Source organism: Electrona antarctica (assembly GCF_951216825.1).
Source record: "Electrona antarctica genome assembly, chromosome: 7".
NCBI classification, from domain to species: Eukaryota; Metazoa; Chordata; class Actinopteri; order Myctophiformes; family Myctophidae; genus Electrona; species Electrona antarctica.
Genome location: NC_136812.1, coordinates 31,697,846 through 31,758,793, shown reverse-complemented (window position 1 = coordinate 31,758,793; position 60,948 = coordinate 31,697,846). Strand labels below are relative to the sequence as shown.

Here is a 60,948-nt window from a genome sequence, read left to right as displayed (position 1 = left end):
TTCTTTTTCCACAAATGAGTCTTGAAAAATGGGGGTCGTCTTATAATCAGAGTCATCTTATATTCGGTACAATCCGGTACTTAGCATAGATACAGAGACAAACATTAGGCTCTATGCACATACGCCATTTTGGAAAGAACTTGGGCCCCTTCCCTATTTCCTTCACAGGTGTCGATGATACTACGGTAATTAAAGCTCTGTTCCTTTCTGGTAAAACAGAGTCAGGGTGCTGCTATTGGGCATGTTAGATCACTGGAAACACTCTGCTACACCAGTGGGTCGTCCTTGAGTGTGTTCCAAATGGCCCTGTATAGGTGTGTACCTTACGGGTCCATTTGGTTCCTTTTATACACTCTCAGAGTTATGGGGATCCTTGAAAGTAAAATGTTTGAGAGCCACTGTACCTACCATAAGTAGGAAGAGTTCTTTCCAAAATGGCTGCTACACGTGGGTGAGGTAGAGAAGATCACCTTTGCATAGAAGTCTTAGCCCAGTGCATTAGCTGTGTAGGGAGGAGAGGTTTGTGTCTGTGGGGACATTTAAAAGGGACTTCCAGGTTCAGATCAATGTTTCTATATATACATTTACTGTCTGTGTCTATTATGATTTGTTTAAGAAACAATAAAAAGACACACAGATCCCAATGTCCAGATAGGTGCTGGATCAAACAATGCCTTGTAGAGTTGAACAGAAAGGTCTGCACACCGAATAGCTCCTGTAGAAAGGATTTCTTTATTTTCTGCGTTATTGTTCTTTTACCATGTTCTTTCATCTATTATAACAGGATCTACACTTGCGATAAATAAAATGTTATATACAACAACAAATATTTGACAGGAAATAGATGGCGAGAGGGTAGAAGCTACAAAAGAAAGGCAAAGAAAGAGTTGGGGGGAGCAGGAGATCAGAGAACAGTCTTACCACCTCCTATTGTCAGGTGATGGACACTGATCCTGGATCAGAGTCCTGTCTTATTATCTCCTTGACTCCTTCTGTCAGGCGAGGCGACACACACTGATCATGGGTGTGTGCTATATGTGTGATGCGCAACCGGCAGGTAAGATGCTTTGCAAGTATTTCTCTGTGATAGCCCTTGTTTGGTCATGAGCCTGAGCCCCTTTTTTGTAGGTGACATCCGGGGAGCACAGCTATCTCTGTTTCCACTCCTTTCCACTCTACTCCCCTTCTAGACGTGAAGGTAGTATATTAAGAGCCCTTTATTGTTTATTTATTTTTGAGTGGTGTAAACCACTCCTACAACTGGCTTTGTTAGTCTGTCTGTCTGTGCTCAAAAAATGAGCACGGTTGCTATGGTCACCCAGTGATTTCATTACATCAGACATTACGTCAGACCACAGCTGATCAGTCTATATAAGACCTTACACCACTCAGTTCACACGGGTGTGATTTTTTTATATTAAAAATACCTTCTAGGTGTGGTTTGGTGATGATGTAGCTAAAACATAGTCCAATGCTGTTTTTGTGCTCTCCCGGGCAGAACATGAAGGCTCTATGATGGGAACCCGGCCATCCCCATGGAAGGGGGCTGTATATCTGGGTTCATCTGATCACCCAGAAAAGACTTTGGTCTTGATTATGAGGAGTAGACTTTAGTCTTCATTCTGTTCCTCAGCTTAAGAAACGAAGAAAATCCCTTTGAGTAATGAAATCTGTATTGTATATTTTGTTGGCCAGACCAAACCATTCCCTGTGGTCCTTAACATGGCCCACTATTCCAGTTCTTTGAGAGAACGCCTTGTGCGTTCAGATACTGAGCCTGGCCTATAGTATCGGCTGACTCACACTGTAGCGTACACAGCTTATACCCTACAGACAAAACGCTGTGTCCCATATTGACGTTGAAGGCACAGATATTAGCTTTTTTGCTACACGTGCCCCTCTGTTCCCTTTTTCATCCAAATACAGTATGTCTCAGTTCCATTTCATGTAACCTGAGTTTTCTGCTCCCTTATATCCTTTTTTTTTACTAAGTTTACTAAGTGAGTCCATGAGATGCTTCTATATGCTGTATTTAATGTTTTTTGTTTTTACTCTGATGCACTGCTGTGCTATAGTCTTAGCCAATATATTATTGTGTAGTGTGTAGCATGATTATTCCAGTTATTCCAAAGTTTCTCCATATGCAGTGGCTGCACAGCACTGGTGTGGTGGGAAATATCAGGCACCGTTTGGGACGGCGGTAAGCAACAAAAGCTCAGCTACGCTTAGCCGCCACCTGCTGCCTCAGTTTCTCCCTCCTCTTCTTTTCCGTGAGCCTGAAAGGAGATGATAAAGTGTTGTTGTGAGTAAAAGGTTGTTTTTACATTTTCTCTACAGTCCCCCGTCTCCCTAATGTTCCCCTCCCACTAAACAGGTGCCCCCACCAACCAGTAGAAGTTGCTCTGCAATAGCAGACCTACAAGTTCATAGCGCGCCACTCGGTGGCGCGCTATGAGCTTGTAGATCTGCTATTGCAGCGACAAGAACGGCTTTTAGTTATCATTAAATTAAGTTATGTGTATTTCAGTTATGGACAAATTTGTAATGGTTATTTATAATCTTATCTTACTGGATATTTGTTATCCAGTCCAGTATGGAACTCTTGTTCATACTCCCCTGACCATCAACAACTAACATCTGTAGTTTCTGTTTGAACAACTGGCCTATATAAAAACATAATGAAAACCCAGTCCTGTATAAAATCATGATGAAAACACAGTCCCGGTACCTGCGGTTACGAGCCTCCACCAGCTCGCTGAGCTGGTCCTGAGCGGCCCTCAGCTCCTCCAGACTCTGTTGGTAGCTGATGTCGGCGGAGCCCGACCGCTCCAGGACGGACACCTGGTTGGACAGCTCGCTGGTCCGATCCCGCAGACGCTGGATGGATGTGTACAGGTTCTCATCATCCTCCTCCTAAAATCAGACGTACTATTTATTTTTCACATGGATGTTCTATTATTATGGATGCACAAGTGAATCATGACAAGTTTCTAATCTGATTTAGGACGAGAACAAGGCACATGATGACTCCTCACTGTGCAGTGTACACATAGAAGTAGGAACCATTCACTCACTCAGCACCTTCGAGTAACTCAAAAGGTTGCTATTGGATAATGTAAATACTTCAATGTTGAAGAACCAATTCGTACACGGCATAAGATTTAACAATTCAAAGACAACTTGAATTATACAGTACCTTAGCGTTGACGATCTCAATGTGGATCAGAAGAGATGCCAACTCCAGCTCCTCACTGTAGCTGTTCTTCAGCGGGACACTCCTGTAGCCTAACAGCAGGCAATGCAGAACAGATGTTAGATTGTTTATTTGTCATTGCATATTAAAACAACAGGGGGTGTCTGGAGTGTTATGGTTCTCTCATAATGTTAGAGGTTTGTGACGAGACAGCTCGGGTTTCTCAGGTTTGCTTGTGGGAAGCCGGCAATCCATTAAGCTGCTTTGATTGAATGAAGTTAGTACTGATGTTAAACGGGTTGTAAGTTATACTGTATTTCTTAGTTAAAAAGATAACGATCATTGCTATGAAGTATTTGTTCGGTAACATCTCCATCTCTCCAGCTAAACCAGAAAATACTATTTCAGGTCAGGATACCAATTTTGTCTAATCAGTAAAGAGAATGAATACAGGATAAAGGATAAACAAATGAAATTGGAAGTTATGAAAAAATGCAGACAAATTTAGAACTGAGACAGTATAAAAATAATAAATTATTATTTTAAGAGCTGAAGAGACCCTGTTATTGAACGCACGTGCACACACACACACACACACACACACACACACACACACACACACACACACACACACACACACACACACACACACACACACACACACACACACACACACACACACACACACACACACACACACACACACACACACACACACACACACACACGAGAGCCTATTCTTACTACTAATTAAACATTTGTTTTCTATTTTATGTAATTTCTTTGACTTTCCCGTAATTTCTTGAAAATAATTTTATATTGTTCTAAAAGAAAATATATTTTCTTTTTTGCTCACTATTACCCACAGAAACTGTCCCCCCTCCACGCACACGCACACACACCTGTCCGGAGGGAGCGCACAGGGTAGGTAGCCTGGGCCAGGAAGTTTGGGTCACTGAACATGTCCTCCTCGTAGACGGTGAAACGCAGGAAGGTGAAGGCCGGGTTGTGGATGTCAAACACAAACTGTTTCTGCACCCACACAGGGTTCAGCCCGTTGTCCGCTGTATGGGGGAAAGAACGTGACAATGATTCTACAGGCTTTGGCATTCATTCAGCATGCAAGCGGATTCAAAGTCACTGTTTCTCAAATGTTGACATACAAGATACGTGTACCCATATGTATACTTTGGGCTACTCCTCCTATAGGTACACAGTTTTAAACGTTTATATTTTTTGGGATATTGGTTGTGAACAATTTATCCTATACTGACACTGACATACACTTATGTTTTTTTTATTGGGAAATGAAAAAAACGGAAAACAAAACAAAGAAAGTCACGGTGTCTCACCTACAACATCGGTCTTACTCTTGCTGCAGTCATATTCAGCACCACCTATCTCCACATCCACAAAAGGACAGACGATGCTGCGGCCGTTCTTCGGCAGATGGCGGGCTCCCAGCACCTGACACACACACACAGCACAATATGGTCAAATACATAACAATACAGTATCAGAATCATCAGCCTTATTGTCACATCAGTTTTACAGGTAAGAAAGTGGGTGAATTTTTTTTTTGTGCATAGTTCCCATTGTGTAATTTTTTTCCCAAGAAAAACAAAGAAAGGGAAGAAGAGTTGGGGGAGGGGGGGGGGGGGGGGGGAGTCCGGAGATCAAGGCGGGAAAAAGGGGAGGGTGGGGGGGGGGGGAGCTGTCAGGAGATCAAGGCGGGAAAAAGGAAGAAAGCCTGAGTGCTTTTTCCAAAAAAAAGTACAGGTAAAGAGTTTTCTTTTGTGTGGATCTTTACAAGCTTTTGCCACAAACGGTACAACCAAAAGGTCTCTTAGCTTATTTACAAGCTTTGCTATACAAACTATACAACCAAAGGGTTTCTTACTCTTAGCTATGTGTAAAACATATTTACACATACAGTAGTACCTAAGTACTGTACCCAGCGACGGCTCCAGAACATTGTGACTGGGGGTGCTATGGGGGGGCTGGCTATTTAGAGAGGGGGCTAATGAATCTTGGTTTACATAGAAGTCAGTCAATTGGGCTTGTTTTGAGGGGGGGCTTAGGGGGGCTAAGCCTCCACCAGAGGGGGCTAAAGCCCCCCCCTTGCCCCCCCCCCTGGAGCCGTCCCTGACTGTACCTACAGTATAGCACTGACGAAGGTCCTATAATCAAAATATTTTTGCACGTTTCACTTCAAAAGGAGTCTTCCTAAAAAGTTTATGTAGAGAGCAAATCTTTTTCTGCCAGTTTTCATATATGTTTTTGAGACCACCACACCTGTAGAAAGACACAACAGTTTACCCTGAACTTTGATACTGCAAATAATTGCCAAGATTGTATTGATAAGGTTGATATAAAAACAACAATAATACTGTTCATGTTCATTAAAATAAACATGCTTTGAAAACACACGTGGCCTTAACACGGCCGTGTTCGGTGGTCAGATGGGTGGGCCTTCGACACATTTTGAGATCGCCAAGTGGGCCCTGATCAAGAAAAGGCTGGGATCCACTGAACTAAGAGATGGAGAGAAGAACACAGAGGCGTCCTGACTGGTGGATCTGACCTGTAGCTGGATGGTGATTGGCTCCACACGCAGGGAGTCCTTGTCGAACGGGTCGAAGGACTCGTCCCTCATGATGTCTGGTTGTGGCACGTAGCCACTACCTCCACCTAGCATGAACAACGCCTGGTTCAGCTGCATGGGCTTATCTATAAACACACACACACACACACACACACACACACTTGTATTACTGTACTTGTGACATCAACATCTTACGACAGCATCTAGATTGGCTATTTCCACAATTAAATAAAAATCACACGCATATGAATTGAGCGGTGCCTTTTATCATGATGGTGATGATATATAGATCCACTAAATCTCCCATGACGGTAAGCACAGTAACTGTGCCGCTAACGACTAATAGACACACAAACACACAAAGTCACATGTCAGAGCAGTTAGAAAAATGTAAATTATTATTAAATTATGTCATTTCTGTTATTCTTTATATCTGGCCTGCTTCATTTGTGTTTTAGAAAGCTAAAAAGCAAACAGAAATATATATATTTTAATATATTCTACTGTTCAATGCCAGAACACAATGAAATGGTTCATCACGACAGCCCTAGCACTGACCCGGGGTCTGGAAGTTGAGTGCGACCAGCTGGGATCCGCAGAGCCACATGGGGAGCGGGTCGTAGTTGGAAGAGTCCAGCCTCTGTCCTCGGGGGTAGACCCTGGACAGCTGGCGTCTGTTGTACTGCAGGAAGCGCTTCCCTCGGGCCCGCGTCGCAAACTTCTCCGCCTTGGTCTCCGGGAACGAGGACATGTCCCTGTAACAGGCCCTCTCTGTCCCTATCTCTGGGAGGACAGCAGGGTGACAGAGACCACATCACATTATGAGAAAGCACCGACTGCTACACCACGAGTCACGCTTCAAACCATCCTGGAACATTAGCGCGCAAAAACAGTAGCCACAGTTGCATCAATGAAAAATAAAAAACAGTTTAAAATCCCTGCCATTGATGTCAATGACAGAGAGAGAGAGAGACAGAGCATCCTTACTGTCCTCGTTGAAGGGGACAGGTCTGCAGTAGACCACCAGCTCAGACAACTCCACCGCTATCTTCTTCCTTCTCTCCATCTGCTTCTCCTCCTGCATCTGTTACCATGGAGACCAGTAAGGGCATACACATTACACACACATCTGTTACCATGGAGACCATGCCTGCTCAGTAAGGGCATGCACACACAAAGGGTGTGATTCTTTCTAATCGCCGGTCTTTTTTTCAGTCCAACCCGAGAGGAACCGCCCGCTTATAGAGCTGAGCTTTGGAGGAGGAGCTGAGCGCTTCCAAAAGTAAGGCCAAAGTTTGACTTTTGAAATAAGCGCTAATGGTGATAAATAAATAAGCACTTTTCTAATCTTAAGATTAAGTGTGTCAGTGGTGGAAAATAGGGCTTTAAGCAACTAGTAGACTAGTAAATCCACTAGTCGACCTTGTTGGTACTAGTTGACTAGTTGATACGTTTTTGTAGGTTTCATGATCAGCTAGATTATAGTTATTGTCACCAATGTACACAGTTTTTATTAAAAAAAAAAAAAAAAAAAAAATAATAGGCCTAGTCTAGTCTAGGCAACTAGTAAAAATCACTAGAAGTGAAAGCCCTAGTGGAAAGTAACTAAGTACATTTACTAAAGTGATGTACTTACTGTAAGTACAATTGTGACTTTACTTTACTGAGAAGTATGTCTACTCAACTACATCTCAAAGATAAATATTGTACTTTTTACTACAATTATTTGAAAACCTGAGTTAGTAGTTATTTTGTAGCTTTTGATTATTACCACTATTATTATTACTCAAGTAAATTTTGAATTCAAGACTTTAAGTAAGTATTTCAAACATTGCAGTATTGATACTTAAGTAAAACATGTGAGTACTTTTTTCCACCACTGGGTGTGAGCGAGGTGAAGTGAGGTGCGGTGAAGTGCTCACCCGTGCGTCTGCGCTCTGAGCAGCCTCTCTGATCTTGGCCACCCAGCCGGTGAGCTCCTCCAGGGTGTCAGCTGCCACATCCAGAGACTGAACCGGGTGAGAAGACAGATTCTGGGAGTGCACGGTGAATACGTGGGGCTTGGAACTCTTCCCATCCTTCAATACCACTGGGAGATGGAGATGGAGGAATGGAAAGACATGGAGATATGACACAAACACACTTTAGAAATGCAAGGCATGAGTCTTGCTCAGTGGCATGATGACAGGCGATGTCATTAGGCTGGCCCCTAGACCTATTTTTGCTCTTCCTGGACCTACTGTGGATTATACCAGGGACTAGTTGACTTGGACTTTAGCTCTTCCTTGAACCACCCATGGATACCAATTATACCAATGTCAGCCCTCTATGTGGCTTACACGGACTGACTCCTTGCACCTTAATACATGTCCTAGCACTTTGAATAATGTCCTTAGTATATATAATGCACACTGCACAGTACACAGTGGAGTCATATTATGATGTATGACTCCACATTTAATCAAGGTTACATCACAGCCTGATTGACTTTCATTAAAAAACATATATTATTTAGACAATTATACAACTTTCTGTGGCCTACTGGCAGTGTGCACACAAAGGGCGCATTCGGAAATACCGCACCGGAGCGCACTCGCCTATTAGTTTGCATTGCACAGTGCGCTCAGTGCGCTATTTCCGAACGCACACAAAGTTTGGTGCTGATCAGTCCAGCGGTTTGTGAGATTAGCTCATGACGGGCAGACAAACAAACACAGAGACCCTCTCATAGACGGTTATAGGCTCTTGTAGAGACACACCGTAAAGAAATGCCTCCACTTTCCACAGAAGGTGAAGAAGATGGAGTTGTTTTCCACACTCACCTACATGACATGAGGGCACGTCAATGAAGCCTTTGAGGAAGGTTCCCAGCGGGCTGTTCTCTGTGGCCTGAACCCAAACACAAGGAGGAACATGAATGACAGAGCTGTGACTGTGTGTGTGTGTGTGTGTGTGTGTGTGTGTGTGTGTGTGTGTGTGTGTGTGTGTGTGTGTGTGTGTGTGTGTGATCACATACCACCACTTCATTTTCCGGCTCTCGGGTGGGAGAGCAGGGCACCTCTTCCACATAGTTGGCCGGGAACCACAGCTGCTTCTTGCCTCCGTAATCACCTCGCCACCTAAGGACGAGGACAACATAGATATGATTGATAATGAACGACAAATGAGACAGGTGGACTGTAGTTCTTGTTCCACTGTTGTATGGAATCGTTGTGTATCAATGATTTTCATAGCTATTATTCTTGCGATTACTTTTTCGATTCACTGGACAGTCTTGAAGCGAACACCCACACACTCACCAGCCACCCTCCTGTTTCTCTACGTTGAGGATGAGGGCCTGCTTGGGGAAACACAGCTCGTCTTCCCTCTGAGCGCGGTAGTCATACAGTGCCTTGACTGTGCACTGCAACACACAGGAGTGACAAGCGTGACTTCTGTCATTCTCTCTTAACATTATGGCAGTATTTAAATCAGTGGTGCATAGGCACAGTGGGGTGTCGTTAGACATGTTCAGGTGCACCTTGAGATTTTGCGACATATAGGACTACACAAAAAGTTTATATATTTTTTTATTGTAGTTATTTGTACTTTTGTGCACACTCATTTCCCAGTATAGAGGAAAACTCTATACCCACTAAAGCATAAACCGTCGTCCGAACAACAGATCTGGAGGGTTTAAGTTAAACTTACCCTGTAGGCTGTGGGCATCTTATTGGCCTCAACGTAGAAGTGAGGAGTGCGAACTTCATATAGAGCCCCGTAATCAAGCTCCTGTAAAATAAAGGACAAATACGTTTCAACCTGTTGTGGGAATTCTGGAACTACCTGTTTTGTTCCCCCAGATAGATTATTATGGCATGTCATGGTATGTTTTATGTATATCTTGTGATGTCTGTTGTTTTCTTGGATCTGCTCTGGTAAAACCGGGGACCACCAGGGATAGAAATGGACCATTATGGGTCTGTTACACAGAGAGTGTACAAATGAGAGGATTCTACTGTGTAGATTGGGGCCCCAGAGAGGCAAAAATACTGTATCAAATGGGGGTCCATGGCCTTATCATGCATATCAAACTGGCGGAACTTGAAATGAAAAAGGGTTGAGAAACATTGGTGTGACTGACGGTGGTGCCCATGCGGTCCAGGGTGTCCTCGTTGATGGGGTAGCGGAGCCTCATCTTGCGGTACAGAGGGTGTTTCTCATAGTAGCTGACCAGGTCCACCAGGCTCTCAAACTCCGCCGAGCTGCCCAGCATGAACAGACGACCCTCCTGCTGGATACGACAGTGCTTGATCTTACCCTCCGCCCTACGGATGCATAGAGGGAGGGAGAGAAGTCCACACCGCCATAAATACAATGTGGGTCTGCAGTATGAATAGACTAGACTCTAGTCTATTCATACTGCAGACAGATTTGATACTAGTCGCTAGAGTATCCAATCTGCAAAAACAAAAAAAGAATATACCAAACAAGCTAAATTGATCTACTATCTTTTGTTTTGTTTTAAAAGTTATTTGTTGTGTTTTAGATTTCACTTTATTTGCGTGTGTGTGTGTGTGTGTGTGTGCTCCACCTGAAGGAGATGGCAAAGGAGTTGAGCTCGGAGCGCTTTCGCACCAAGAAGGCTCCATCCCTGGGCACTCGCATCAGCATGTGTTCAGCCTGAACGCGGGACAGACTGGAATGGAACCATCTAGAATACAGGGAAAGACTAGTTAACCTCCATGTTGTCTCATTCAGTCATTCATTGACTCAGTTCCCTCACACTTTCACGCAAAGACAACTCGGGAAAGATTAGAATTTTGGGATATTCCTAAACCACCAATTACTGATGTTTATATATTATATTACAGTAGGTCAAAAATACAAAATCTTGTTAATTTAAAAAAGAAAATCGACTGGAGAACTACTGGATCTAATTTAAAAAAACACAAATGACTCTTTGGCAGATTATTTATTTTTGACTAATTCTGCTATATTTGAACATTTGGGAAGTTTTACCCAAAACCGGTGTATCGATCAGGCTCTAACTCATACACACATGGCAATAAAGCAACTTCACACACATTTCTTTCCTATGCTATCGCTCTCCCAACACACACTCTTCTTCACGTCTCACTCTCTGCTCTCGTGTGCGTTGGGCTGCGGCACAGGGCTGCCCAGCCTCATCTCAAACTCGTTGCAGCGGAGTGGTGTGTCCCTGTAGTGGCAGATGAGGCGGTACAGGCTGTCGAACACCAGGTTGTCCGTCAGGTAGAAGCGCGTAAAGCCCGACTCCTGGCGGGAATGGATCCGGCAGTGCTGGACGCGTCCGGAACGCCTGGAAAGTTTTGTTGTTTACAGGAGGTTGGAATTAATTGGAATTGGAATTAATTGTGTTTTTGTATTATATATTTTTGTACCGTGTGTTTGTCATGTATGTAAAATCATTGCTGTAAATGTTCTTTGTTTGTATACAGGGCACCATTGAAAAAGAGACCTTGGTCTCAATTGGATTCCCCTGAAATAAAGGTTTCAATCAAAAACAGGCGGCGGGGGGGTGGAGTTCATACATGTTGGTACCTCTGCTCTATACCTTGAGTATTTCTCTAGTCTCCTCATTATTCATCCCTACTTTCCTCCTATTATTAAAAGCCAGGAAGTTGTTTCTTGCCACTCAGTGAGCATTCCCGCAAAACTTACGCATAACATACAATGATGTCATGTGCATATCCTCTATTAGCCTGGCTAAAGCCAGACGTGAATCAGCCATTGGCAAAAAAGAATTGCCACACGACAGTGTGATTTGAGTCTGGCTTATTAGCCAGGCTAATCCTCTATAGCAGTGGTTCCCAAACTTTTTAGCCCGTGACCCAAAAGAGAAATTAGATTTTTGCCCGGGACCCAACCCAAATAGCAGATCTACAAGGTCACAATGTTGCGCTTTGCGCCGCATAGAGAGCTTGTAGATCGTCTATTTTCACTACATTTGTTGATTTTTCTTTGATTTCTACAGGAAATTACTGAAAGAAATCATTGAATTTTGTTTTTAATTAATGAAAATGATTGCTTTTTTTAAAATGTTTTGAAATAATACTAATTAAAAACAATATGTAGGAAACAAATGTGTCCGCGACCCACACATGGGTTCCTACCTTAGAGTATATATGAATAGAGACGGCACCCGGATGAAACCCTGAGGCGAAATGGACATAGTGGCCGAATTTGATATTGCAGCGTGGGCCCAAACACATGAACGCGCTGGTCCATTGACTATCATTGTGCGCGTTCACGATGACACGTGAACGCTGAATGCCTGCAATGATAGTCAGCGGCAGCACGTTCATGTGTTTGGGCCCAATCCATCCCAGAATGCACTCTGTTCCTACCCAGAATGCACAGTGAAATCGCCTCATGCGCTTTTGAGCAACTTAATGCAAGTGGATGGGAGGAGAACTCGGGTGCCGTCTCTATTCATATATACTCTAAGGTTCCGACCCAGTGTTTGGGAACCACTGCTCTATAGGACCGGAATTGCCATTTACTGGTGAAAGGCATCAAAGCAGCTACTGTACATGTAGCTACTGTACATGTAGCTACAAAGCATGACGCACCAGAACGATAGGGTGTAGTCTCCCACAAAGGTCTCGCTCTCTCGGACCAGGAAGGTGCCGTCTTTGGCCCCCCCCTCACAGTACTCCTGCAGCAGTTTCTCAGCCACCTGGCGGCCATCACGGCCGCCTCCCAGCTTCCCGTGGAACCAGCGCTCTGCACAGTGCTGCTCATTGTTGTTACACTCCTGGTGGCAAAGAGAACCCGAGGCAAGTTCGAGTTATAATTTGGGCCACAGGTTTGAGAAAAGTCCACTTGCTTAAAAAGAAGACACAAAGAAAATGGATGTGGAGATGCAAGACAATACAAATAAATCAAGTGTGATAAAAGCTTTTTAGAATTTTGCCAAGTTTAGTTGTTATGCCAGTTCCCAGGTTTTCCCTCAAGTACAGTCCCTTAACACTTCTAAACCCTCATGTGGGACGGTGTGTAGACATCCACGTGTCTCTTCTGCTTCTATTCACCTGACAGATAGAGTTTCACCTAGAGGACATCTAGCTCTAGGGATGGGCACCCCGACCAACCTGAAGAAGTCGCTAGTGCAGCGACAGAGATCGGCCTCCCAACCCACTTTTTTCCACCCATAAACACAGCCAATTATGTCCATTGGAAGGCCTGGAAACAATATGTGGCACATGTGGAGACTTTCACGATAGTTTAATAGTTTCATAATAGTCCTCTCAACATTAACATCGTCATCAGCATTATCATCAATGCTATCTTCATCATCAAAATTGTCATCATCATCATCTCTACCTCTTTTCCTTCATCCTCCTCCTCTTCCTCGGTTGTCTGGTAGTGAGATGTTTCCTCTGAGTAGTAAATCTTGTTACGGGTCAATACAAAGTAGTGAGGAGTCCATGTCTGAAACACACACGCCCACAATAACATCACCTTCAACGCTGTAAAATGCTCTGACATTGAGCCTCTTCCACCCTCTAGTGTTTACACAGAGAAAAGCAACGAGCGTTCAAAACACAGAGAAGCTATGGTTGCCAGGTTGCCAGCTTAGAGCTCAAAGTTTCACAGCATCTACCGCAGACACAGCGGTGTTGAGATTACCTTTGTAAAATACATTAGATGATTTGGAAATAGATTCATTGCTAGATTATTTATTTGGATATTACTTGTCTTGTTTGCTTGCAAAGTTATACTTTATTGCTAACCTCAATCAATACGATTTTATAAAGTTATACTGTATTGCTATCCTGGGATAAAATAAAATGATTCCCTTAGTTTAAAATTGGTTTAAATTGGTTTCTTTAGTTTTTGGTATAATAATCGTTTGGTATGTGGCAAGACTAGCGACTAGCGAAAAAAATTGATTCACATTAGGTGGGGAACAAAATAAATGCGACGCCAAGTGGAACCTACCACCGGAACCACTGTTTCTTTTTTCCCACCCCTTTTCTTCAAGACCGGATCGGACACACACACACACACACACACGCTCACACGCTCACATGATCGATAGGGTCTTCGAGGTACAGGATGCCGTTCTTCTGCGAGTTGCTGATGTCATTGTCAGAGTCCGAGGCCACCTCTTCATACAGCGTCCCCTCCACCAGCTTCTTGTGCTGTGTGACACATTGACATTGTTGAGCTTTAGAAAAGGCTACGTCATTTAACCACTTAAACCCCGTATGGTTGAGCGGACTCAATTGTGGGGAAAGCTTTCGTAGAAAACAGTCGATTGACAAGCTCACGTGTTGTCGATGCATTTTCTTGTGGTTAAGCTATATGCGTAGGGCGCAGGCACACACGCACGCACCCATGCATGCACCTGCAAACACACACAGTCTTCTACTTCTATGCTGCTAAGTGTTGATGGTAAAAAAACTATTCTACTTGGTCTGTGTCTCATATGACGGCTGTGGACAACCACTTACCAGTGACATCATCAAAAAAAAAGCCTGCCTAAGGCAGGCTTTTTTTTTCAAACAATATTTACATTTTTTTATTTAGATCACACACACACATTTAGATGTGCACACACACACACATATGTGTGTGTGTGTGTGTGCATGCGTGTGTGAGTGTCTGAGTGAGTCTGACCTTGATGAGGATCTTCCTGCGCAGCTGGTAGGGTGAGGGCAGCTCCTCTGCGTTGGTGTCCACTGGCTTGGTCAGCAGCAGCTCCCCAAACACCTTCTTGAAGTGAGTAGCCATGTTCCTCTGTTGTACCACGCTACAGTGGTCCTCTATGGACAGGACCACAGGGTACCTGCACACAAGGGTTTGATTTTTCTTTTTGAAAATGTTTGAATTACGAAAAAGTTGGAGAACTACTGATTGAGAAGGCATTTGTAGAATCAGCCTCAGGTGTTAATGGTAACTAAGTACGTTTACTTAAGTACTGTACTTAAGTACAATTTTGAGGTATTTGCACTTTACTTTGGTAATATCCAATATCCAATACTTTTACGTCGACTCCACTACGTCAAGAGTATCATACTTTTACTCCACTACATTTATTTGAAAACCTTAGTTACTAGTTACTTTGATACTAAAAACATGCAGTAATCCTGGTCTCTAAACCGCCTCCCCCTGGCCAGCCAGGGCGCCTGATGGAGGGGAAAGGAACTGGTTGGAATAACGTGTTCCATCCACGCGCTACATCCAACCAGGGGAGCAACTTGGATGTTGGATGTTGAAGTTTTCTAACCCATAGAATAAGCTATCATCTCAAACTGGAGTATGAATAGGCCGTAACACTAACCAATGCCTTACTCCAACAGTATAGTACAGGAAATCTATGGAAAATACAGGGTCAACCTCAATCTAATTGCAAAAAAAACAAACTCAGCTGATTTTGCATCTTCAATATCCTGAATAACAGAAAAAAGGTTGCCTGGAATTGTCTGAGGGGAAAGTGTTGAAAATGGCCTGTACAGTATGGCCACCATTGACATCCTATTATAAGGCAATATTTTCTAAATTTCCTTGTGCTTTAAGTAGCATGTGACATATCAAACTAGGGGGTTCCTAAGCTACTCACTCAGATGTGATGAAAGCATGTTCTTTGATCGTATGCAGGACGTCAAGGAATTTGATCTTGGAGGTCAAGGTGTGGCCGTGGTAGATGATTGGGAGGTCGTCGGGCCCGTCCCAGCAGTCCACTAAAAACCAGGGGACAGGCGCCACAAATCATTATTCCTCCAAGCTAAGACTCTTCTTTCTTTTATCTTTAATTTAATTTATTTGAGATGCTTGCCTTTCAAACAAGAGGGGGCATCCGCAGTTCCGCACATCTATAATTTACACTTTTTATGCGTTTGTAGCAAAGCTTTTAAATAAGATAAGAGGCCTTTTGGTTGTACCGTTTGTTGCAAAAGCTTGTAAATAAAGTAAGAGGCCTTTTGGTTGTACCGTTTGTGGCAAACACTCTTTCTTCTCCTGCCTTGATCTCCTTAACCCCCCCCCCCCCCCCCCCCCCTCTCTCTTTTCTTCCCTTTCTTTGTTTTTCCTAGAAACATGACAAGATGGGAACTATGCACAAAAACAAATTACCCACTTTTTTACCTGTAAAACTGTGATGTGACAATAAAGCTCATTCTGATTCTGAATGTCTCTCACCTTTCCAATCTGTCTGTTTAAAGAAACAAACAATAGCAAGGGGAGCGGACTGCCCAGCCCACTCTAGTTTTTAAAGAAGAAAAAAAACGTTTGGGAGGCTCTCACGTTCAATGCAGCGGCAGCCCATCCTCAGACAGCGAGCGTAGGCCTCAAGAGATGACTCGCTGGAGAACTGGTCGCCTGTCAGATACCTATAGGAGAGACAGAAAGCATACAGGTGGTGCAAATGTTCACAGACCTTTCCATGTCAAGGTCTCCCAGTGTCAGACAGTAGCTAAAAAGGCAGAGGGAGAAACAAACAGAGAGAGGAGAGAGATGGGGAGGGAGACTTACGTGTTGTGCGAGGAGGAGATCCAGTATTGGGACAGGGGTTTCCTCATGTCGTCGGGGACAGCGGCAGAAGGCCGAGGCTCACACACAGCGTTCTCCTTGGAGAACAGGAAGGTCAGGAACTGGGAGGACATTTTGAAAGATTACCTTGCATGTTCATAGCAGGACTGCATCGATTACCTTTTTGATTCATCGAGATTTATACATCCATCCATTTTTTATAATCAGTTAAATCGATCAATTTGATTAACTGTTGCACCCCTAGTTCCTGGGTAATGTGTGCATGTGTGTGTGTGTGTGTGTGCGCGCGACCGCACGTTTCACCTCATCAAGTTGTAGTGTGGGCTCCATCTGGGCTCCACCCCTCAGGTATCCCATGAGGAAGTCCCTGACGCGACCCAAGTCGGATGCCCATGACTCCTGTGAGAGACAGCGTTATAATGCCTACCACCTCATTACAGCGTTATAAATGCCTACCACCTGCTGGAAAGTACTACTTCAATACTTTTACTCTACTACAATTATATGAATTTTGATTATACAAAACAGTAACCACTTCAGCCCTAGATACATTTCGGCCATTTGAAAATAGCCGATCAGCAATTTTCTAAATATCTTTTATACATTTTGAACTGTGAAATAGGGACCTTCTTCACAATGACTATACTTTTACGATCTACATTGCAGTATTGATACTTTTTCTTAAGTAACACATGTGAGTACTTCTTCCATCACTGGTTATGGGAGTTGAGGAGAGGCAACGTTTTCCTTTGACTGTACCTTCTGGTCCATCTGTAGGAACTTCTGGAAGTCGTAGAGAGAGATCTGACAAAGCTCTGGCCTGTCCACATTCCTGCAAACACAATGATTTAGAGCACAGTGGCGTCAGAGAGAAAGAGAGAGAGAGAGAGAGTGAAAGATGGAGAGAGCGAGAGTTCCAAGCTGCCAGATGGCAGAAGAGTGAAAGGTGGAGTGGTAGAGCCAGAGAGAAGTGCAGCTGGAATGTGAGAAAAAGATATGCGATAAATTAAAAGGGGGGAAAAAAACATTGTTGTTGTTTATCTCAAATTATACCTTATATTTAATATTGTATCAATTCAATATAATAATGTATATTATGTAGCAGAGGTTCAATCACAACCCATGTTTTTGTCCTGTACTACAGAGAAGTATAGGCTACACTTTGCACACTGGGATGGTGTGTCAGTTAACTGGCATGGTGTGTCGGTTAACTGGCATGGTGTGTCGGTTAACTGGCATGGTGTGTCGGTTAACTGGCATGGTGTGTCGGTTAACTGGCATGGTGTGTCGGTTAACTGGCATGGTGTGTCAGTTAACTGGCATGGTGTGTCAGTTAACTGGCATGGTGTGTCAGTTAACTGGCATGGTGTGTCAGTTAACTGGCATGGTGTGTCAGTTAACCCATTCTGGGCGGGAACCCCTTTTGGTGTTTTAACTAAGCATAGAGCACCGAAGTCCTGACGTCACTGCCCTCTACTATCAGTAGAGGGCGCCAGTCCCATGGTTCGTGTATTTTTTTAATAAGCATTATAATCTCCATAGGGGGATTTTAGATCGCCTCATATAAGAACTGTGTTTGAAAAATAAACCGATCACCCCGGCCTTTTCACTCATATGGATATGAAGCATCGACTGAAGGTGGAAATGTACAAATATACCCAAATAGTAACAAAATAAGCGTTAGAAACGAGCCAAACAACCCAGAGACTACATTTCCGGGTAGGCTGCTTCTGCCCGCAGCCCGTCGCACAACAGAAACTGAACGTTAATTACGTTTATTTTAATTTTAATTTTATTGATATATAATGTATCGTGGTTAGTACGAATCGAGTCACCACCAGCTGAGCTTACGTCAACGAGGAATCTCAGGAACGCAATATGTTGACAGCTGGGCGTGACGTATATGCTCAGCGACATTGCATTCATATGTAGTTTCAAGGCTTTTGCGGTCACATTAATTCCATTTTCTCTAGAAACTGGCTGTATCAAATATGAATGGACATCATTAACGACGCACAGCCACTCCCCTGACAGAAACGCCGGGGTGGTCGGTTTATTTTTCAAACACAGTTCTTATATGAAGCGATATAAAATCGCCCTATGGAGATTTCAATACAAATAAAAAAATACACGAACCTGTGTGTTGGTGCCCTCTACTGAAAGTGACGTCAGACTTCGGTGCTCTATTATGTTATACATTAGCTATTTTTTTTAAATCGTGAAAATGTGGCACAAATCTTTGAATATAATATTCTTTCAGAAGACTTTTTTTTTATTTCGACGTCAGGTCCGAATGGGTTAACTGGCATGGTGTGTCAGTTAACTGGCATGGTGTGTCAGTTAACTGGCATGGTGTGTCAGTTAACTGGCATGGTGTGTCAGTTAACTGGCATGGTGTGTCAGTTAAGTCGAAGGAGAAAGTTGACGCACAGGAGGACAAAAACAAGGGAGAGTGAAAGGAGCAGCAGCTGGAGGAGAAACTCACCTGAGGGGGAAGGAGAGTTCCAGTTGCTCGATAATCTGAAGGAGCAGACGGGAGGAGTCAGGGGCCAACAGGAGAGAGCAGACGGGAGGAGTCAGGTGCCAACAGGAGAGAGGGAACAGGGAGCAATGGTAACATAAACGTACTTAAAGGGGCATTCCACTCATTTTCAACATTTTACTATGTCATTAATGTACCTTAGAGCTGTTGTGTGGAAATAATAAAAAAGTTCCCCCATTCTGTGTTTCCTAGAACTAGAGGTCTGAAAAAAATCATTAACATGGTGAAACACATCTTGATGATGTCATCAAGATGTGTTTCACCATGTTAACAGCTCTAAGGTATATTAATGACATAGTAAAATGTTGAAAATGGGTGGTTTCCCCTTTAAGGAGTGGGTGAGCGTGTTTGTGTGCACAAGCGTGCATGCGTGTGCGTGAGGGGTGGGTGGGGGTGAGGGGTTGGAGTGGTTACCATGGGTATCTGGGCCTTCCGCTCGGCTGCTACTCGACTTTGGAATGACCTCCCTGACCACCTGAGAGCACCTCAATCTGTTGATGCTTTTTATATATATTTTTAGCTACACTTGTTTTCCTCCTATGCGTTTTTTGGGGGTTTTGTGATATTTTATTATGCAAATGCTTTACCCTGTTTGCAGCACTTTGATCTTCGTTTTAATGTAAAGTGCATTATACATATTTTTGTAGTACTATTATTAGTGTGCACCTGTGTGTGTAAACACAAATTCGTACTCACACTCCTTTGTGCGTCAAACATCAGTGTTCTGTAAAGCTGTGCAAAGTTGGGGTAGGACAGATCACTCCTGGCCTCCACTTCCTGCACAGACAGGAAGTACAAGTGTTAACAAGTGTTAACTTGCTGTTATACGGTAACTCAACAATAAACACTTGGACAATGGAACTTTTATTTTATAAAGAAAATGCCATCAACTACTAACACTTGTCACCTACAAAGGAATCTCTATAACTGAACTGAACTGAATAGTGTAGCTTTGTCTAAATTGGAGGTAATCAGAGTTAGATTTACCGTAAAGTGTGTTGCATCAGAATGATCAAAGTTATGTTTTGGACCGATGGATGGACCGATGTAACATTTCTGGCCAATACCGATAACCGATGTCAACATTGCTGTTATGGTTAAAACCGATATTTACCAATGTCGAATATCTGTATAAAAACAAGTTCAAATGTTGTCCTTTCTGAAAAAGGCATACAGTAGCCTATAAACACTGAATTTCAAAAAAGCATTGCCTCTTTATTCCAAAACTACAGATGCACCATTATTGAAATGTTGGCCCATATCCCAACAAAAAACATCATGCATGTAGTATTCCAACCTGTTGACTCTTTTGAAAGCTTCCCCAGAAAACACAGATTGAATCTGCAGCCTTCACCATCACAAAGGCTTTTCCAGCTTCAAACATAATTATTATAAAATAAAATATCAGATAAAACCAATATTATATTTTGATATTGGTTCGATACCGATATTGCATTTGAAGGCCAACATATCTGATGTGTTGTTTTGCTCCCACCTGAAGTTTGTCTTTGAGAAAGCGTGTGTTGGGGACTCTGTAGTTGACCTGAGGAAGAAGAGCTTTCACGTCCTTCACTGTGATGCTGGAGTAGAGACAGAGAGAAAGAGACAGAGAAACAGACAGTGAGGAGAGAACAGAGCAATAGGGGAAGCACTTTAGAGGTACATGAGAACAATCTACTTAATTAACTGGAACAGTGGTTCCCAACCTGTGGATCAGATTAGGTAACCCCCCCCCCCCCCCCCCCCTCTGTGTCTGTCTCTTGGTTTAAGAACAAATGTGGTTCTAGCGTGGAAGCTGTTTTCATGTCTCCTCTTCACCAGGAGATGGCGCTGCGTGGCTAGAGGAAGTACGATTCGGCTTCTACTGTTCCAAAGTGAGCAGGGAGAGGAAAGAAACCCTTCTGTGAGGCATTCATTGTTTGGGCTCTACAAGGATGGCTGGAGAGCAGGGGGCGGGTGAGGGTGGTGGGGTGTATCTCCTTTACTGTAGGGGAGAGCAGGGGGCGGGTGAGGGTGGTGGGGTGTATCTCCTTTACTGTAGGGGAGAGCAGGGGGCGGGTGAGGGTGGTGGGGTGTATCTCCTTTACTGTAGGGGAGAGCAGGGGGCGGGTGAGGGTGGTGGGGTGTATCTCCTTTACTGTAGGGGAGAGCAGGGGGCGGGTGAGGGTGGTGGGGTGTATCTCCTTTACTGTAGGCTGGAGAGCAGGGGGCGGGTGAGGGTGGTGGGGTGTATCTCCTTTACTGTAGGTATAAAGCTGAGTACATTGATCCTCAGCTCCTCTCTAGACTAGTGGTTCTCAAACGTTTTTTAAAATCAAGGACCACCAGGCTGGTATGCAACTATGCATTATAGGCCACGGACCCTCATAACTCTGAGCGTGAACAAATTATATCATTTGTACAAATCGTTTGTATACGCTCAAGAGTTACAGATTGATAAGGGCCCATTTGGCTCTTGACTATAAATCAATGTTGTTTACTACCTCAGTAAAGATGAGTGGTGGACAAGGCATCCTTCTTTGAAAACCCATCGATATAAAATGTTTCAACAGAGCATGGTATCTCTCTCTCTCTCTCTCTCTCTCTCTCATATCTTTGGTTTCTTCCGTTGCTCCATTTTCCTCCAGGGATTGTTCACGCACAACCCTGATGTCTTTACCTCCGTCTCCCTCTTTCTAGGGTAAACGAATGCCACATGGACAATCACTTTGCTGATTAACAAAACACACACACACACGCACACGCACATGCACGCACACACGCACACACAGAGAGGAAAGCAGCAGAGAAAAGCAGATGCAGAGAAACCCAGGAGGTGGACGGATGTTGCAAGTCAACTTTCTGTGACAGAGATGAACTCCACCTGTGCCGTTATGTGTAGGGAAGCGGAGGCTGTTCCATGAGCATTCCTGGTCTATCTCTCGTCTCATCTCTGGCACGCCCGCGACCCCCACCCTCACAGGTACCTCCCTCCTTCTGTCCAGCCCTCATTTCTGCGTTCAGATTTTTTAGCTACTGTTATTATTTCCGCACAGACAGGAAGTTGCCCTCTCCCAATCACACCGCATCACTTCCTGGTCCCTTATCAGGCGGTGGCAGGCTGTTTGCGCTGCTGGAGCCGCTTCCACCCAGACCACTACTCTGGGCGTGTCATCACAAGCCAAACATTCGGCGAGAAGAGGCAAACGTTTGGCGAAAATAGCAGATCAACTTAGTGCGTTGAGAGCTCGTAGATTGTCAGGTTTTCGGGAGGTTTGGTGTTGAGGGATAAAAGGAGGGGACCTAATATAGAGCTCTGTGGGACCCCAGTCAACAAAGTACTTTATAAGAGAGAGGTGCTGAAAGAGCTGAAAGAGAAATAATAAGAGAGAGAGATTGTGTGTGTGCGTGTGTGTGTGTGTGTGTGTGCGTGTGTGTGTGTGTGTGTGTGTGTGTGTAGGGTGCAGAGTCGGGGTCAGAGCAGGTCTCTGGGAGGGGTCAGATGCAGTCTTTGATGACATCTGGATTGGGTTCCACCTTGCATTCCACCTGCTGCTATGACCCCGGACGCTGAACCTCCATCTTGGGCTGTTGTAAAAAGGCACAATCGGGTGATGACGGGCATCTTGACGAGTTAAGTTACCCACCTGCCCTCGTGGTTCCTGTCCATGACTTCAAACTGCTTCCTTAGCCATCTACAGAAGGCAGGAGGGAGAGGAAGGAAACAGAGGGGGGGGGGGGGGAGAGAGAGAGAGAGATAGAGAGGGGGGGGAGAGAGAGGGAGAGAGAGAAACACAAAGAATGAAAGAAGAGTTTGGTGTAAGGTGGAAAAGACGTGTCACGGTGTGTTGTAGCACAAAGGCTTCATTCAATAGCAACAGTCTACAAGGGACAGTGTTGACAGAGCACTGCTTTCAAATCGGTGCAGTGTTTGTGAAAGTGTGCCGGAAAAACGCCCCTGAGTTTACACTCATAAACAGACACATTTGGTTTTGTATCCTATTAAAAGGTTTATAAACAGCAATCCCTCATATTGTACCGAAAACAAAACTCAACTTTTTTTCTTTCTCTCCTACGCATCCTCGCAGTCACAGCTTCTCTCTATTTTGTCCTCTGTACACTGCCTCCACACACCACTCTATGTCGAGTAAATATTTCTGTCCCAAAACAAATATTTGTCTTTGCTTCCTACCACCAAGTCTTACCCCACTTTTAACTTGCTACTCTTCTCAAGCTGTGTGGGTATCGACTTTTCACTCATTGAGGCCGTGTCAAGTCAAGTATTATATAAGCAAGTTCCTCTCAAACAAACAATTCATTTGTGTGATATTGTATGTGTTATTTGAATTATGAAATGGGTTATGAGCTCAGTGTGGTAAATCTAATCGGTGGACATCATTTAGCCATTTATTTGTCACATAAATATATACCAGCTCTGAAACCATGGGGGAAATGGATGATTGCAGTGAACTACATTCATTCTCATATCATTGTGAGGACATTTACCAGATGGAAAAAGAGATAAAACAGTCTCTCTCTTGCGCACGCACACACACACACACACACACACACACACACACACACACACACACACACACACACACACACACACACACACACACACACACACACACACACACACACACACACACACACACACACACACACACACACACACACACACACACACACACACACACACACACACACACACACACACACACACACCTGTCTATCTGCTGTGGTGCTGGGGCTCTCTGTGTGTCCATCATCAGCCAGTTGAGACCGGTAATCCACATGTTCACCTCCTCTTCACTGAACGCTAGTAGGGAAAGTAAACCATAAGCAATAATCGTTTAAAACCTCAGGGTGACACCAGTGGCACTGAAGCTTACTCGGCCTCCCTCTTGAGCCTCACATCCAAGCCACAGTTATAGCATGCACTCACTGCTAGTACTCACTGCTAAACTAGCATGCTGCACTGTTAGGACCAAATTGACAACTGAGATTATGTTGCTGAATGCTGTAATCATGATTATTGATGATGATGATAACATTGTACTTCTCTGTGTCATATATTTGGTCAAATAATATGTCATTATCTCTGCTGGTCAAGATATTACGTTGTTTTCACCCCTGTGTGTCCGTCTGTCTCTGTGTCTGTCTGTGTGTTCTGGATTAATCTCACAAGCCACTAAACTAAGCTGTGCGGGTGGTTTCCTCGACCTCAGGTTTAGAATTCCCTGCTTATTTTTTCCAACACCAGTTTTACAATTCAGACATACATAGTGACCAATGCTACACACAAAAACACAGACACAGCGAGTAGCGACCATGGTATGACATGCTTAGGTACATTGTGACATCTGACATGTGCCACATGCGTCACATGCGTGTGCATGTGGCTCGCAAAACACAGATACACAGAGAGACAGAGACACTGCACAGTAGACATGCCTTCAGTTAAAGCTAGGGTGATTACTGGTTACATTTTGCATTTTGAAGGACAGCACCGAAGAAAGATATACAGTAATATGCACGTGTACATGAGCTGATGTTCACTTTTTTCCACTCTCTCTTTTCATTTTTTAGATCTTTCTACAGTTTCATAAGTTTTACTCTTATTATGTACCTGTACACAAGATGTAACAACAATAAAGCACAACCTTGAAGTTGGAACATTTGTCCTGCATGAACAGAACAATGTCCTACATTTCTATTAGAGAGAGAGAACACAAAACCATCTAAACATAGGCCAAATATAAGTACAGCTGCACCATGCCAGGAGTATTACACTTCTGTAGCCTATTAAAAGAAGATAGATACTGCCGGACTCTGCCCATTCCAACAAGAAATACAAGTTCAAGCACAGTATCAATTAAGAACATACAGTTCATGTGTTTAAAAAGCAACAGCAGGTGGATATCTGCGCTCCACAGAGCACACTTTTGTACTGGTCTCTATGATTGTATTGCTCCCCTGTGAGCCTTATGGATGGAGACATCCAAAAACATATAGATTGTCTATTTTCAATATTTTCTTAACTAAGAAAATTGGGATGCCAGCTGGTGGTAAACTGCTGCATACTTTCAAGTTGATTTATAGTAATGTATTTAAAAGAAAAATCACAAGCAAAAGTTCAATCCCCCAAATACATTATTGCAATGAAATAGATTTATAAATAAATCAAGATAAGCTCAAACACAGTTGCACCCCTTGAGGATTTCACAGTGTGTGCACATACTGACCAGCCACACTGAGGGTCTTGAGGCGAAATTCCAGTCCGTACAGCACAATGAAGCAGAGGGTGGAGTCCAGTTTACGAGCCTCCTCCGGATAACGCTCAAAATCCCGGGAGCCTTTTCCCAACCGCAGCTCCCTGATCTCCCGTATGTCAACTGGAAGAGGAGGAGGGGAAGGAGGGATAGGGTTGCATGAGTACAAAATATGCACGGCATAAATCTGCCTTTAGCATGGTGTACATGCATAGTATAGCCCTGCAGAAACCTCACTGCCAAGGAGGAACTGTGCACGTATGTGCACACACGCACGCACACATAAACATATCAGCTGTCAGCCGCAAGACGCTCAGGACAACGGGCCGAAGGTCTCTCTGGCAGAATTCTTCAGCTGCAGCCTTCACTGCCACACACACACACACACACACACACACACACACACACACACAGTCTTAATAGAGACCGGCCATGTCGGGTTAACAGACCACAGAGTATGATGTAAACTCTGGACTCGTGCAGACGAGTGTCACCACACAGCTGACACACCCGCAAAGAAAACCTATTCCTATTGACTTGCTTAGCAGATACACGGAAATGTTATACACACACAGAGAGAGAGAGAGAGAGAGAGAGATTTTCTGGCGTGAATAAACTAAACACAGGCCTACCAGGGCCCACACACTTGAACTGAAATGAATTTCACATTTCTCATCTTTCCTTCCAATTCACTTCCAAAGATGTTACAATTTGATGAGAAGCAAAGCAGAGAGAGAGAGAGAGAGAGAGAGAGAGAGAGAGTGAGAGAGAGAGAGAGAGAGAGAGAGAGAGAAAGAGAATCTTTAAAACGTAACTTTAAGAATAAAAGGTACTGTTTTGACATTTTAATCTTAACAGATTATCTTCTCTATAATCTCAAAGACCAAACAGCGAGAAAATGCAATATTCATATTAAGGTTGTATTTGTAGTTTCACTCATAAGTGAAAATGAATGCAATGAAATAGTGTGACATGCTCTGTAGACTCTGAACTAGTCATAATAAACAAGGTATAAGGTATAATAAGGTATTATAAAGTAAAAGTGGTAATAACATAATAAACATATACAGAATAAAGTGGAGAATAATTTAGCAAACACGGATATTCAGAATATACAGTACATGCAACAGCAAAGATATATACATACGTTAATACAAGGTCAACTTTGTTCATGTGTCATGAAGGTCTTTACAGATGGAAGATATTTGACCTGGCTTTTGGCGATTGCTCAGGGCTCCGATAGCCTGAAGGTAAAACATATATTTCTGTGTCTCTCTTTAGTGTAGTGCAGTGCAGTGTAGTGTAGTTGTGACAATTAGAGTTCTCATCGGGCTTCGGTCTCCTCTTTCGACCACGTCTATCCACAGTAGCGGGACATCTTTGCGCTGTGTAAAATATGCCTTCTCCGTCTCCAACTGTGTTTAGCTCCTCACCCGCCACATTGTTTGCTTCATTTCCTTTATTTGCTGCAGATTGCATTCCCACCTGCACCGAATCGTAATCAAGTGCGAATGGAAGCGAAGCGAAACCCCCGTTTTTGGTCGGAGTAGAATACGGTTCTTTGATGCACATTAGGATTCGAATGAGGCTTCACACCTGCCAAACGAAGTGCACTTTCCGACAATGTGCAGCAGGATTCGTTTTAATCGCAGTAAAGCTTTCTGGTGTGAAGGTCACCTTAGTGTAGTGTAGTCGTGTACACTACTGTTGTCAGTGTAGTGTATAGTGTAGTGAAGGGGTTCTCAAGTTATCTCAACCTTTTCAGGAAGTGACACCCCAAAATAATCATATTTGAACTGGGGAGTCGGGACCCCCCAAAACCAAAATAATCATATTTGAAATGGTGACCCCCCCAAAATAATCATATTTGAACTGGGGTCCCAGTTGAGACATTACATTTTGTTTGACTCGGTTCCACAGATAATTATTGTCTCCACCAGGCCGAAGGCATGGGGAGAGAGTATGTTTTGCACTCCGTCCGTCCGTCCGTGTGTCCGTGTGTGTGTGTGTCCGTCCGTCCATCCGTCCGTCCTGTGAACAGCTAATCTCCGGCACCGTTAACCCGGTCGATGTCAAATTCTGCACACACACTCCCTGGATGCCAACGATGAACCTCTGCCCCAGAATTTCCAGAACGGCCTGTTATAGCGCCACCAGGAGGCTGCTTGGTGCAAAACAAGTTTTTGGACAGTACACCTACAGATTTTGTCCAAACATCACGCAAATTGGTACACAGTCTCTCTAGAGCCATTCAACGAAACGTGTCTTTCAGATTTCTCAGTGCTCAGTTTCAAACAAAATGCTGCAAATCATGAACACATCGTGTGATTTCCGTGAAATTGTGCACGCACATTCCCACTAGGCCGAGGAAGAAATGCCACATGAACATTTTCAACTCAGCCTCATGGTGGCGCTATAACTCGCCGAAAAGTGTTTTTACCTCCAACTGCACGGATCTGTGGATAACTTTGTATGCCAACTCCCTAGATGCCAAGGAAAAACCTTTGCCTGGAATTTTTCACATCTGCTCTTTATAGCGCCACCAGGAGGCCGACATATGTAAAACACATTTTCTAATATTACTCGTTCAGATTTTATCCAAATTTCATGCAAATCGGTACACATGCTCTCCATAGTCATGTGATCAAGACACGTTTGTTTGATTTCTCATAATCCACCTTCATTGCCTACGATTGGCTTCTAAACCTTTCAGGAGTAGCCCGCTTTGTACCCGTTTTGTACAAATTGCCACAACTACTCAACGCAGCGTACGATTGCGGTGAAACTGTGCATGCATATTCCCACTAGGCTGAGGAAGAAATGCCACTTGACAATTTTCAAATCAGCCTCATGGTGGCGCTACAACAGGCCAAGCCGCGTCTCACACACACACACACACACACACACACACACACACACACACACACACACACACACACACACACACACACACACACACACACACACACACACACACACACACACACACACACACACACACACACACACACACGTTTATATTGCTCCTAAACATTTTGCCAAACATCACACACACACACTCCTATCCTCCTGGTGGAGACCTGTGCCCAGAAGGGCACTTTTTCTAGTTGTGAATATAGCCGAAGCTGTGAGCTTGTAGATCCGCTATTTTGAAAATGTTTGCCTCTATTATTTCAGAATTTGGCTAATGTTTCACAGTTTGATTACTTCTGATGCAGTAATGGTCTTTTTTTTAGGGGTCTTAAAGGGCCTTAAATTGTCATCTAGGGAACCCCCCCCCAAAATCATGTGGGGACCCCCGCCCTGGGGGTCCCGACCACTGGTGTAGTGTAGTGTAGTGTAGTGTAGTGTAGTGTAGTGTAGTGTAGTGTAGTGTAGTGTAGTGTAGTGTAGTGTAGTGTAGTGTAGTGTAGTGTAGTGCAATGTACTGTAGAGAACAATACCCTACCCATGCCTCTCCACTTTTCTGTATCTGGCTCAAGTTAGCCATCCTCTGGAGCTAAAGTTAGCCATCCTCAGCAGGTTATATATGAGATTGTATCAAACAGTGGACAGGCAGTTAACGAGAAATCTGGTTTATATATTGGCCTGAAGTGTGCCGAGATGACAGGGGGCAGTTTTGGCACAGGATTAATAGAGAACCAGATTATCCTCAGATGGAGATGTGTCTGCCGTAGCCCTTTTCTTTTTACTGCGAGTCGGCACACACACACACACACACACACACACACACACACACACACACACACGAGATGAGATGCAAACCTCACAAAGCACACAGTGAGACACCCAGCACAGAGTTTGGCCCAGACTGAGTGCAACCGCCTGGTCTCCGTTTGATGTCGACGTAGAGCCAAAGGGAATTTTCATTCAAAGATCATGTTTTGTTCTCTTGAAAGGTACTGGATAGAAATCCCTTTGTGCAGGACTTAGAAATTAAACGCTTGGAAGAGTAAACAACACAAACACATGCTCCCGGTGGATAAGCCACAAGCTATAAACTTGACACGACATCCTCCTAAAGTTGAACACAAATACCCAACAAAAACAGTTCTGATTTGGTTTTTGCGTGTGTTTGTCTCACCCTTTATTGCTTCCTGTCATTTAGTCTGGAAGTGGGACAATAAAAAGTGAACAGGCATGCCCGCCAAAAGTCACGCTTCGCTCACGATAACCACCACCCCCACTCCTCTCTTTCCCCCCGTATGCTTGCGGGAGTGATACAACACACCACAAAGACACAACTAGAGAAAGGGGATAAGAGAGGACTAGAAAAAGTGAGTTGAGAGACGCACCCACACTCTAATCCATCTTTCTTTCATCCCGGTCTAGCTGAAAACAGATGATAAGTGATGAATACATGTCTAATGCAAACATGATTATTGATTTTCTTCTTAGACATTATTCTATCGCAACATTTTTTGGTTAACCAAGAAGCCAGTCTTGTGTAAAAGAATAAAATAAAAAATAAAATAAAAAACATTTAAAGCCCTACTTTATTATACTTCTTCACACAACGGTGTTGCGCAAACATAGTGAAAATAGCCAATAAAATAATGAAAATACCCAATCTACAAGCTCACAACGTGTTTCACTGCAAAGGTATTGTGACCTTGTATCTGCTGTCTGCCTGCTATTTGTATTTTTTTGTGTAAAATCATTAAATCAACCAAATTGATTAGATCGGTTAAGTCTTGCACCCCAACTCATCACAGGACACAGGCCAACACCATGCACGCAACTTCACCTATGCTTGTTATGACTCTGTTGTGGAATGCTGTGTTGTAGGCAGTACCTGCTCAGCGTATAGCATACTCCCATTATTAAGTGAATGCCAGTGAGGCAGCAACGCAGACCATTGTTTCTTTTCTTCCTCGACATCGGGCCGCGGCACGGCGCCAGGGTGGTGTTACGCGGTACAAATCACTGAATGTTCCTGTAGCCCAGCAGTGTGCGCACCGCTAACCTCAACCACCAAGCGTTGATAATTACAGTGTAGTTGTACTCACTTGAAAACAAACTGTTCTGCCGGTGACATCACGGCACACCAGATGGCTGGGATCCGTTTGCACATTTGATGTAATAAAGGGTAGAACAGCAATAAGAGAAATAGAGTCCCTAGTGTTGATGCTATAATGATATAATTACATATAGCCGCCCCCGCCCCAAACCTTTCCATCTCCTGTGATACCGCTACATTGCCTGTGACCATCTCAGCTTTTCTACCGTTAGCCTAGAAAAGAAACAATAAGTAAGGAAAAAAAAGACATACACGATGTAACAATGAGAATTCTCAAATCTTGATACAATAAGCATGGCTGTGTGGCAGTGGCTGTAGTCATTCAAAGCACTTTTTTTTTAAACAATCTTAATTCAGAAATATCAGATCTACAAGCTCACATGGCACGATCATACGATGAAGTATAACATAGGGGTCAAGAGGTTAAGAAAAAATATATTAACGCTAGCTGAGAAGTTGAAAATTGAGGCTAGTGAAGGGCAGGGATATGGATTTGTCGATAGCAGTTGAATATGATATCTATATCTACTAAAATGAGGTATGGATATAATGTACAAGCTTATGCAGAGTGCAGACATACACTGCCTTGTGTGCACAGCACACATGCTTGGTGTCCAATCCATGCCCCCATTGTTTCATTATTTGATTTTGTTCGCCCCTGCTCGAGACGCCGGAGCCTTTTGTTTTCCCGAGCTAGGTTCTTCAATCTGAGACAGGAAGTGGAACGCTCCCTGATAACCCTGAACTTCCTGTGCCTCGGGGGTTGATACCTTCACTGTTTGCCCAAGTGCTGCTCATCTCAGAGAACAACGCCAGCGGGGTGTGTGTGTGTGTGTGTGTGTGTGTGTGTGTGTGTGTGTGTGTGTGTGTGTGTGTGTAGACTACTGATGCATACCGGGATCAGCCAATGCACTGGTCTATCCACAAGGTTCCGGTGAAGAAAGTCTAAAGTAAACAGTAGGAAAAAAATTATACTAACAAAGAAAAAAAACAGCAAAAAGACAGCCGAAAACAAAGGAAGGAAAAGAAGGGGGAGGATGGAAGGTCTAAGAGGAAGGGTGTGTGTGTGTGTGTGTGTGTGTGTGTGTGTGTGTGTGTGTGTGTGTGTGTGTGTGTGTGTGTGTGTGTGTGTGTGTCCGTGTCCGATATGACTAAGTTGGTGGACAAAAACTCAACTCAAAACACAACACAACCTTGAAGCATTAAAGTGTACACAGAGAGACAATGACAGACAGAGCAGATGAGCGGCTGGTGGGGGAGAACAAGGGAGGAAGTGGCAGAGAATGTGGGAACGGGTGGGATTGGGAGCAGATACGTTTAATCGTCAATATTATCACATAGATTGGGAAGGAGACATGGGGGGTACAGATTGTGTAGTCTCTCTCTCTCTCTCTCTCTCTCTCTCTCTCTCTCTCTCTCTCTCTCTCTCTCTCTCTCTCTCTCTCTCTCTCTCTCTCTCTCTCTCTCTCTCTCTCTCTCTCTCTCTCTCTCTCTCTCTCTCTCTCTCTCTCTCTCTCTCTCTCTCTCTCTCTCTCTCTCTCTCTCTCTCTCTCTCTCTCTCTCTCTCTCTCTCTCTCTCTCTCTCTCTCTCTCTCTCTCTCTCTCTCTCTCTCTCTCTCTCTCTCTCTCTCTCTGGTTTGTGTGGTTTATGATCAGATAAATAATTGACTAGGCTCTTAAGCAAAAACATTGCCTAGATGTGTGGAGTGGCTATTACCCCCCCACCCCCACACACACACACACACACACTCACAGCTCTTACTGAGCGTGAGCGAGGGGGTGGAAGGGTGGGTGGCTTGCCTTAGAGAGAGAAAACAGACCAAGTGAAGGAATGGGATGAGCTGAGAAAACAAGTGTACATTTCAGTCTCAGGTGTCAAAGAAAATATTATATCCCACTCCAGCATCACATTCAGCTCCGGGGAAGGAAGGAAATGCATCACACACACTCACACACACACACACACACACACACACACACACACACACACACACACACACACACACACACACACACACACACACACACACACACACACACACACACACACACACACACACACACACAGTCACACACAGTCACACACACACAAACACACACACACACCTCTGAATATACTCATTTCATCAGTAAGGAGCCAAGACTGATGTATACTTGGTTGCATGTCGCACACCAAACTTATTTTTTTACAAGCTCACAGCATGTCACGCTGCAGTGCGTTGTGAGCTTGCAGATCGGCTATTTTCGGTGTGCGGCACCAGTGCTCAACAAAGTATAAATCACCCTTGAGGCGGTGATGTGCATCCCAAGCCACGGAGATGGAATAACATGTGGCAGACGGTAGGAAACCCTATCATGCCGTTCGTGAGTGCAGTGGATTTTTCACTGCATTAACAGCCATTGTAGCTACCAATCCCTCCCTCGGGCCACAAAATCCAGGGCCCACACAATAGCCTCCACGCCCCAGACAGACACACAGATCGACAGAACGCCACTGCTCCACCAAGACAATGTCAAACAGTACAGCCGCCCGCGGCTCCAGCTCCAAGTATCACACCACCGCCACTTGACTCCACTCCAGCCAGTCTTTTCAGGAGCCCAAAGCCACATTCGGCCAGTCTGTCGGTACATCGGGCTGACGGGAAACTGTGGCGGTGTGATAAGTCCACATGGATCATGGCCAGCATGCATGTATGCATGCTACACAGCAGAATCCAGAGAATTCGTTTAGGATTTTACTGTGCACCAGACCAGCATGGCTCAAAAAACCAGCTAAGGAGGCTGACACAGAGGAAGCAGAGGTCATGATCTGTCTGTCTGCTGCTGAGGAGACCTTGACAGGAGGGGGACATGGGTGGGAGGGAGGGGGGGGGGACTGCTGCTGGCTGCCTGCTGTACGGTAGCTTGGCCTTTGCCATGTGATAGATGCGACATCATGCTAAGTGTGCATACTGAATGCAGACACGCGAACAAGACAGACACGCAACGCAAACAAACAAGCCCACACGTACCGCGCACGCGTGCGCGCACGCACGTACACACACACACACACACACACACACACACACCTTCAGAGCACAGGCTGGTGTTATGTTAGGCCTAACACATAACACATGTATAACTCCTTGACAATAATTTTACTAAAGAAGGGGAGGAAAAAAAACCTTTGTGTTATATCAGTGTCCTAATGCAACCAATAACTATGACTAGAATGTCTATGACTGAAACTAAATCTAAATGTTGATTAAGGAGAGATGAGCTCAAAACCATGAGACCACAGCTGGCCGCTTAGCCCTTTGGCTCTGTGCGCCATGTGGGGGTGTGGGATGATGGGGCGCGGGTGCGCCATGTGGGGGTGTGGGATGATGGGGCGCGGGTGCGCCATGTGGGGGTGTGGGATGATGGGGTGCGGGTGCGCCATGTGGGGGTGTACTGTTGGGAAACATGTGATTTGTTTTATACTCACTCTCTCCCTCAATTTTGTCAGGGTTGCGGCTCCACACTATCTGTCGCGTATCCTGCCTTATCTGGAAGGTTCTTCTCTCAGGCCTCTGGGACTTCTTCTGGTAGAAGACGGTCATCACCGTGCCCATCTCCAGGCTGTGGAGGATGCGGGGTCCAGCCTCTGTCCAGTCCAGCATTCGGATGGCTGTGGCCAGGCCCCCCATGGCTCCGAGGCCATTTGTGGCCTCCTCAGCACAACCGTTGTTGAGGCTCACAGCAAACCTGGCAGCACACATCTTCACTGCATAGGGAATGCCTCACAGAATTGGTGTTTTGTTCAGGTGCTCAGGAAAGGATGGCGGTCATTTAACTGTTGAGCATTGGGCAACGTATGCACTGTGGGCAAGATTTATGCAACATCCCCAAGTCACTATTGGTGCCAAGTAATCTGATCATGACCTCAAATTATGCCACAGTGGCAAGCAGCCAGTTTGTGTGCCAGTAGTATAGTTAAAACCATGCAATTGCACAGTAAAATACATAAGTCAGCACTCAGCAGCCATAAAATGTAAAAGCTTAGGTTGTCTTGAGATGTGAATTCTTCTCCAGTCTTCTGGGGGAAGTGTATCCCCGTGTTATCCTTTCCAGATGCTTCTGGCAGCACACCAACGACGAGATCCACTTGGAGGGGGAGTTGGTCTTCTCATCACCGCTGAAAGGTTTCTACCCTTCTGCCCTGCTGGCCCTTGGTCATTCAGTCCATGACAACCAGCTGCTAGTCCAGTCTGGCCCAGGCCGATGTCTGCTGCTACACCACCACCAACCTCCTCAGCCTGGTGTAGACTACACTACACCACGGGACGAACACCCACCATATAAATCCCTCTGCTCTGTTCCCTCGCCGGGAGATGAAGTCAACGAAAGACAAGTGTTATGTAATAACGAGTCGGGGACGATTGTAACGGCGAAGGTGTGTGCAATGGAGCAGCTGTGATGTTATGGAAGTGTACCGACAGGCGCTCGCTGGCTTCGCGGTGAGCCCGGTCTGGTGGATGGGAGAGCCCGGAGCGGCGGAGCCCTGTGCGTTCCCACCGGTCGAACCATCCCGGTCTTGTAGGCTACGGTCTAGTACGGATACATTCCCAAGCACACGCCGCCGACAGGATGCATACAGCCCGTAGTAACAGCTCGGCGTGAGAACACCGGATTAATATGCCGCGTTCATCACCCAATATCTCAAGCCGCAAATCCTCGCCTGGGCTGCCAGCCTGCGCGTCCCCCTGCTCGAGCCTGAAGGTCCTGAGAGGAAACTAGGGCTAGCAGACCGGAAAAGCTTGAGCAGATCTCTCTCTCTCTCTCTGTGTCTCTCTCTCTGTGATCCTCCCCTCTCTCGCTGTAGGAATGATGCGTGGAGGAGGGAACTGCTGAGAACAGAGGAGCCTGATGAGGGATGGACGACGACGAGTAAATAGCGACCTCCACGGGCCTCGATGAGAGCTGCAGCCGGTAGTGGAAGTTGAAGTCCCCCCCCCCCGCCCCCAAACACACACACACACACACACACACACACACACACACACACACACACACACACACACACACACACACACACACACACACACACACACACCACTGATCAAATTAAGCAGGGTCAGAAGAAGGGCTTCATGTCACTGAAAGGCCAGAACGACCGGAACGCTGAATAGAAGAAGCATATAAGCTCAATTACACCAGTAAGACGCCTGAGGGGGAGAAGCGACCTCGAGGTCGACCTCAGGTCGCTCAGATATGAGCTCAGATCAGTGCAGTCGCGTGCACACATCCGCCTGGGTGACAGCAGACTGCTGGGCGAGCGCTAGTGCTTTGGCATGGGGGGTAAGATCTTAATTTTCGGGCCTGTTGAGAACTCTAATGTGGGTGTTGCTGCACTAATAACTTTGGGGCAGGCCCGTCTAGAGTTGAAATGGACAGGTATCAGTCAAAAGGGAGACATCGAAGAGGAAGGATGGACGGGGAAGGATCAACATATGGAATGTCAGAACAGGTCAGCTCCATATATGGAGATCTAAGGGTTTGAGGTTTGAGGTCAGATGTAGAGATGCTGGCCAATATTGATGACATCAGGGATCTCTATATATGGGCTTCATTTTGATGATCCCTGATGATGTCACGTGATGTCACATGCTCCATCCCTGATGATGTCACGTGATGTCACGTGCCCGACCAAAACACTAACTTACGGGAAATGCACGAGTCCATACTTAACTGTGACCTTTGGTCGCAACAAAAGCCTTGGACAGATATTATTTGGGGTATATTATTTAATGTCATTATATATTAAATGAGTAAACATATGTTTGTGTGTGTGTACATGTGTGTGTGTAATATATACATACACACACACACAAAAACCCAAAATTGTAAAAAAAAATATATATATATATATATATATATATATGGGTCACATAGTGCTTAAGTCAAAATGGTTTATAAGTGGTTAACAACACGATGACCCAAGTCAACACTTTTGAGCTTCATCTCTGTGTTATGTGCTGGAGTGATAGAAAGCAGTCACGGATGACATCACAGCCTTGCTATGGCTAATCAGCTCCATATGTCCTAATTTATGTTACGTTGCATGCCGGTGTCGCGCGTGGAAAATAGCCGACCTACAAGCTCACAACGCGTTGCATCTGCGACGTGTTGTGAGCTTGTAGGTCGGCTATTTTCATCTGGCTGGGTGTCTCTGCGCTGTAGCTACTACTGGCCAACCCACAGCCAATCACAATTCAAGGAAACCCATCCCAGTGTAGTACAGCCAGGGGTGGGGGCGTTGCGTGGGATAGAGGGTCAGCTGTTCCTCAACAGAGTTGAGGTGAAATAGAAAGAGCCTTTTAATAAGACACATTGTAGTGAAATTACAATACAATTCATCAAATAGTGAATACTATATCGCTCACACACACACACACACACACACACACACACACACACACACACACACACACACACACACACAGCGGTGGCCGAACAGTGGCAGCGGTGGCCGAACGGATTGCGGAGCGGTCTCGAATCAGCGGTCCGACACGTTAAAACTACCACCGCTGAAGTGCCCTTGAACAAGGCATTGAACCACTACGATGAAATGTTTTATGAGCAGGGCCTGGCTGGAAACAAGTTATTGAGCTTAGCCCAGATACCCTGGGTAAATATAGTAATCATTTCATTTCATTTCACACACACCGTGTGTGAAATGTTCGCCAAGAGTGGCGTCTGTTCGCCAAGAGTGAACAACACAAAAGGGTGTTGCCTCTAGCATTATTCAGACTTATCTCGTTTCTTTTTAGTGCCATCAACTTGAAACTAAATGCAGACTTAGACTGCTTTCAATTACAAAAACACCCACGTAATGGAAAGTGACAGACAAGAACAACAAGATGTGTTGTATGACTACACGCACTGAACTGATTTAATCAAATATCCGGATTAGAATGACACAACACAACTAAATTACTGCCAACAAATCACAATCACAATCCAAATCTATCTATTATGTGGTGTAACAATGGTTAAGGCAGTGTGCAAGATTGGTCACAAACATAACAATCATTATGACCCCTGCACATGATGATGTGATGTTCCAACAAAAATATACTTTTCTTCGGCAGCCAACAATATAAGTTATATAACACTGTTGATACTCAATTTATACTGTAGTTATTAGGTTAGGTTGAAGTGACTTGTCCTGCCTCAAAGAAGCAAGGGTTGAAGGTCACTTGATAGCAATACGACTGACTGACTGACTGACTGACTGACTGACTGCCTGCCTGCCTGCTTACGTACATTCCTTTCCGGTGTAGGAACTAGGGAGTAGGCCTACAAGCTATTGCATTTTACTTGTGTATATATAATGCACCATGTGGTAACCTATGTAGGTTACATATGTGTATGTATATGTGTAGGCTATGTATGTGAATCCATCTATAAATCAATCCTAAAAAGGCAAATGTAAAATAATGCTTTAAATAGTTTTATTTTTTTGTCCCATGCTTCTTTTAGTTTCACCACATATTGTATAGTTACTCCTCTTTAGTTAGCCAGCCACAGAGGTATTGGTGCACTTGGTTTTACTGTAGCTGTGTACAGTAATATGCTGTGCAGCTCAAAGGCTAGAATATGGCAGTAATACGGTTTAATACAGACAGGGCTAGAGAAGTTTAATGCACAAGGCCATTCATACAAACAAAGAAAATAAACAAGAAATGACTGCATATTTGATCAGCTTGCGTTTGTGTGCGTGTGTGTGTGTGTGTGTGTGTGTGTGTGTGTGTGTGTGTGTGTGTGTGTGTGTGTGTAGGGAAAGTCTCCCCATTGGCCTGAAGGATAGCCAATAGTGTTGAAGTATGAGCTTCCTGATACATGATCAGCTCTTCAAGCTGATAAAAAGCAATGCATGAATAAAAGTGTCCACTCAATGGCATGAACTTCAGTGATGACAATATCATTAATCATGTTTAAAATGAGTCTCTTTCAGTTGGCCAGTAGAAAGTTGATGCTATTGTTGCAGCTGCCTCCCCGGATGGCCATGATCAGGTTATGAAGATTCTCTGACACTGCTACCTAGTGGAAAGATAGGAAAGAAAAAATATCCCTTTATTTAATTTCAAACTTGAAAAAGTGCTCCTCGGAGCACAGGTCTCCACCACCAGATCAGGTCAGGTTATTCTTACGCCTCCTGGTGGCGCTATAATAGGCCAATGTGAAAAGGGTGCTATTTCTTCTCATGCCTTTGATGGCAATTTTGTTCAAATTCATGATTTGTGGCATTTTGTTCCCAAAAATGTTGCAAAAATGCACCTGTTGCACCTGAACAGATGAAAGGGGTGGGATTTTTTCCTCAGCCTAGTAGGAAAGTGTGTGAAAAATGTCACGTATATAGCATGCTGTGTTCATGATTTGAGGCTTTTTGTTCAAAACGGGCCAATCCTGCAAACTTTGGAAGCCAATGATAGCCAATTAGGATGGAATATGAAATATCGGACAGATCCGTCTTGATCGCATGACTATAGAGATACTATGTACCTATTTGCAGGATCTTTGGACAGAATCTGGAGGAGTTAGTTCAGTCAGATATACTCGAGGGGTTAATACGCTGCATTACTATGTGGGTGCAAGACCCACATGTCAATTGGGCAGGGTATTTCATCATTTATTTAACTCACGACCATGATCACATGGTTTGGAGCACAGATTCGTAAAAGTATACAATCAAAAGTATACAGTACATTACACAATATACATACAGACATATCGAAAGGCTTTCCCTATTTGAACAGTGGAAGAACATTTTTCAGAAAAGCAATTTATAGAATACTTTTTGTTTTTCAGATTTTAGTAATGCAATTAATTGTGGGTGGGTAAAAAAATAAATTGGCAGGTATTTTTGCCTGAAATTCACAATGCTAGTATTCTTACATTCCAACAAAACATGGTACTCATCTCCAATTCTGGCTTCATTACATAGGTTACAAATCCTCTGACTTCTTTCCAGTCCTTTATATCTACCGATTACCTTTGGAATTCTTGTGTTGTTTAGCCTAAAGATGCAAATAGCCTGTCTATACTTACGGTTTTCACATAGAAGGTAATTTTCTAGTTTGAACTCTTGTTTGTATTCAACATAGATGTCACATGATGTCATACTATTGAGGTCACTTTGCCACTTTTGCAAAAACTGGTCTTTCAACCTTAAGACATACCACAGTCATCCAATATTTTCTTCACCTGTGCAACCCAAGGTGACACATGGACACCTGTGTTGAACAGGTTAAGCAGACAGTCGTACATTATTCGACTCAGTTTACTCTCTTTTCCTTCGATCAACCGGGCCCATTTAAGCTCACCTAAGACTGCATGAATTATTCCTGCCTTCCTTCTGCATATGGTTCCTGGTTTTTGTTATGCGCTGTTTTCTCCCACCGCCACCCCAGCACCACCGGTGGGCTCTGCTATTTCTGTTCCCCATGTGGGGTTGTTATTGTATATCTATCTCCCTGCTCTGGTTAATGATGGTTGCATAATTGTGCCGAGACGGGAGAAATAATTTAGCAGAGCCGAACGCCAAAATAAAATTCTATAATAAATACAGTATTTGTTCAATCTATTCGTGAGTTATCTGACTGAAATGTGTTTTACAAAAGTCAGACTCCTGGTGGTGCTATAAAAGGCAGATGTGAAAGATGCAGGTCAAAGGTTTTTCCTTGGCCTCTAGGGAGTGTGCATGCAAAGTCTCACGCAGATCAGTGCAGGTGTGAGTGAAAGAGAAACTCACTGTGTAAGAGTCTGGCTCCTGCAGTCTCTTGTGTCGAGGATTCAGGTTCTGAAGGGAACTCTGGACTTTCTCCCTAGTTTCAGCAGCACTGCATAGAGGGTGTGTGATCTAGAAAGTAGTAAAGTACAACATACATACAACAGTTTGCAATATTCAATTATGTACAAAGTACTCACCACTTGATTGAGTCAATTTATAGATACTTCTAGGACCGGTGAAATATCACTCAACTACAAGTGAAAGTTGCCCATTTAAATTCTACTTGAGTTAAAGTACTGGCTATTAAGGAGAGCAATGTTTTGCTCATGAGACATTCCTCAGGCTTCGCATTTAGGCTTTGTATTAAAATGTTGACATTTTCCCAAAACATTAGGGATTTTCCAGAAATCTTTAAAAAATATCAACAATAGTTCAAATAGCGAATCTACAAGCTCACAACGCATTGCATCACAACGCATCTCATTGTGAGCTGGTAGATCTGCTATTTTCACTTTGGTGCTTAATAACGGTATATTCACTGGCAATAGGCCTGTTCCACTCATCTCCATATAGCCATAACTTTAATATAATGTCTGTGAAAATCTAACAGTGACAGTGTGTAATGACAGTCAATAATATGTTTATGTTTAATATGTTATATAATATGTTTCTGTGTCCGTTTCACCCCTCACCTGTCCTTTGATAAAAACATCTTTGCGCAGACAGGTGACCTGAGCTGGAGTGACTGACTGACGGGTGTCATCCCGTCCCAGGGGGAAACAGCTCATCGTGACGCCTGCTTTGGGAACAGGCTCCTCTGCCAGGCACAGCAGGTCCAGGAATGGATGGCCTGCAGAAAAATGAAATGATGGAGCAGAATTATTAATTGGTTAGTCTCTTGAGACAGACTGTTGACTCCATCAAAAGGAAAAGAGGGCACTGTTTTTCCTTTATTTTTAGTGAAGCTGTAACATTAGTCAAATAATATAGATTTATGGAGGGTAGGAAAAAGGGACTAATTGGAAACCAAACCACAAAATTTGACCAAATGAGCACATTTCAGAGCAGTGGTCTCTCTTTTGCCTGTTACCTGTTACCGTGCCAAAGTGTGGCACGGTTTTTTATTTATTCACAATCCATTCATTCAGTCATTTAGGCAGGATCGTGAGGCCAGTGCCAGAGAAATGCGCGAAATAAGGAGAGAGGAAGAGCCACTACCGCCCGAGCCGGAAGTGATGTAGTCCACATCTGTAGTCTAGCGAGGGCTCTAGGTGGTCCCCAGGAGGATTATTATTATCAGCGCGAGCTCGGATTAATGTTTTAATAGGCTCTAAACATGGCACTTTATGCCATTCTGAGCATAAAAACCACTAGTAACTAGAACTGTACTCTGTCGAGTGCCTACTTGCACGTTGCACAATAGTAGGCCATAAATGGCCTACTAGTGCGCAAGCAAAGCGCACAATTACTGTCGACCACTACGAACTTTCAAATCTCAGCCTCTCTGTAAAACATTGAAATGAACAAGTAATGATGTAATTAATACGGTGTGGATTAAAGGTAATGCCTCTATGTATATATGTATATGTAATTTGTAAGTAGTATACTGTGGTTACTTGGGTCGTTGTATGCGTATGCCGTGGCTGTGTATGACGTAATGAAGATATGTTATGTACCAATGCCAGGGTATAACTGGCTCTAGATGGTAATAATGATATGTTTCAGTGTCGGGTGGATTAAAGGTAATGCCCCTATGTATACATGTATGTAATCTGAAACCAATGCCATATCAAGCACAAATTAATCATTACGTCATACGCAGCCACGGGACATACGCATCGGAGCACCGGACAAACAACATTACTTGCACGCTCTGCTTGCGCAAGTAACTATGCAAGGCACCAACCTGCACATTAGGAGCAATTAGGGGTTCAGAGTCTTGCTCAAGGACACTTGGACACTAACTCTGGGAGAGCCCTGGATCACTATTAGTAAATAGTGATCCAGTTAGTAAACCAGGCAGTGAAAATTAACTCTCACCCTCAGTGTCTAGCAGGCGGTAGACAGATTTCCTCCCAGGAACGGTGCTCTTCTCTGTGTCCTCACTGAACTTCATCCTGGGGCTGCCTCTCACCTCCACCAACTAACACGCGCACACACACACACGCATGCACACACACACACACACACAGGATAGAGAGGGACAGAGGCCATACAAACATAAGCGTAATACAAGTATGGATTGGGGACAGAAACACATAACAAACACATATGTTCTTGCGTATTAAAAGCATTACTTTGTAGACACAACCAAGTGAAGGCTGTCTCGTGCAAGTGACCAGGTGTGTTCCCACGCCGACCACGTCAATCTCATTCTCCTGAAACACGGGCAAGACAAGACATATCAAGGAAAGTGAAACGGGTAAGACCAGGCTTCGCAACACAAATGATGTTCCTGTCTCTTACCTTCTTGTTGAGTTCTATCATAGTTTGCTCTGAGATGTTATTGGTGCCAACGATTGTCAGTGATGGGAAATCTGAGATGGAAAATCTGTGGGATTGAGAGAATGGGGGGAAATATGATACCAGATGGAATACTGTAGCCTATATTAGATATGCAAAGTAAATCTCTGGCAGGCATTAACCACTTCAGTCGTATGTACTTGGTTGTATAATGAATAGCGAATATAACATATTAATAAGTTCACAACGCATCACATTACAACATATCGTGAGTTTAGGTCCTTCTGCAATTTTTTCCACTCGTGAATTTTCTATACATTTATGTTTTTGGGGGCACGGTGGCACAGTCGGTAGTGCTGTCGCCTCACAGCTAGAAGGTTGCGTTCCCGCTGGGGACGCTGTGAGTGCTGGGGATGTGTTCTCTCCTCCACGTCATCAGTGCCCATACCCGAGGTGGGGTTGGCGAAAGGGCCTTTCTGTGTAGAGTTTGCATGTTCTCCCCGTGTCCCCTAGGGTAGGTACCCTCACAAAAAACATGCAGTAATCCTGGTCTCTAAACTACCTCCCCCTGGTCAACCGGCCCGGCCTGATGGAGGAGAAAGGAACTGGTTCCTTCCACATGCTACATCCGGCCGGAGAAACTCTCCCGTCAGGTGAAAAGAAGCAGCTTAGACTACTCATGCATAGAAGGAAGCATGAGGTCAGTCCGCTGCCCACCCAGGTTGGCAGAGGAAGTGTAGCGCCCAGGATTACATTAGACACTGGGTGAAAAAAATGGGTTGCAAAATCGTGGGATAAAAAATAATAAAAAAACATTTATGTTTTCATTTTTTTAACATTTTCAAAACCCTTACTCACTGCTCGCCGCATAGTTTGAAGGCATTCCGTACGTCCACCGACTGCCTGCAGAGGTCTCCGCTGTCCAAACGGACTCCTAGGGGGCAGTAGCCGAGCTCAAACAGGGCCAGGGCCACTGCACAGAAGTTCAGCAGGCCACTACTGCAGGGTCAGTTAGATACACAGTCATTAATTTAACTAGGAATGGAACATGTTGTTATTGTCTAATTTTGGACAATGACAACTTGGACTTGTTATATGAAAGTAGAGCAATGTTGGAAACTTTACCTGAGCTTTGTAGAAAGAGTACTAGACTAGTACATAAATCAAGCCTGTAGTACACAGCCTTCAACTGGGAAACCATTATGTCTCTCTATTACTTGCTAGTTGCTACACAGGCTAATGACTTGATGTCAATGGTGATGCCTATACATTTTAGAGTGTTGGCTTTTGGGCAGTTTTTAGAACTGTGGTTCTCAAACATTTTCTTATAGTCAAATCTACAATAAAATCCATAATTTTGCGGGATTTCCTAATTTGGGCAGCCTTGGGAAAGCGCAAAGTGAGCATGGATTACACACATTATTAGTAGGCCTGAAAGAGTGCACTGGTGCTCATCAGTCATCAGAGCAGGCGAATACCCAAAATAGGGCAAAACAGTAAACATTAATAATAGCAACAACAGACAAACTGTCCAAGAGCAAGAACAAACATTCAACACATCATTCTGTAATAATAAGAAATAATGTCTCTTTTGGTGACTCATTTGATTATGTTTGTGTAGCTATGCTTCTGTAGACTGAAGTGAAAGTGTTGTTGAGGAGGTGAATTAATGCCCAGCATTCTATTGTTATGTAATGGCCCATTAATCACAGTGGCAGCACTCTCTGAGAGCGGACAATTCACTTGACGGCACCATGTGGGGCAGACCGTGACGCATTATTGGCACACAAGACAGGAAATGGACAGGGTGGGCAACAAGGCAAGGCAGGTTTTCAAAATCGGGCTAGAGCTGGTAATGGGTGGGCCCAGTCCTGGCGCAGCACCCGTGTCAAGGAAATCGATACATATTAGGCTGTAGAGTGCAGACCCCCAAAGAGAGAAGATCATTCTACAACTGTCCATACTGTAGGTGGAGACAGTGAAATCTATCATCGTCTCATTGGGTGACCACCAGTGAAATAATTGTGAAATTAACCCCCTATTTTGGTCATGTATTATATTTATGCAACTTTTTTTTTTTTAAGTGAAAATAGCGCATCTACAAGATCAAAATGCGCTGTTACCTTACAGATTGGATATTTTCGCTATTTGTGATGAAGTCAAGTAGAAAATAGGGTTCAAATGGTTAATTGTTAAACTGTTCAATTGTTCATAATAATTATTATATAATAGTTTTGCTGGGGACCTTTGGAACCCCCTCAATAACCACTGTCATTTCTGATGTAGTCATTAGTTACAGTATCTCCTCATCATCTTTATTGTACTAACAGCACCATGACAAGTCCCATCATTCTAGAAAACAGATTTGCACGGTTTGTAAACTTGCAACAGCTTATAATTATAAAGCTATTAATTCAGTCGTAAGCATGTGCATGATTACCAACTGACGCTGTAGCTATCGATGACAGGCAGGAAGTTGTGTGGATAGGCGATAGCGTAGGCCAGGAAGGCAGCCAGCTCGCCCTCACGGATCTTCCCGTGCTCCGCCCCCAGCAGCTTGCACACGCGACCCAGCCAGCCCTTGGTCAGTGAGATGAGGTCGACTGGGTCCGAGCCCCCCTTTGCCGCCACCAAAGTCTGATCGGTTCGACAAAGGGAAAAGTAGAAATCATCTTAAACATAAATTCTAAATGCTTGATTGACCAGAGTCCCCCAGAGGTCTATAATAGGGCAGGCTCCCTCCTTTTATTACTCTACATCTCTCTGTCTACAGTAGCTGATCTACAAGCTCACAACACAAGGGTTTGTGAGCCTGTAGACCGGCTATTTTCCCAGAATAGGGATGCTAGGGTTCATATTGTTAACCATACATTACTTGGTGTTGTGACGTTTGAATAATTTGAGAATAAAGCTTGACTGTACGCAGCAGTCGATACTCATTTCGGACATTTGTGGACGATCGAGGAGGGGACAAGAGAATCACCTGTGGCCAAACTTCTTCCAAGGAAGAGAAGGAAGTGACGAAGGAATGTGCCATGGTGCCTGCTACGGGAATCCCAAACAGGAAACCGGCCTGAACGTTACTGGTGAGATCGAAACCTGGAGGACAGATTACAGTGGCAGCCTATAAGTATACATATACTGTATGTATGTATGTATGTATGTATGTATGTATGTATGTATGTATGTATGTATGTATGTATGTATGTATGTATGTATGTATGTATGTATGTATGTATGTATGTATGTATGACTGGGTATGAATATGGCCAAGTGTGGCTGTGTCTTGTTCACCTCCAATGTGTGTGTAACGCGAAGCGGTGAGGCCGCCATCTGGGCCCTGAGCTCTCCGGAGCCCCATCTCCAGCAGCTTTCTCCTGGGGCCCGCTGCCAGGCGGAAGCGGGCAGCATTAGTGCACACCAGGCTAAAAGAAAAGGAAAAGTAACGGAGAATGATAGAAAAGCAGAGAGGGGGAGAAGATTGAGAGGGAGCAAGAGGAAGGGTGAGAGTGAAAGAAAGAGATTAAGATGTGGTTAGGTGACCATGTTTGCTTACAGTTTCATCTTCCTCTAATAAAACATGTTTTTGGAAGCATTAAAACAGTGAGTTGATTACAGGAAAAAGTGTGGGATGTGCTTAAATCTTTTCCAAATAGAGAAAGAGAGATATAGAGAGGATGGACAGAGTGAGAGAGAGAATACAGTATGTGTGTGAGAGACAGAGATATGGTACTGGTCTGGAGCATGAGAGAAAATTACGAGGTTACCGTGTAATTACGATGTACCTAATACAGATAGAAACTGTTTATACAATAACCTGTCTATAAAATGATCTCTGTATACAAACCTGGCATAGTTGACCAGACACAGCAGGCTGGTTTCCAACAGCTGAACCACCGCCAGAGGACCTGCCACTTCTATCAGAGGCACCTGCATGAGATCACACAAACAACAGATTGGACCTGTGACCAGCCTGTGACCTTTTGACACCACACTGCATGACCCATGATGCCAGCCCTGCAGCTCACCCTAGCAAACACCACGGTTCCCTCAGGGACGGATCGGATTGTGACCCCAGAACAGTCCAGGCCTCGCAGGAATGTGAAGAAGGCAGGGTCAGTGGCAGGGGGCAGGACCGAACGCAGATACTCCACATCTGAATGGAGACAGATTTACCCAACAGACAGGGCAACCAGGACACATTATGGTAAAGTCTTTCCGACCCGCGGGTCTTTCCGACCCGCCCAATGGCGCATGTGCGAACCTGCTCTTCAGGAGCAGTTAGGAGTTCAGTGTCTTACTCAAGGACACTTCGACACGCAGTCAGGAGGAGCCAGGGGAAGATGAACGCTTTATATGAATCCTGAGCCACTGCCACCCACAATACACTCACAGCACTTTTGCATCATAAATCACATACATTACAAAACAGCTGGTACAAACCACCGGCTTAGCAAAAATTGCCGATCTACAAACTCACGTGTCACACAACCCCACCACACACATGCACTCACAAACACGTGCATCTGTCACACACATGCCCAGTTTGCACACGTGCACGTGCGCACACACACACACACACACACACAGAGGTCTGAGTGAGTACACACATTTAATAGAAAGAGAGCTGAAAACTAATAATGTGCACCTAATCTCATTAGACCAGGAAAGACTGAGTTGGAAAACACAATTTCCTTTGGCTAGTGGGCAGTGTCTGAAGACTACATGACGCAGATGAAATGACATAATTTGAGGCCATATTTGGCTTTGTTATATTGCTATATTGTTAAAAGGTACAAATAATACACGCACACCACCTCAAGTCAAATTCACCATGGTCTACATGTATGTAGAACAAAATGGCTATGATTAGGCCTATACCTTACCAGAATAGGCTTACAATGTGATGTTGGGTTGGCTTCATGAGTTGCTATATTCCTGTCTTTGAACAGACTAAAGCACTAGTAGTAGCCTACTAATACAGTAGCCTATATGGCGGCTTATGAGTCAAATGTGGCCGAGGTGGCAACATTGTTGAATTTCCACATTACAATGTAATGAGGAAATTCACTGTTTACCTTTTACTTACAGTATAGAGATAGACTAAATCGCATGAAATAGCACGCATGCTAAAAAAAAATAATAATAATAACATTGGGTACAGACAGTGGGAACAGACTTGTTATCTGTCAATTCACTCAAAGTATTCTACTAATTACAAAATATAAACTGAGCGTCTGTGGGTGATGATGACACCGAGTTAAGAGTCGTCCGTCATCCAGTGCAGTTCAGCAGTGACTCACTGTAGGCGAAAGTGTAAAGTTCATGCCATCTGACATTACCAAACAGTCTCTGAGATATTCATAGAATGTCCCTGAGGTTGAACGCAAACTTCTTGCGCAACATGTACAGTACACTATCATGCATGCGACAAGTGTGCTATAGCCTAGGCTACTGTTATTGGACTTCATGGAGGAATATAATATAGGCTACGTTAAATCGTTTAAAAAAAACAATACTTCTGTTGATTAATCTACTTTATATTATCTCATGTGGATCGTGGGCAGTGAAAGCAAATCCCTCACCTTCATGTGTTAATCTGAAGGTCCGCACGAACAGGAGACAGTCGTGCAGTCCGGAGAACAGAGAGAAGCCGCCGTCAAACGGGTTATCCCTGAAGAACAACTCGAACACAGCCGGCTCGTTGTGTCTGGCAGCTCGCCAGTAGGCATATGCCATGGTGAACTGGTACAGGTCCGTCAGTAGCGGAGGGACCCGGTCCCTGATGGACCGCTCCATGGTCTCACATGCTTCCCTGGACGGCGCTGCCATGTTCCCGTCCAAGTTGAACTAGTGCCGACTGCCGAGATCTCTGGGACTTGCAGTTTTTCCAGGCGACCCTTTGGACGTCTACTGGTGACATTCCAAAGACTAATAACAGGTCGCCAACCTAGGAAATGGAATACAAATCGTTGCGGGTCATTCCAGTTTCACACTGACTGGATGCGGTATTTCTGATTTAATTTTGTGACGCGGTCATGCATGCTATTTGATGAAACTTTGACAGAAAAAGACTCGCTCCGTATAAAAATAGAATTAAAACTCCTTAGACTGACTTAAGAAAATATTTTTTATTTTATTTTATCATGCTCATAAAGTGCTCTGTGCTCAAAGTGCAATTAAAAAGCAAACGTTTCGGTCCTTGCAGTATATACATATAGCACTGACGACGAAGGTCTTAAGACCGAAACGTTTGCTTTTTAATTGCACTTTGAGCAGCACAGAGCACTTTAATGATAAAAGAAAAGAACAAATATTTTCTTAAGTCAGTCTAAGGAGTTTTAATTCTATTTTTTCTACGGTGAGCGAGTCTTTTTCTGTCAAAGTTTCCCTTATGTTTTTGAGACCACCGCTACCGTAGTCAAGTTTGGGGGGAAAAGGACGAAGAAAGGCGCAACAGTTTTCTCAGTGCTTCTTAGCTATTTGATGAAGACACATTAAATGTGTCTTCATCAAAATTTTATGAAACGGCCTTTAACAGGGGTAGGTTATATGGGTTAAACTGACTACAACTTCATCAATGTTTTTGGAACTTTTAATATATTTGTAGTATTCCAACAATTCCACGGGAAAAAATATCCACTTGTCTTCAGTATTGAAATGTGAACTCCTCCAGCACAGCAGCCAGCTATCTGAGCTAGTTGAGAAAAATGAATAAATTGTTTATATGAAGAAGTAGGCCTATAGCTGAACAACTAGACTTCTTCATACTTGAGGTGGCCATCTTCATTGACAGGATGGTCATTGTCAAAGTAGGCCCCCAGGTTGAGCTTGAGATCCTTCTCCCAACCTGTCTACCTGCACTGCGATTCCCAACCTGTGGTGGGTGGGCCTGTGGGCCATGAGGATATTGCCAGTGGGCACCCAATAATTGGCAAAAAAGATTTTAATGATATTCTTAAAATAATGAAAAAAAAGGGTAAAAGTTTTTAAAACTTAGGGGGGGAAAATGAGTTCTTTGTTCTGATAAATATGAATTTACAGTAGGCTATACTATGTTAGCTCCATTGATCCATTCATGCGGCCCACCATCTGACCATCTCAAGTGGTCAGATGGGTGGGCCAGTGCCACAAACACTTTCAATATTTTCAAAGAGCCCTGATCCAGACTAGGTGGGGAACCACTAACATTTCACCCAAAACATTTCAGTTCACAAATATGGCTCCATATAGCAGTGATGTAAATAGGTTTTCAGTGTAATGCGTCCCGGGACCCAGGGGTGGTCTTTTAGATGGGTCCCAGGGAAATTTTATGAGTCCTACTTCAATGACATTAGAGTACAGTTTACAGTACAGTATTGCATCCCAGGAGCCAGGACCCCCGGAGGGTGACATGATTGCGTCCCATCAATCAATCAATAAATTAACTTTATTAATTCAGACTCAGGTCCAATTAAAAAACAGACAACATAAAATACTACATACAAACAGGAACATTTTATGTCATGATGATGTACGTTGATAAGAGCGCTCCTCACTTCACATGGGTGTGATTTTTATTATTCTGGACAGGATTTTAATCCATCTCCTGTTGTATGTATAACTTGCAACACTTGCAGGACTTCATATCTGAAGATTCAATGTATTTCACCATCCTTTCTATAGACAGCTCAGCTGAAAAGTGCTGTCACATCACATTTATTATTAATTATTTTTTACTGTGTAAGCCATATGTAGGTGTTCTAAATGATGCATCATTCCAAATCTGTGAATAATATATATTTCTCTCACACCAAACACAACCCAGCAAGCAAGGTTCTAGCAGTGTGTTTACATTTGTTCCATACATTTAAAGTTTCTTTTCAAATTAAAGTACTGCTACCTTCCACTTGCTACATTAGCCTGCACCTCCCTCTCCCCCCCAGTCCTCCTCTTCCCTGGGGAAGAAACTTGCAAGCTCATTGGTTAGTGTGAGCTGTTGCCCTCCGCATAGGAAGTGTGTCGGCTGCCCCGATTGGCTCTGATCCGGAGGGTAAATGAAGGAAGAGCTGAACTCGATTGCTAGGGCTGACCTCACCAGGCCCACACCCCCCAGCTGCTCTGAGCAGGGGTGGTACACCCGTCCACTGGCTGGGTGCATGTAAAGGGCCTCTGGGCGGAATGGCACTGACAGCTTCTCTCCTCCCCAACAGTAGGACAGTGTTCCTGCGGATCCCCCAGACCCCTGCTGTAACAGGTGGGTAAATACCAGGGGCTGGTCATCACAGCGAACAAAGTTTCTCTCCCGCCCACACAGCGACAGGAAGGGGAAGTCCTCCTGGTACCTCCCACTCTGATTGACACGCAAACGGTTAAAGAAGAAGACCAGGAACTTCTTATCTGGAAAGACAATGAAAATGTGTATATTATTGATGTTGAATGTCAATCAAGTTCAACTTAAACTTGTACTTGTAAACATGTATTACTCTTTATTAATACAATGCCATACTTGTGCTCTGGCTCTCTCTGCCTTAAAACAAAAGGACACACCATCACAAACATGCCTACATTGTCATTCATTATATGCAATATACAATAGATTATACAACAAGTGCAGTGCATATGGTTTTGTCACCTGGCTGTAGAAAAAACGTACTGACAACAAGTGTGATTTGATGTTCTGAGCGAGAAGAGAACATGAGCAGGGTGGCTACTAGTGTCCTTAAAGGTGTGTTATTCTTGTGCGTTTGCTCTATATTGTGATAGTAATCATTGCTATAGTGTGTGTGTTCAGTAATAAGGAATTCCCTGTCTCTCCAGCTCTTTAGTAAACAGAAAATAATAGGTTGGGATACCAATTTAATTCAATCAGGAGAGAGAAATGATACAGCAGAATACAGGATAAACAAGTGAAATTGAAATGATGAAACAAATAATGAGCTAACATGGAATTGGAATACTATAACACTTAAGATGATAAATGGGCCATCTGTTCTAAATGATGATGCATCCTGCCAAATATCCTGGGAATATCTATTTCTCTCATACACACAACCTAGGAAAACTATGATACAAGGCTCTAGCAGTGTGTTAACAGTTCCATACATTTTCTCTGAACTGGAAAGATGGGGAGACCCCTGTTATTGAACAAACACAGCAGTATAATTTTAACAAAAACAAAACAAAAACAACAGTTTCATATTTTATCACTTATTACAGTGAGGGATGTACATGTTACACAATTGTGGTTGTACACGGTAGTTCTGGGTCCATGGATTTAGCTGCTAGTCCTTTGCAGCAGTGTGCAGTTATGTCAGGTTGCCAAACCACACTGTGAAATGTGTGAATACAGCCTGTGTAAGCACACTCAAGTTCAGAAGAGCTTTTTTACTTAAATAAAATCTCTTGAGATGCATTTGGTGTTGAGAGACTACTGTATGTGAGGGTGTTTGAGATGTGTATATTAGTATTAAGGTGCAGTATTATTACTGCTGTTGCACTGCTTTTGTCTATAAAGTGCATGGTCATGGTACAAGTTATTAACAACTTCATACTTAAACCTGCACAGTATTAGGGCTCAAACATGCTTAGATTTGAAGCCGAGTAAACTAATTCAAGGCACGTGACACATGTTTTGTTCAAGAGGGTTAAATGGTCAGCTTGAGGTAATCATGTTTTTGAATGGTTTTACAGGCTGATTCATGTCAGGTGGAAGGGCTTTCCAGTAAACATACAGTACGTCCCAACTCCCAACAGTAAATGATCGTTGGGCATGTCATATTAGGTTGTCAAGTCAACCATGTGGCATTTTGATGTGTGAGGTCTTAGTTTTACCTTTGAAGCAAGTGACAAAATTCTTCACTTTAGTGTCATCAAGGAACAGCTGTAAAGCGAAGAACATGATCAAGGTGTTAAACTTAAAAGAAACCGCATGTTCAAATTAGCAAGATCATGCACTCGTGCAGTGAGAGATGTGTGACTGACAACATCAGTCACCTGTCCTTGGTGATCAATGTAATAGAAGTATTCACGGATGCGAGGTTCGGGGCTCTGGCCCTGGATATAGGTGACATTGGTCCGAACAGAGTTGGATAGGTTCACAGTCACACTAATGTTAGACAGGAATCGTACAGCCTTTAGTCCACTTCTGCTGACAGCCAAAACCGACGTCCAAAACATGACTGGACCTCACCACACTAAGATCAGAGCCTGTTGAAAACCATCCGGAATCGTAATCGAGATTCAATGAGCAACAACACGCGTATACAAAATAAATAGATCACTTCACAGAAACAGTTACCCGACTCAGTTTACACCATAGAGCTATAAAGGATAGAGACCGAACTGGAGCGCGCCCCCATGTTGTCATGTTCACGCCAACCCGGAAGAACTTCTTCTATTCCTCCAAAACAAAACGTCACCAGAGCGTCTCTACTGGGTCAGATATTTTCTTGTTTTTCTCTTCAAAATAAAATTGAGAGAACAGAAAATATCATGTTTTATTTTTAAACCTAAAATGAAACAACAGAACCCAGGCCTGTTTTTCGTTATTCTGAATGTCTGTAAACATTGGAAATCAGCGCCTGTTTGGTCAGGGTAAACAAACAAAAATCACATGTTTTTTATATGTTCGATTCCGATTGAAGGCAATTATACTAAGGTCCCCTGCCCCTGACCGACGCGGTCCGAAAATTGAAGCATGGTCCTGATTTCTTTTGTGGGCTAGAATATTAGAAAAATGAACCAATAGGCCTATTTGATATAAAACAAACGTGTTTCTTTAAAGTCAATTCCTTCTGTCGATCAGATTATACTAAGATCCCCTAACCATTAATGACTTAATGTACAGTGGTAATTTGGTAAACTTTGTTTGAGAGACTTCAGTGTAACATGTCAATAATTCGATGCACCTGTGTGGACTCACTAATCAGAGGAGAGTCACAACTAAATAAATAGGTATTTTGTTTCTTTATAGTTTTCACGGTGTCTTGTATGGTCTGTTTGGAGGAGTTAAATTAAGTTTGGAGAGTTTTAATAGAAATAAATAATCCCCTCTGTTATGATGCGCAACGTGGACGTGTTGCACTTTGATTTATAACGAAGCATGTTTCCAAGCTCACCACATGATGGCGACATTGTTTAGCCAAAGACAAGTAAACGTTCGTTGTTATCAGAGTCGTTCAATCTGGTTTGTCATGTGAGGTTGTGATTTAATTATCTTTATGCTTTAGGTCCCTGCACACGGCGTTTTTCGGATTTTTAGCGCCATTTCTCCATCGGTTTTCCGAAAACTTCAGACAGGTCACAGGTATGATTGTTTTTTTACTATTTTGGGGGAAAAAAACATTTTAAAATTGTTCAACTAGCCGATCTACATCTACACTTGTAGATTGGCTATTTGAACTAGGCCTATTAAAAAAAATCAAATTAGTAAAAAAGGCAAAGAAGTTTAGGGATAAGAATAGATTAGACTTTTTTGCCATTTGCACAAGTGCATAGGAAATATTGGAGCGCAGCTCCACCAGAGGGAGTGCAACAAACCATGTACAACCCAGATTCGGCACAAACAAGGGACTAAATTATTTTTGCTCCTATGCCACCAAAATGTGGAACGCCCTACCAACAGTCATTAAGACATGTGAATCCATTGACTCCTTCAAAACCGCTCTCAAAGGGCACCTACGGACGGCTGCAATTCGAAACTGGCCCCTGTAAAATCTGAATCCCCCCCCCCACTGAATTGTCTATTTGTACGTCGCTAAATGTTTTGATGAATTGAACATGGTGGACCCTCTTGTAAACAAGTGTAATGCTTAATTGGGTCGTCCACTCACAGTTAACAGTCTTTGTATTGAGTTTGTGCTTGAAATGTACTGTAATTCTGCAAACTGTTAATAAATATTTCAATCAATCAATCAATCAAAGCTCCCAGGGTCAGCATTAAAAAAGTGTCAGAGAAGAATGCAGATAAGACATGTGTGCTGTCTGTAGATTGTGTCCATGGCAGGGAGGTCTGATCCAATCATTCTCTCCACACTTTTGACAACTCGTTGCAGCGGTTTTCTCTCAGCTTGGGTGATACCGCTGGTCAGGATGCTTTCGACGAGTCCTCTGTAGGCCAGATTAAGGGGTTGAGGACCAAGTTCGGCCTTCTTCAGCACGGACGACAATAGGGCCCATGGGCTCCACAGAAAGTGTTATAGAGGAATTCAAAACAACAATACCTGCAAATACCTCTTTAATGCCTACATACTGTTCATAAAAATAAAATAAAACAGATCTTTTGAAATCTGTCACATTGACAAAACATGTCAGGAAGAGTCCACGAACAACAGGGAAAAAAAGAAAAGGAAAATACAAACGCTTTAGGTTACAGTATTTCCTAATTCCTATTTCCTAATGCAGCAAATATACAGTTTTCTCAGCATCAGTGTTCTCATCATCTCAGGTCCTGCATCAGGCCCTAATATCAAAATTATGTTCCCCATGTCAGTTAGCAGGGGAAAACTACATTTGTGTGTACAAGCTTACAGCGCTGTGAGCTGGTACATCGGCTATTTACGTTATTTGTTGTACAGTGAAGTATATAGGGGTTAAATGGTTAAAAGGGCTGTGGTGTTTTGTATGGACCCACTTTGACAGGGTGGCTTGCTTGGGCATTGTTAGGAGGATCCATTGTTCCGAAGCACATGGACAGGCCTCTAGGCCCTATTTATTGACCCTGTGTGATTGTGATTGGTGGGTCATGGGGCCAGCGTTTGCATCTGTGGTCCATGAGTTTAGGTTGTGATGTAGGCTACTTTATTATTATTGAGAGCATTTGATTGTTGATACATAATAGTGAAATTAACAATTTATTTGGACAGGTGAATATAGTGCATATATCGTTGCAGACAAAAAAAAAAAAAAGTGCGCGCGTGTGTGTGTGCGCGTGTGCGTGTGTGCGTGTGTGTGTGTGTGTGTGTGTGTGTGTGTGTGTGTGTGTGTGTGTGTGTGTGTGTGTGTGTGTGTGTATGTGTGTGTGTGTGTGTGCGTGTGTGTGCGCGTGCGCGCGCATGTGTGTGTGTGTGTGTGTGCGCGCACTGTGTACACGCTGTGTGCACGCTGTGTGCGCATGTTACTTTGGGTTTCTACTGTCTAGTCCGTAGCAGCATGGTTACTGTGGTTACCGTCATGTGAGATCATGTGGGTCTATACTGTATGTATGTCATCATCATGATAAAAGGCACTGCTCACTTCACATGGGTGTGATTTGTTTTTGTGTTTAAGCAATCGAGAAAATACTTCTAATGTATACTGCTAATAATGATAAATTGCAGTAATTAATAGCCTTCTAAATTCTGTTCACGATTGTAACTGGTTGTCATCCTACATGAAAGACAGAACTTTCCCTGCTTTCCCCGTGCCTCTGGGTAATTTCAAATATGATGAATTTAGCATTTACTGTGGGGGTCAGTTCTTGGTCCATTGCTTTTTAATCATATATGCTCAGAGAGAGAGAGAGAGATTGTGGGGGTCTTGTAATCATTTGTTTTATGGGGTGGGTTTATAAATGTGTGTGTGTGTGTGTGTGTGTGTGTGTGTGTGTGTGTGTGTGTGTGTGTGTGTGTGTGTGTGTGTGTGTGTGTGTGTGTGTGTGTGTGTGTGTGTGGGGAGGTGGTAGATGGGTAGTGTTGGCAATGTGTATCTCTTTGTATAATGCTTGCATTTAGTTGGATTGGTTTTCTATGTGAAGTATGATGAGTCTACACGGTGTGAAATGACAAATTAACTTGACTGACTTGATTTGATTAAACATAATATGGTCCTATGCACTGGAAGGTCATTTGACTTTGAATGATACAATAAACAGAAATATGCAATCTAGTGTAGATGCCTCTGAATTTGTGGAGACGATCTACATGATCACCAAACAAACAATAAGCTGGCATGAGCTGTTTCATGCTGCTGCACTGAGCAGAAGCCAATGAGAAAAGACTGTTGTCCCTTTGTTGTATGTTTGTGACGTTTGTCCCTTTTTTATTGATTTCAAAAACACCAATTTGCATAACGATGGCTTCCAAAATCTATACATGAATAAATTATGAATTATTGAATGAACTCATTCATTAGTTTCTGGGCTTCAACAGTTAAGCTTTTTGGCCACTTTCTAACCACGTGGCTGGTGTCAGTCAAGCACTGATGTCAGACACAACAGAAACCATACATGTATTATTAGATGTGTCTTTTGTGATTCAACCCAACATTAATGGGCATTGGGCATATCTCTCGGATCGGCGGTTCGGCATAGGTGTAAGTTTGTAGTTTAAAACAAAATAGTCAAAATATCTGAAATACAAGCTCACAGCACGTCATAATGCAACGTGTTAGGAGTGTGTAGATCAGATATTTTGGCGATTTGTCATACAACTTTTGGATTGATTGAATACTTTATTAGCAGTTTGCAGAAAGTGCAGATGTATAGTTTATAACTAGAAAAAGTGCCACTCGGGGCACAGGTCTCCACCAGGCCAGGTCAGGTTGTGGCCTCCTGGTGGCACTATAATAGGCATATGTGAAAAGGGGGCCATGTTCTTACACCATTGATGGCAATTGGATGATTTAAGGCATTTTGTTCCAAAAATGTGTTTTGCTAAAATCCACCTGTTGGTGGCGTTATAACAGGCCATTGTGAAAAGGGTGGGATATATTCCTCAGCCTAGTAGGAAAGACTGAAAGATTTCACGTAAATTGATTTGAGGCTTTTTGTTTCAAAAGGGCCAATCCTGCAAACTTTGAAAGGGCCAATTATGATGGAATATGAAATATCGGACAGATCCATCTTGAACACATGACTATAGAGATATTGTGTAACGATTTGCAGGATTTTTGGACAGAATCTGGAGGAGTAATATAAAAAAAATGTTTTTTAAAAGTCGGCCTCCTGGTAGCGCTATAACAGGCTGTTCTGGACATTTTGGGGCAGAGGTTCATCGTTGGCATCCAGGGAGTGTGTGTGCAAAATCTGGCATCGACCGGGTTAACGGTGCCGGAGATTAGCTGTTCACGAACGGACGGACGGACGGACGGACGGACGGAGTGCAAAACTGCAAAACATACTCTCCCCATGCCTTCGGCCTGGTGGAGACAATAATGTTAAAAAGGATAACACAAAAAAGGCCAGAGGGCTTATTTCCATTTTGGTCCCTCCTGTGTGTTCAATACTATACAATAAGTAAGGGATAATATCTGGCTAGGTGGTCATTGTCGGGAGGTTAAACTCCCTGTCGGTGAATTATCTCCCGACAATGACCACCTAGCCAGATATTATCCCGCTTATTACATGGCTAACTAACATAAATGAATACATTGACCCAAAACACAACACAAAAAGTATTCCATAAGTTCGCGCTGGCTGCGTCTGCCCAGCTGCAGGGCTGCAGCACTGTCGGAAAACAAGGAAGTGAGTTGATCAAATAGAATCCATTTTGGGGTCCTGCTTCGTCTATTTCTCGCTCAAATGTTTTCAAAAACATTTTTAAGAGCAATGTTTAGCTGTAAATTACATTGTGTGTCACTAGTGTGTGTGTTTACATGGCTGTTATGTTGGAAACGGCAGTAAATCAAGCGGGGCGCAGCTGGTGGTGCTCAGAGGGTTTGATTAGGCAGCGGTCATTATACAGCGGAGCGGTCATTATCATGAGATAACTCACCGCTGAATTAAGCGATTGACCAATCAGAATCAAGCATTCAACCAAGCCATGTAATAAATCAGTTTATTAGTAAAAGTAAAAGTAAAAGTATAATTTCTGTACAAAGTCTTTATGTACTTTGGCTTAATCTTGCCTTAGATCTCTCCAGCCCAGTCCAGAGTACATCTGCCACCCCTAGATGAGTTCATAATCAGTGTCTATGGATGGAGGCTAATGACTGACATGATGAAGGACTGTCACCGCTGTCCTCACACACGACATGCTGCCTTCCTTCCCATCAGGCATCTGGAGCCCGGGGACACCTGTCATCGTTGACCTCTGACCCCGCAGCTGGAGCCCCGCTCTGGGGACACTTCAGATGCCCTCTGACAATGTATGGAAACACACACACATACACACACGCACGACATGTGCACACACACTCATCTAATTGTGTTACTTAATAATAATCGCATTATATAATGATTGAATACAGTGTATGGCTGGTGTTTCATGGATTGAAACAGAACACATACGCACATGTGCATGCATGTGTGTGCATGTGCATGCGCTTGAGCGTACGCGTGTGTGCTGTGCACGCATGTGTGTTTGTCTGTCTAGGCAGGTATCTCCTTTGTTTGTTGAAACAGATACTGGCGTTTGTTGTGACTGTTGTTGCCTGCAGCTTGTGTGCGTGTACGCACGCACACGTGTGTCTGAGTGAGTGAGTGAGTGAGTGAGTGAGTGAGTGAGTGAGTGAGTGAGTGAGTGAGTCAGTGAGTCAGTGAGTGTGCGTGCGTGCATGCATGCATGCGTGCATGCATGCATGTGTATTCACAGTCACATGCACACTTTTGTAAGCGTATTGCCCCACCAAAGTTGTATTGTTGCATTATTTGCCGTCATCTCGCATGCATGCAAGCACGCATGTATGGAGAGTGCTGCGCTGTAGGCTCTGCTCATGTTTGCTGTTACAACAGCTCCCTGGCTTCTGTGCAGCACGCAGAGGAAATCTATCCTGACACGAAGATAAGGCCCTCGATATCTCTCTCTCTCTCTTTCTTTCTCTCTCTCTCTCTATCTCTCTCTCTCTCTCTCTCTCTCTCTCTCTCTCTCTTTCTTTCTCTCTCTCTCTCTCTCTCTCTCTCTCTCTCTCCCTCTCGCTCTCTCTCTCTCTCACACACACACACACACACACACACACACACACACACACACACACACACACACACACACACACACACACACACACACACACACACACACACACACATGAGCCATATAGCTTAGCAGCTGGACAGATGTGATGGATGGTCGGTAATCACACGGAATAGCAGGATGGGATTAGTAACAACAGTAACCTCTTGATAACAGTGAGAGAAACAGAGATGACACAGTGATGTTTATTAACAATGATGAAAGATCACTGTGGCCACTGGCCAGTGGAACCTATGTTGAATGTACAGCCACACAGTCAAATTCATCCATAGTGTTCATTTCGCATACAGGCACCTCAATATTTCTTTACATTTTGGTAAGAAGAGCCCATTTAACATTGCGGTACTCACAATGTTTAGGTGGTTAGATGGTTCAGTGGTTATTACCTTATAATTTCACCACCATGCACCTCAAAGTCTGCTACGATGAACAATTGACCATTGTACATACTTTCTTATTCTCTTTATTGCTGCTATTCTTTTTTTGTTTGTTCCTTATTAATGCCATTATGTTCAAACCAAAGAATGTTGTATCTTGAAGAATCTTGAAGAAGATTTTGAAGAATCTTGAAATATGGAATCTTAAAATCTTCATAGATGATGATGAAAATATTTACTCCTGAAACTCAGTGAGTGTTCAAATGAGGATTTTAGTGTCCACCACAGTGACTCGACCCGTCCCTTCCTCTCTCATAATATTTGTGCAAAGCGTGACAGATGTGAGCATCCCTTTTACCCTAGTGCCAGCCCTGTCAGCCTGCAACCCAATCAGTCCACACGAGCATTCTGCTGCGGGCCATAAAATGCAAATATGTTCCACACTGATACCAGGCCTGCTGCTGCCCCTCCAACCCACCACAAATGATACCAGTCGCAGAGGAGGAGGAACCTGAATTGATTGATTCCACAGCGGCGCCTGCTGCTGCTGTACAATTAGAAAGGTGTTGCTCATGGGGGGGTTGAGGAGGGCCGTTTGGAGTGTAGTGATAAGGTCATCAGGGTGCTGTGTGACAATCTGCTTGTAAGGCCACGATCTGATGTGCTTTTAACATTGTTACTGCTGGCTTACTGTGTGTGTGTGAGTGCGTGTGTGCGTTCCGCGTGCATACTTATATTACTATACTTCCAAGGGCCAAGAATTTGATAAACAAATTCACCGGTTCCCCACAAAATAACTCACTCAGGCTTGGGTTAAAATGATGGTCAAATGGTATTTATAAAATTGCCTTCCTACAATCTGCACGAGTATTGTGTGTGTGTGTGTGTGTGTGTGTGTGAGAGGGGCTTTATCAGTGAGTGACACAGAGAGCCATTCAGGCCACAGAGTCACAACAAAGGGCTAATTTAGTGGAACAAAGACATCTCGGTCCTGGAGGCCACGCCGGCTGCAGATCACAACAATAACCCTCCCGTAGGCCGTAGCCTTTCACTAAACGCCCAAAAGACTTTAAACAAACCAATAATACCACATCAACTCCTCAGGTAAACACAAACACGGGCGGCCTGTTATTTGATCCCCAGGCACAGATAGGCTGACCTTTGGTACACAAGAAGAATAAATAGTATAATCTGTGTCACACAAATATGATTTTGTTGCACTTGCATGCATTTCTGCCTAATGGCTGAGACTTATGTAAGCAGCTGGCCTATAGCGTTACTGCTCCTCTCCAGTGGTGTAAAGTAACTAAGTACATTTATTTACCCAAATATTGTGCTTGATTACAATTTCAAG

General features: G+C 43.7%; 3 protein-coding genes across 4 annotated transcripts; all 3 read right to left on the bottom strand.

Annotated features, from left to right (window-relative positions):
• Nucleotides 1-240: 240 nt before the first annotated feature.
• LOC306925788 (1-phosphatidylinositol 4,5-bisphosphate phosphodiesterase gamma-1-like) lies at nucleotides 241-34,951 on the bottom strand. Of its 2 annotated transcripts, none has more exons than XM_079504862.1 (32): nucleotides 33,599-34,951; nucleotides 25,086-25,235; nucleotides 23,566-23,659; nucleotides 22,485-22,532; nucleotides 20,354-20,438; nucleotides 19,555-19,635; nucleotides 18,802-18,836; nucleotides 17,076-17,148; nucleotides 16,620-16,715; nucleotides 16,299-16,417; nucleotides 16,071-16,156; nucleotides 15,388-15,508; nucleotides 14,445-14,613; nucleotides 13,853-13,966; nucleotides 13,146-13,253; nucleotides 12,392-12,576; nucleotides 10,918-11,118; nucleotides 10,372-10,491; nucleotides 9,922-10,105; nucleotides 9,485-9,569; nucleotides 9,098-9,194; nucleotides 8,815-8,917; nucleotides 8,621-8,687; nucleotides 7,721-7,887; nucleotides 6,786-6,882; nucleotides 6,357-6,581; nucleotides 5,778-5,923; nucleotides 4,546-4,660; nucleotides 4,096-4,257; nucleotides 3,197-3,285; nucleotides 2,729-2,913; nucleotides 241-2,276 (listed from the first exon to the last, which is right to left on the bottom strand). In XM_079504862.1, the coding sequence occupies exons 1-32, from the start codon at nucleotides 33,870-33,872 to the stop codon at nucleotides 2,216-2,218; spliced, it is 3,942 nt and encodes a 1,313-aa protein (XP_079360988.1). In that variant the 5' UTR covers nucleotides 33,873-34,951; the 3' UTR covers nucleotides 241-2,215. The 2 variants fall into 2 exon arrangements, with proteins under 2 accessions (XP_079360988.1, XP_079360987.1); XM_079504861.1 differs by having other exon boundaries at nucleotides 9,098-9,201; nucleotides 9,489-9,569.
• Nucleotides 34,952-36,968: 2,017 nt separating this feature from the next.
• On the bottom strand, nucleotides 36,969-48,287 carry naprt (nicotinate phosphoribosyltransferase). Its single transcript, XM_079504868.1, has 13 exons — nucleotides 47,935-48,287; nucleotides 46,378-46,505; nucleotides 46,197-46,279; nucleotides 45,644-45,774; nucleotides 45,333-45,448; nucleotides 44,790-44,986; nucleotides 43,208-43,348; nucleotides 42,353-42,437; nucleotides 42,184-42,264; nucleotides 41,927-42,029; nucleotides 40,579-40,736; nucleotides 39,908-40,015; nucleotides 36,969-38,196 (listed from the first exon to the last, which is right to left on the bottom strand). The coding sequence occupies exons 1-13, from the start codon at nucleotides 48,179-48,181 to the stop codon at nucleotides 38,107-38,109; spliced, it is 1,668 nt and encodes a 555-aa protein (XP_079360994.1). The 5' UTR covers nucleotides 48,182-48,287; the 3' UTR covers nucleotides 36,969-38,106.
• A 1,471-nt stretch (nucleotides 48,288-49,758) lies between these two features.
• Nucleotides 49,759-52,719, bottom strand: LOC306925793 (UPF0598 protein C8orf82 homolog). The gene is made up of 3 exons (XM_079504869.1): nucleotides 52,325-52,719; nucleotides 52,163-52,211; nucleotides 49,759-50,728 (listed from the first exon to the last, which is right to left on the bottom strand). The coding sequence occupies exons 1-3, from the start codon at nucleotides 52,505-52,507 to the stop codon at nucleotides 50,247-50,249; spliced, it is 714 nt and encodes a 237-aa protein (XP_079360995.1). The 5' UTR covers nucleotides 52,508-52,719; the 3' UTR covers nucleotides 49,759-50,246.
• Nucleotides 52,720-60,948: the final 8,229 nt, after the last annotated feature.

Coding starts and splice junctions, on each gene's coding strand:
- LOC306925793 (XM_079504869.1), bottom strand. CDS start 52,507: ATGTTTTGGACGTCGGTTTTGGCTGTCAGCAGAAGTGGACTAAAGGCT. Junction 52,212..52,324: donor ACATTGATCACCAAGGACAG/GTGACTGATGTT, acceptor TTCGCTTTACAG/CTGTTCCTTGATGACACTAA. Junction 50,729..52,162: donor TTTTGTCACTTGCTTCAAAG/GTAAAACTAAGA, acceptor TTGTCTTTCCAG/ATAAGAAGTTCCTGGTCTTC.
- naprt (XM_079504868.1), bottom strand. CDS start 48,181: ATGGCAGCGCCGTCCAGGGAAGCATGTGAGACCATGGAGCGGTCCATC. Junction 46,280..46,377: donor GAACCGTGGTGTTTGCTAGG/GTGAGCTGCAGG, acceptor GATCTCATGCAG/GTGCCTCTGATAGAAGTGGC. Junction 42,030..42,183: donor CACTTGGTTGTGTCTACAAA/GTAATGCTTTTA, acceptor TGCGCGTGTTAG/TTGGTGGAGGTGAGAGGCAG.
- LOC306925788 (XM_079504861.1), bottom strand. CDS start 33,872: ATGTGTGCTGCCAGGTTTGCTGTGAGCCTCAACAACGGTTGTGCTGAG. Junction 25,236..33,598: donor TGACAAAATTGAGGGAGAGA/GTGAGTATAAAA, acceptor CTCCTCTTCCAG/TTGACATACGGGAGATCAGG. Junction 18,837..19,554: donor TGTTTGACGCACAAAGGAGT/GTGAGTACGAAT, acceptor CTGCTCCTTCAG/ATTATCGAGCAACTGGAACT.